Consider the following 72,089-nt stretch of genomic DNA (forward strand, 5'->3'; position numbering starts at 1 on the left):
TCTTTTATTGATGCCACGCTTACGGGGCATGTAGGTGTCGCACGCCTGGGCAATTCTCGTCATTAAGTCCTTCGTCTTCTCTACAGCATTTCCTGTGATAATGGTCGAGTCACTGTCTAAGGCTACTACCAAAGCTTCCGAGTCAAAGTCTTTCACTTTCCATCCAGTTGCATTAGTTTGTCTAGTAGCTCTTTGAGGGTTCCGGCCAGCCGATATTTCCCAAAGTATTGCACTGTGGTCGCTGGCGGTGTAGATGTTTAAGATTTCCCAAGAATAGTTTCCTTTCAATAAGCTGCTGCTGACGAATGTGAGGTCTATTATCGAACTAGCCTCTCCCTTGGTATATGTTGGTGTCTCACCGATGTTGAGAAGGACCACGTCCTGTGAGGCCATTGCTTCACGTAGTGCCTTGCCTCACGCATTAGTCTGCTTGCTGCCCCAGTCTACCGCCCAGGAATTGAAGTCCCCTGCTATAGCTACTGGGTAGTATTGCTTTGCGTCTTCGGTCAGTCGATCCAGGAAGTCAGTAAAGTCGGCAATGGAAAGGCTAGGTGGTGCATAGCAACTATAAAAACGGATGTCGTTAATAGACGCTGCTACAAAGCCGATGCTATCATTGTTCACTATGCTCTGGAAGGGGAGTTTGCCACAGGACCAGATGACAGCCTTGGTGGTGCTGTCAGTTTCCCAAGGTTGGTTATTCAGGTGTCTGTATGGCTCTGCTATTATTAATAAATCAAGCTCTAATTCACGTACGGTCTGCACGAGCAGGTCATGCGCGGCCTCACAGTGATTGAGGCTAAGCTGTAATATCCTCATGTTTGCTTGCTTGTCATTCTCTGGAGTGCCTCTTTGTATACCGGGCACCTGTATGTGCTGGCGTGATGGGCAGCGTTCTCTGCGCTCTTATTTTCCGCGTATAATACACACTTCGCTGGGTTTTTACAGTCCGCAATCTTGTGTCCTTCTTGGCCGCATCTGATGCATAGCTTGGATCGATCTGTCTTGCTTCTGCACTGGGATCCGTGGTGCCTGAAATGCCAGCATTTGTAACATTATGTAGGTTTCCTCGTGGCTCTAATTCGGCAGTTGACCCAGCCAATTCGGATTTTACCGCTTCCTTCTAATATCTTCTGAGCTGCTGCAGCCGGTAGTGTCACGACAGCGGTTTGGGTACCTCTGTAGGCATTGCGGATCTTGATTGTCTCTGGTGGTATTTCGCAGAGCTCCTTGGTTACCGTATGCAGGGCAGCCTGAATATCCTCCTTTGTTGTGGTGTCATCTAGGTCTCGGATCTCGATGTCTTCTTGTGGCCCTTTGCAGATCACTTTAGCCTCCTCCTTAAGAATGTTTGCGATGATCTGTTGCAGGCCTTGGCCTTTGTCCACGCTCTTCCGCGAAATCGTAATCAGCAAGTCCCCGCTTCTGGTCTTGTTGATCTTGTCCACCGTTGTGCGAACCTGCTCATCAGGGACGTCCTTCTTTATGCGACGCAGAATCTTGGCGTACTATGCTTTCTCGGCCGGGCGGATGATCAGTGCATCGGGTCTGATCCATTTGAGCGCTTTTTTGCGCTTAGGCTCCGGCCTAGACATCTTTGAAGGCTCTTTTGGGAGCTGTTCTTTGGCTAGCCTCCGTTTCTCTTTCCTTGTGTGGACATCTTTCCAATCAGTCGCGTCTATTTTTTCGGTGTTCTGCTTCATGACGTTTTTCGGAGGACTTGGTTTCAAGTCCTTTCTCTTCGTCAATCGCCTATCTATTCCATCTGGGGAGTTTCGGTCCTTCTTCTTGTTAGTTTTGTTCGAAGTATGACCTTCGTCTTTAGCATCAGATTCACCGTCACCATCGCCTTCGGTGTCCATTGATTCTTCGATCTCCACAGTAAGTTGACTGCTCTTCTCCGGCGTAAGACGAGGAGTGAGTCGTCGAGGTGACTGCCATTCTTTGTCCAGTTTTTTAAACCTTCGAAGAGCGTTAACTACCCCGGTTGCCTTGGCCTTTACCTCTTTATGGATATTGACCTTTGATTGTACAAACTCATGCAGTGTGCTGGTCAGCTTTTCGAGGCGTTCCAGTGCTTGCGTCCGCTTGATCTCAGCGCTTGCTGTAATCGCTGCTTCTTGAGCGTGAGGCCCACTAATACTCCTGTCCTTTTCTTGTTTTTTAGTTTCTTCCATGATTTTGAGTGATACTCCAAAGCAAAAGGTCGTCTCCGAACGCGATGCCTCCGGAAGTGGAGGGGTGATCACTCTGACAGCTACTTCCATTGCTATAAGAGCTTTCGGTCATTGAAGCGGGAAATCTCAACCGCTTCGACCCTGCACCTGCTTCCTTCATCGGCTTCCTCTTGCTCCCGTGGGTGCGGCACGTAGATGCCGGGAGTTACCACGTACACCGCGCTATAAGGATCATTTCGCACATCTCTTTTGAGCAGCGTCACCGTATCCGCTTGCGTACGTGACCCTAGGTCAGATGGTGTGACCAACCTTTCCTGTCGAAAGGGGAGTTTTCGTTTTTTACCGCGAGAGCTATTTTATTTCGCTCTTACCCTCTGCCCCGAAGAACAGCGAGCTTTCTCCGACCCACAAGGATACTCGGACGGTGGCTGTTACTCTTCAGCTCCGATGCCTGATTTTGTCCGCGAGGGCTATTTTATTTCGCCCCAATCCGCCGATCTTACGACCGGTTAGGACCCCCCCTATCCGCCACCTGGGGACACACCCGGTGGGAGTTTGGCTTCTTCCGACGGGTATGTGTGTGTGCGTGTATGTGTGTGTGTGTGTGTGTGTGTGTGTGTGTGTGTGTTTTTTATCTTAGGGGGGGGAATCCTTCTTACGGATTCCAGGCATAGCTGTTTGGCCTGGATATGTGGCGACTCGACGCAGCGTCATACTAAAACTCGACGCTAACGCCCCTACCCACTAAACCCTAAACCCCTTTTCTTCTTTCCTCTAATCCCTCATGGAAACCGCCGTCAGGCATTACTTCGTGAGGGGAGGATCTAGCTACTGCTATTCCTTCTGGTGGCTAAGGTGTTATTTTTCCTTCCTTCTAGTTTCTGTCATTTGCCCTTTTTCTTTCAATGGAACGCAGCTCTGTAAGCACTTCGGTGGTAAACGTGCTTGTGGCGTTCCAGGCAGCTTCGGATGACAGCATTTCTTCTACTATTGACTCTGGTGTGATTTTCTTGTTCAGGATCTTCTCTAACTCATCACGCTGTGGGTTAAAACGAGGACACTCAAAGAAAACGTGCTCCGCATTTTCAGCAACTCTTGGGCAAGACAGACACTCTGGGCAATCATCGTGCTTAAAGCGATAAAGGTACTCCCGGAAACAGCCGTGTCCTGACAACATCTGGGTCAGATAGTAGTTGGCCTCGCCGTGATTCCGGTTAAGCCAAACGTCAATCCTTGGTATGAGACGGTGTGTCCATCTCCCTGTTGTCGCGGCGTCCCACTGCGATTGCCATCGCGCGATGCTGTTCTGCCGTTCTTTAGCTCTGAGTTCCTCGGCACTTTGTGCGGTTGTCCTCTTTCGTTGGTAAAGGTTACGTCTTTCCTCAGCTAGGACTCTGAGCGGCAAAGTTCCGGAAATGACACACACTGCTTCCTCTGATATTGTTCGAAAGGCGCTGGCTACTCTTAGCGCGCTCAGTCGGTAAACTGGACATGCTTTCCTCCATGATTCTTGGATCTCAAGTGCGTCGGCCCAAATGGATATACCATATGTGAGGACCGATGTAACTACTGATGATAGCAATGACCTCCTTGTCTGCTTCGGGCCACCGATGTTGGGCATCAATCGTACTAGGTTGGCTACTACTGCTGATGCTTTGGTGGTCACATGTTCAACTTGTTGTTTAAAGTTAAGTCGGGCATCGAGCATCACTCCCAGATATCGAATGAATGGTTGGGATGTGATTTCTTGGTCTCCGACGTTTAGATTGATCGTTTCCACCACTTTTCTGCTAGTGATAAGTACAGCCTCGGTCTTCTGTTTAGCCAGTTGTAAATTTACTGTGTCCATCCACTGGTTAATTCGCTCAAAGGTGATAGCGAACATATGTTTTATCTCATCAAGATGCTTGGCGACTATTACTACGGCTACGTCGTCCGCGTACGCTACCAGTTTGACGTTTCTTGGTAGTTTCAGTCTCAGCAATCCGTTGTACATGACATTCCAGAGAAGTGGACCGAGAACAGAACCCTGCGGTACACCTCCAGTAACATCATACTCCTTTGGACCATTCTTCGTGTCATATCTCAGGACTCTATCTGTGAAGTAGCTAGCGACTATCCTTCGTAGGTATCCTGATACGTTCATCTCTTGAAGGGCTTGCATGATGCAATCCCAGTTGGCGGAGTTAAAGGCATTTTTTATGTCTAAAGTTGCCACAAGGCAATATTTCTTCGTTCCCCCCTTCCATTTGGTACCGGCGATTGCGTCTTTGGCTATACCGACAACCAGGTTGATCGCGTCCAGGGTTGATCGTCCTTTCCGAAATCCGTACTGATTGTCTGCCAAGAGTGGATCGACAACTGCTTCTATCCTTTGGTGGATTATACGTTCTAGTATCTTACCGGCTGTATCCAGCATGCAGAGTGGACGATAAGATGACGGTTCTTCCGGTGGTTTTTTCCCTTTAGGAAGTAGTACCAGCCGTTGTTGTTTCCACTTCCGAGGAAAAATCCCTTCCTTCAAGCAGATGTTGTAGACGTCGAGGAATAACGCTGGCGTGTGTGTGTGTGTGTGTGTGTGTGTGTGTGTGTGTGTGTGTGTGTGTGTGTGTGTGTGTACGGCTGTATGTAAACCTCTCATAACTTTTGAACGGCTCCATCGATTTCATTGTGGTTGGCACCATTCGAAAGAACTTGACTAAACTTTGATTTTGACCATAATTTAGACCGATTCGAACCATTGGATTTTGAAAAATCTCAAAGAAACTGCAAAAAATTTTTTCAAATGTGATTTTTTTGGAATAACTTTCAACCGGCTTGAATGAAGGATTCTAAAAACTAATCAGCTCTCAAAATAAAAAAAACCACGTCGATCGCCGCCGGCCCGGTCAAAATCAGTTGATTCGTCCGTGAGTTATCATTGACGAAAGAAAACCGAAAAAAGTATTTTTTCGGAATTACTCCAAAATTCCAAATTCGATCAAATTAAACTCCAAGATTATTCATGAAGCTTAAAAACTGCGTTGAATGCCGCCAACTACGTAAAAATTGGTTCATTCATTCAAAAGTTATTGCGGTTTGAATATTTGACAAATAGTGATTTATCAGACTCCTATCAGACTTTTGAGCTCTTTGAGCTCAAAAGCATAAAAAAGTTACTTTTTTGAGCTCTAAGAGCTTAAAATAACACATAAATTGTATTTTTGAGCTCGAAGAGCGGGAAGTTGCAAGATGTCCTTCAGGGTCAACTGTTTTCCTAATTAATTTCTTCAATTTCAAAGTATTACAAAAAAATTAGATTTTTAGATTATAAATTTTTCAATTACCACACAAGATTGAAATTGTATTTTATACTTTTCTTTTATGGTTATTGTGAGTAAAATCTTCACTAAATAATATAAATAAAAGAGAAAAAAAGAGAGCAAAATTTTTTACAATTCTTTCAATATATTTTGAAATTGATTAAAAATCACTTAAAAAGTTAGTTTGTTGAAAAATATTTAGTCGGTAAAATGTTTTGTTGTTTTTCGATCCGTTTTTTTTTATTTTTTTTTTTTCATTTGTCTTTTCATGAGAATCAACGTTGAAGATAAGTTATATTTAATTTAAAAAAAAAAAACTGTTTCTCACTAGATTCAGTGTCTACGATATGTGGTAATTCTATTGTTAGGAACACATTCTAATCTTTTTGTTCCTCAAAGCTCTTTTTCTTCGGTCGATATTTATAGAGGATAGAAGTAAATAAATGAAAAATATCCATAAAAAGAAAAAATCGGCAACAAGTTTCAGAGTCATTTGCAATACATCTGGTCGATCAAGTTAGTCAAGGAGTATGTTATTGGAGTTATGAAAAGAGACAGTACCAAACTCGATCAGTTGCCTAATAAATCTTCAAGCGATGCGGTAAATAAAATAGCTTCAACTAATTCCATTTCGATAGGTAGTGACAATGCGGTAACAACATCTCAGATTAGTGAACCGAAAATAAAAAACGCTGAGTTTGATGGAGTCACAAAAAGATTATCTATAGATTCTACAGTCCAAGAAGCAGAAAGTGAGAAAAAGAAATTAGCTCCGACAACTTTCAATACATCTATTGGCAATAGAAACTCTAAGAAGTATAATATCGAAAACTTCAAGATTGAAAAAATGGTAGAAGATGGAAACTGTGCATTTAGAGCTTGCGCTTATTTACTCTATAATGATCAGTATCAGCACAAGCCAATTAGAAAAAATGTTTTTGATTTTGTTGTAAATAATTGGAAAGATAATGTAGAGCTCTTAAATGCTACCCGTCAAACAGTTGGCCGAGCTAAATTTGAAAATTCTGGACAGTATATCACGTGTATGGGTCGCGATGGAGAGTTCGGTACCGCATTTGAAATTGGAATTATGGTAAGGTTGTATAACATTAATATAACAATATTACACCAAGTCGGTAATGAATACCAATTGGTTTCACTACTGACAAATCCAACGATAAGTACTGAAAAACCCGGTTATTTCTTATTTACGGGATCTTGGATTAACGGCCATATTAACGTATTGAAAGAAAAAAAAGAAAGTAGAGGTACTAGCCTAAATGTTGTAGATGACACAACCAATTCAAAAGGATTATTCGATCATGATAAAGTAAAGTCACTGATCCAGCCAATAAATTCGAACGACACTAGTCCTAGTGAGAAACTTAAAGCAAAAGTTTCTGATTCTATTAGAAAAAATTCAAACCCTAAAATGTTGGAAAAGCCTGCACAATATGACATTTTTAACTTTGAGGAAGATGATGATCATGAAGTAATCAAACCATTCAGGTGCAATGAAAAAACAGCAGAAGAAAACAAAATAGAGGAATTTGATTTATAAGAATCAGAAACTAATGAAATGGAAGTCTCTCAAAGTTCTGAGGACAGCGATAAAGGAAATTCTCCAAAACATGCATAAGATTTGTCGAGCAGTGATAATGATTCAAATACGGATTTATTTACGGAAGAATAACCTCAATTATCGGAAGATGATAGTGAGGTAGATTCCGAAACCAAAAAACAGTCTGGGTCGAATGAAAGAAAAAAGCCAAACCCCAAACGAAAAATTCGCCAAAAGTCAAAAGATGACATTAAGAGAGACTATGATATCAAAATTGGACAAAGTTTGGTAGATGCAAAAAACATTGAAAACGAAAAGATAGATCGAACTCTAACGAGAAAAGAAATTACAAGACTCATGTTTACGTGGAAATGTTGCTGCCCTCTTTTTTGCGCGGAACATTTCGAGAGAACAAAGGAAACCACTGGGTATTATATGGATATTGTAAAAACAAGGCTCATGATGCAAATTATAGATATGATATATTTCTCAAGCTGATAAATAACATTCGCTATTATGATATTCACTGTTCGTCTAATAAAGAAATATCTCTTCATTGCTCTCAAATTTCAGACGAAAATTTCCACAAGTAAGAGGAGATGAAAGAGCAGCAATAAAAGAAACTTTAAAAATATCTTCAGTTCGAGATGTTTATTCTAAAGACATCGAAACAACTAACGAAGATATGTTCTGGAGAGAAAATACTGGTGGAGTAAGAGACATGAATGTTTATTATAAAAATCGCTCAGAAGACAAACAACAACAAAAATCAGATAAGTATTGTACAGAATACCATGAATTAGTCGAATTATATGTAAATTTGAGTAAGCAAAGTGATTCTCCAATGCCAAGTATTGGGTTGCCATTGAAGATGAACATGTATAATAAAAATCAACTAGAAATAGTTTATGCATCTTCTCTGCCTGTAGTTCTGTACGTATGTGCAACGTTGGTTGATTGTATCGTGCCACAATTTTTAGAAATTGGTGATATAATGTATTATGCCTTATTGTATGAAGGAACAAAAACAAAAGTGACTATCGCGGAATTGGTCACCATGGATAATCGAGAAATGTCTTTGCGTCAATTCTGGATAGAATTTAAGACATTTGTATTCGAAGAGAAACGTAGATGGCCCTATTTTAATGTATTGATTGTAGATTGGCAGTGGAAGTTGATTCAGAGTATAGTGGAGGCTTGGAATGAACAACCTGTCATAAAATATGTAGAGGATGTTTATAAATTTATAACAAATTTAGATCCTTTACCAAATATGTCAACAATCATGTGCTGTAGTGATTCAGTTATGAGAAAGATATCAACGGACTTAGATCGATATTCTCTTAACGCAAAGGCACACGTTTTTCACTTGAAAAGTATAACCCTGTTAACTCTATGTCGAGAATTAGAAGAAATCGAAGCAATACTCAATGATTTGTTCAAAATAATGTTATACAAAAGTGAAGAAAAAATAGAACAAAGTGTAATAATAATAGAGAACCAAATAAAGGGAAAGCAATTAATGATTAAAGAAATTTTGGCGAGAGCTGGTGAATTATCAGTCGGTGGGAAAGAATTCCGAAACAACATGAGAATATTACACAAATACGAAGGTGCTTGTCCAGATGAAATCAAATCTCCTTTTCACAAAAAACTAAATCCAAATTGGATTGCAAGGAAAACATCTGTAAATAATAAAGAGGAGCAGACCGACGAAGTATCTAATGATTTGTATGCACCTGATGTTGGTGAATATTTGATGAAACATTTTGTCCACACGGAAAAAAATAATCTGTGGAATTGACAGATATGGGAATGTTAAATTGACATGGTCAGATTTTGTTAGATTCACAAAGAAAAACTGTCAAATTTACAGATATAATATGTGAAAATAACATAACCATACCATGTCAAATTTACAGTTAAAAACTGTCAAATTGACAGTAATAATATGTAAAAAGTTAATTAGGGGAGCTTGGGGCATGACAGCCCCCTTAAGACAGTTTCTGTGACTTTTAACCATCAAATTATAAAAGTAAAGGCCGACGTTTTTAATTTTTTTAATTTTTTTTAATAATTGAATTAGAACAAAAAAATATTTTTAAAAAATTTCACTAGCAGTTTTTAAAGTTTTTTACAAATGAAATTTTTTTTTTATTTTTTTGTAATCATTTTTTTAATAAAAAAAAATTCTAAAAATTTTTAGATGTCGGCTAACTTTATTTTCATCATCAAATTCGTTTATTTTCCGTCTATTTTGAATAAATCAGTCGAAATTCTGGAAAAAATAAAAAAAAAAATTTTTCTGCGGCACGACGCCCTCTCCCCAAAGAATCATATGAAAAAAATTTTTTTTTTTTTGAAGCCATTATCATCAAAATCTAGATATTCTCCTCCCAGAAAATGTGGTCGAGGGAAAACCGCGATTCCTACGTCTTGGGTATTGCCGAGAACTCAAAGAAAAAAAATCAAAATGAAGCAAAAAAAAGACTTCAGTTGAAAAAAAAAAAATTAAATTAAAACTGAAAAATTTGAAAAAAAAAATTTTTAAATATAAAAATGATGATTGCAATGGAATTTACTCAGAATTTACAGAGTCGTGAATTCAGAAATAATTTAATTGATATTTCATGCCTTTTATTATTTTTGACCACGATTAATTATGATAATTTACAAAAGGGATTTTTTTTTATGTTAGTTAAGAAAAAATTATCATCTATCAACGGTTTAAAATGAATTGATCTCGTGGCAATTTTAAAGTTTCAAAACTAATGATGCGAGCGCCACCTGTGAGTCATATCTATAAGGCTTACTTAACCCGAAAAACAAACGTTGTGTTGCGTCGCGTTGTTTCGGGCTTGTGAAGAATTTCATCAATTGTTGATATTTATTTGTTATAAAATGGAACTTAATTCTGTCTCTAATATTTTAATCAGCTGGAATTTAGAACTTGTTTCAGTATTTGCAGGTAAGATAAATTTTTGTTATTGCTTTTATTTTATTCTCCGAAACTAACAACTAATAATACTAACCTTAAAAAATGTCTTGAGATTTTTAATACTCCATAAATAATTAACTTTTTAAAATTTAGGTAAAAAATATCTCTTAAATGTTTAAATGTGAATCAGCTGATTTTTTGTCTGAAAATAACTTTGCATGTTTTCGATTTTTTCTGTATCCAGATGAAGCAATAGATGAAGATGTATTCAATGAGTTAGATAATGAACTCATTGAAAAACTTATTGTGAAAATTGGTTGGCATCACAAATTTGTGAAAAAATATAATGAATTTAAAAAAAAATTAGATTGATGGAAAGAAATGATAGCCCACATATTGATAGCGTTCAACCAGACGTTTTTCCCATTAAAATTCCGATTATACCTGAAAACGTCGAACCATCACCTCATAGTACGCCACATATTTTTCTTTGTGCATGACCTTGTTCTATTTACCTTTAAATAGAATTTCAACTGGCTTGTTTTATTGCATCTATTGGAGTATGAGTGTATTATTTTTATTATTTTATCTTTTTTCTATTCCTTATCAGCTTCCACTGCTTCTTGTAATTCCTTCACTAGTGTTTCCTCCACTAATAAATGTTCACTGTTGGTATTTTTGGAAAAATCTTTGCTGGGAAGATTAATTCTAACTATTTACAAACAAACCAAAACAGTTGATCGACACAAATTAATATCTCTAATTATGTGGAACGAGATTGAAAAGGATCTAATAAACTACAAGTATAATTTTTTATTCAAAAGTATTTTATGTTGACAATGACAATTATTTACTCAACAAATATATTTAATGAACACAAATAAAAATTTTTCGTCTTGATGAATATTTATCATTGTTTATTTCTATTTCAGAGTAACGGCAGTCCAATTCAACCAATTGGCTGAGGATATAGTGATAGTATTTCCATCGGAGAGCAAGGACTTGTATTATATACCTGCATTTAGTGATGAAAGTGGGACTTTTTGTGCTAAGGGGATGTTGTATAGTAAATATCTTAGTGTCCGAAGAGTATTAATTGAACATAAAATAATTAAAAAGTCGAATGTCACATCTACAGTGACTGGTATGAATATAATTATCATTATAGTTTAAGATTTTTTTTATTCATACTGAAATTTTTTCTTTTTTTCATTTTTTAGCTTCAAATTCAAATGCAGTAGCATCTGTTGAGTGGCTAAAAGAACATTATGAACCAAAAAGTGATGTTTTAACTAAGTGGAGTGAAACAGTACTTCAGAGAGAATCGTACAGAGCTGCAGACATTGATGATTATTTCGAGACTTTTAAATGTCTTAAAATTTCCTACGGACATGTGCTGGTATATTTTTTTTTACTAAATAAAATTATAACTTGATTAATATCATAACTCTATTCAAGATTCGTTAAACGATACATTTTTCTAATTGAAAATAGATTTTGAATTTTTGTTTCCACAATCGAAAGACAGTTTTCTGAATTCGTGGCCATCAATCGCTCCAAAAATTATATCAGTAGCGAATGAATCGACTGATAAAGACATCAAAAAGCTTTTAAATGATTATCAAGAAGCTATAAATGGTTTGTATGATTGAATATTACTTACAGAAAAACTGGTTACACTAATAGAGAATTTAATTTCAAGTTATTAATGTAAATTAAATTGAATTGAATTAAAAAATTTTTTCTTAATTGATATAAAATATAATGTAATTTATACATTTATGCGTTTATTTAAATTAATCAAATTCTCCGGAACAAATTTCTTAATTTTTAGTTTTTAATTTTTTCTCGTCAAGAAGTTAATTTTTTTTATTAGTGTACAGATATTATATAGTAAAATATTTAAATTAACAAATACCGTTATTTGTAGGTAATCACGAACTAAGAGAAATCATAGCGTTATTGCTATTACCTTTATTATTAGGTGTTTTACCGCGGAAAACAAAGAAGAATGAGAAACGTAAAGTCATACAGAAAACTGACGTTCAAAACTTTTTTCTATTACATATTAAAGTAAGAACAATAGTGAGATAGTATTTATAGTTATTTAATAATAAACAATTAATAAAATGATATTTTTTTAGACGATAGATGAACTGAAGCCTTATCAAGAACAATTATTAAAATTATGTGTGGAGTATAAGTGGACAATACAACCTTACGTAGTTATTTGTGGGGACTTAGAAGACATTGTGAACTCATATGTTCTGATTAATGAGTATAAATACTCATGCTCATCTGTTTTGGAAGCAGTCGATATCTGCTTTAAAAGTTTTTTTGCATTAGACGCATCTTATCCAGTTTTATGTCCTCACGTGTGGACATTCCTCGACAAATACGTTTATAAATTGCCCAAAAAATGTACTAATTATTCGTCTGTTTCAAGACTAATGATCGACTTAGACAATTTATCTGATGACGATTAGATTTAAGTGTTAAATTCGAACTCAAGTGTCAAATTAAGTTAAAATTTTAAAATTTAAGTGTTGAAATATTGATTAAAATTCACGTTTAGTGTAAAATTTATGCTAAGTGTTAAATTTGTTCTCTTAAAATATCTAAGTCTTAAAATAGTTTGATAAGTTTAAAATTTTTTAATGTTTAAATAGTTTATTTAGTGTCATAATATTATTTGTGTTAAAATGTCTCAAAACACAGGCACAACGAGTACTTATAATATTGAATTGAACAAAGAAATTCTTAAATTAACATTATCTCTATACAATATTCCTGGAATTCCTCGTAATGGAGTACAAACTATCTTAAACACTGTCAGTGGCTTTATTGACGAATCGTTCATTCCATTTTTAATGCAAGAAATTGAATCTACTCCGAATGTTGAACATCGATCTTTGCTCAAAGATGTACAAGCAACGTTGGAAAAAAATAAAAAACATTTTGAATTTGTATCAACTGAACATAGAAGATTTAAACTGTTTGAACAAACTGGATTTTTTTTTTTACCACAAGATTATCTTATTGGTAGCAGTTCTATTGAAAAAACTCAAGGAGGTTTAATAATTACAGAGGCGGATGATGTGTACGCTGTTTATGTTTCTCTTAAAAATACGTTAAAGTTGTTTTTTGAATTACCAGGATTGTTTAATGAAGTCAGAAATTATGTAGATCATTTAAAAAAAAATGAAAATGTACTATCCAATTTTATACAAGGAAATCTTTGGAAAACGATGATATCATCTAATGACACTAGGATAGTATTCCCATTATTTTTATTCTTTGATGACTTTGAATGTGGAAATGCATTAGGTAGTCATTCTGGTATAAATAAGCTAGGAGCTATTTATGCATTAGTACCGTGCCTTCCACCACATATGGTTTCCCAATTATCAAGTATACTGTTAGTTTCATTATTTTATAGTTCAGACAGAAAGATTTTTGGAAACGAAAGTATTTGTAAATTGTTAATTAAGGAGCTGAATGATTTGAAAGAAAACGGAATAAAAATTAATGTCGCTAATGTCGAATATTGTATATATTTTGAGTGTGGTTTGATCCTTGGTGATAATTTGGGATTAAATTCTATTTTTGGATTCGTAGAAAGTTTTTCTGCAAATTATTCGTGCCGTATATGTTCAGCTCATAAGATAGATTCAAGAAAAATGATTGTAGAAGATAAAAATTTACTGCGAACGATTAACAGTTACAATGTTGATTTGGCAAAAAATAATTATATGTTGAGTGGGATAAAGGAATCATGTGTATTTCACGAAATTGATGGATTTCATATTGCAACACACCAATCAGTAGACATTATGCACGATATTTTTGAAGGCTCTGCGAATTATTCTATAACAGCTATTCTCAATCATTTAATTTACAAAGATAATTTGTTTACGTTAAATGTTTTAAATAGTCGAATACAAACATTTAATTACGGCGCTCTAGAAAGATCGAATAAGCCTTTACCAATTTCTGCAACATACATGAAGACTAACCAAACTCTAAAAATGTCAGCAGCTGAAATGGCTTGTTTTTCACGATACCTTGGTCTCATGATTGGAGATTTAGTTCCACGGACTAACGAGGTTTGGAAATTGTACTTAATATTACGCGAAATAATTGACTTGATAACTGCACCACAGATATTACCTAGTTATGCAATATTACTGGAAAACAAAATTTCAGAACACCACTCATTATTTATGAAATTTTTTGGACATTTAAAACCGAAGCTCCATAATATGGTTCATTATCCTCGACTTTTATTACAAAATGGGCCTTTTATTCATCATTGGTCAATGAGATTTGAATCAAAAAATAGAGAAATGAGACAATGTGCTGTTTCGACAAGTTGTAAAAAGAATTTACTTAAGACGATATCTATTAAACATCAATTACAACTTTGTCATGCATCTTATTGCTTCGATTCACTTAAAAATAAAATCACCTGTGGACCCACCCAACTTTGTGCAGATTATGAAGTTGCTTATTTTGATAATGTTCCTCGCGAAAGAATAAAATCTTATAAATATGTACATGTGCATGGAAAAAAATTAACGTTTGGATCCATTATTTTAAGACACATTGACGATGATGGTCCGGTATTTGGGAAAATTGCGGGTTTATATAAAGTTAACAACACCTTATACATAGTTATGTATTCTATAAAAACAATCGCATTTGATAAACATTATCATGCATATTTAGTTCATGCAAATAATACTGCCGATACATATATAAGAGTAGACACTTTATCTAACATTGTATTAGGCTTGTTAGTTAAAAAATATGATCAATGGTTTATAGCAACTAGGCATACTTTATAACTAATGCAAAAATTTTGTAAAACAATTTTGTTATAAAAATATATTTGATAATTGAAATTAATCCAAGTTATTATTTACAGTATCCCTATTATTATAAATACTACTAGCAACCTTGCAGTCACTATGTCACTGCTGTGACTTTTGAACTATAAATAAATAAAATTTTGCTTAATTTAATTAATTATTTTTGTTAAATTGCACTGTACTTTTTTACTATTGATGATTTTAAAGATATAAGCTCATCCCGATGTTACACTCATCAAGAGCTTTCATTTGAGTACCCACATGCATTTTGATATATTTTTCATATATACATATATATAAATATATAAAATATATGAAAAATTGATGTGGGTATTCAAATGAAAGGGCTTGATGAGTGTAATATCGGGATGAGTTTATATATTTAAAAATGTCAATAGTTCACATGATACCAAGTCATTTCTTAATTATTGATATTTTCAAATATGTAAGCTCATCCCGATGTTACACTCATCAAGAGCTTTCATTTGAGTACCCACATGCATTTTGATATATTTTTCATATATACATATATATATAAATATATAAAATATATGAAAAATTGATGTGGGTATTCAAATGAAAGGGCTTGATGAGTGTAATATCGGGATGAGTTTATATATTTAAAAATGTCAATAGTTCACATGATACCAAGTCATTTCTTAATTATTGATATTTTCAAATATGTAAGCTCATCCCGATGTTACACTCATCATGAGCTTTCATTTGAGTACCCACATGCATTTTTGATATATTTTTAATATATACATATTATAACGGGTATTTTCGTACTCGTGCGTTAGCGAGAACGAAGCCCGAAATAAATAATCTGGCCTACCTGCTTTACCTGTTGTTGGGCGCCAGGAGCCTTGCTCCAATCACGTCGATGTCCGGCTACTCCGGTTCGGGACTCCTTTCGTCGGGTGGCGGGCCTCAAGGGTACGACTTAATTATAGAGGAACGAGGAAAGTATTCGGGCTATTCGCATTAATTCGCAATTAATTAACAAAAAATAAATTATCAATTTATTGACAATAAATTCAAATAGTTGTTCAAAATTAACAAAATACAAGAATTAAACGCGAAAAAAAATAATAATAATCGTCGACGATCTCGTCGATACGCCGTCGATACGCAGGTTTCGCCGAAAAGCAAACTTCAACGGTTTCAAAAAACAAAATACTCCGGCAAATTTCACTCAACAATCTCAAAAAAATAGTTTTGTCGTCGCTCACTCAGTTAATTTAGTCAGTTAACGACAGCAACAAAATAAAGCTCCCCGCAATTCACTCAATCGCAATTGATTAACTAAATAACCAAAAAAATTGAATCTTCGCTTAATTTAATTGAAATCCCTTAATTAAATAATACTAATAATAATAATAATAAAATAACGTCCTTGAAATTCAATTAATAACAATTAATTGAAATAGTTAAATATAAATCGTCGCTCAAGTCAGTTGTTATTAACTAACCCAAAAAAAAATTACTTGTTCATAAATTGTCGCTCAATTCAGTTACGTTCAGTAAATTAACACAAAAAGATTTATAAAATTCACTCGATTCAAATTTATAGCAGTCAAATAACTAATTCATCATAATTAATTTTAAATTTTACTTTCTAAAATTTCGCCGAATTTTTGGTACTAATAATAATAAACAAAAATTCATTCACCGCAGTTAAATAATAGTTAAATTAATTATTCAGCACGAATCCGAAGCTCGATCAATGGATAATCGACCTCGTCGATTATCCCGGGAGTAAACGTCGAAATTACAAAAAAAAATGATAATAACAGTATTAATTGTAACTTTCATACATCAGTACACAAAAAAAAATAACAACAATGGCGGTACCGAAATACCTCGTGGGATTACTCGGTTACTGGCTGAGTCAACACAACCTTGAAATTCCTCATCGACAAATTTAATGAAAAAAAAAACAAATATTACTTGATGAATATAAATCCCACGAGCTATTTATTTACGAAACCCGTGGCACTCACCCTGGTCGAAGACGTCGCTTAATCCCGTCCGTCGATTGGCCACACCAGGTCGTACTCGGCTTCCACGTCGAACTATATCGGACAATGAACCTCCTCGGCGAGGATACGTGGTGATTTTGTTCGTCACTTGCACACGTCAACCAGCGATCACCCAACAAAAAAAACGTCGTAATAGATCGCTTCTATTAAATAAATAATTGGCGACAGCCAATTATCGTCGTAATGCCGTAATAAATTTTTGGCAAACAAATTCGCAGCTAAACACCATAATCAATACATGCAGCACACCACGTCGTGGCTAATTAACTGAAATCATCAGATTTCAAACGCGAGAAATTTCACGATAGTCTTTCTAATAAATCTCAAAATCAGACAATATTAAAAAAAATAACCAACAAAAATCCTCCGAATCGAAATTACATCCGCACGTGGCAAGTGGAAAACGTGGAAGAAGGAAAAATTAGCACATGTCGCATTCCTCGTCTCTTCCCCCTTTCTGGGTCCGTCGTTAGCTTTGAACTCCAGAGATGGCGCCGCAAGTCCAATTTACCAATATCGACGTTTATTGAGTGATATATTGGCTGGAACAGTTGCTCGTTCCCGAGACAGACATCCGCCCGTCGTTGATAATCTTGCAGATGATCCACGTCGTTGATCCTCGTTGGTCTCTCTTCGCGGGTTTGTGGCCGGTAGTACCATTCTCAATAATACAATACTTAACTAACTTATTCGCTAAATTAAATTCCTATTCGCAATAAATTTTGTTTCGAGCGCAATCGAGCTTCGGTCAAATTTTTTTTCCCCCGCGAGGGCGACTTGGTCGCGGCGAATTCAATCAACGGACATTAAATAAATTTAAGAGCCCAATTTAAATTTTCTTTTAAAATTTAAATTCAAAATAAAATTATCATAAAAGAAAATAAATAATAAACAAACGTCTTAACAGGTGGCGCTAAAAGCGGCCTGTTACAATATATATAAATATATAAAATATATGAAAAATTGATGTGGGTATTCAAATAAAAGGTCTTGATGAGTGTGACATCGGGATGAGTTTATATCTTTAAAAATGTCAATAGTTCACATGATACTAAGTCATTTCTTAATTATGTATCTAGAGATAGAGCATTTTCGAATGCTACCTAAGTACTTATTATCATAAATTAACTATTGGTGAGAATGATATGAAACTGGCTACAGAATTTTGCTTATTTCCTTAATAATATAGATAAATTAATTTAATTTTTACAATATTTTTTTGTTTATTATTTACATTTGACCAAATGTAAAATTCGTACTCATAAATAACAAGTTCAATTATTGTTTTAACATAAATTTCACTTTTTTCTTTTAAGTGAATTCCACATTTTTTTAATGTCATTATTACATTGAAAAACTGTAAAATTAACAGTTTTAGATTGACAGTTTCCACAATGTGAAAATAACATTTTCAACTTTGTCAAATTGACATTTTCGGGTTGACAGCGGTAAAACTGTCAATTTGACAGTTTTTTCTGTAATTTTGACAGAGTCTTTTTTTCCGTGTATTCATCAATCTGATTCACCAATCAAAATTCTGAAAATTAATGCCTTGAGGATTGAATGTAATATTACAACTGGTGCATACATAAATAGCCAAAAAGTTCATACAATCCACGAGTTTTTTCCTAGTGTTGGACCAGAATATAAGATCATTGAGGTTCCATCACACGTCATTTACCTACCAATCGCCGTCAAGTCCATACATACTCTTCAACTAAAGACTGTTGATCAGGATGGTGAATTAGTTAATTTCAGAGGTGAAACGATTAAAATCAGACTGCATATTAAGTCTATAAGCAATGGAAATAGTATTTGATAAGAAGGTTGGTGGTAGCTATATAACCTCATCACCATGTCGGAAAGCAATCAGTCATCACTCAACATCTCAAGTGTTGACAGCTCAGAACGCACAGTTCCTCAAAAGCCTTGGATTAAAATTACGTGGAAAATCGGCAAAATAAAAAAGATCAATTTGTGCTGCGTTGTATCACCATGGCGGAAATCTTAGATATTCAAAAACCAATAATCTTCGATGAATCAGTTTCTCACTATGAAGTTCATTCTCATTTACCATATACATCATCATCATTAAATAATAGTGATGAAATCAGAATCAGTATTCAACATCAAGATCTGTGTATTTTACCAAGCAAAAGTTCATTACACATCTGTGGGAGATTTGTTAAAGAAGATAACGCAGCTGTAACAGAATCTATGGAATTAGTCAACATGGCTATTTGTCATATGTTTGAGGAGATACGCTATGAACTGAATGCTGTAGAGATTGATAGATGTAAAAATTTTGGTATTACAAGCCTTATGAAAAATTATGTATCGCAGAGTCCAGGACGGGGAAATATTATGGAGAACGCGGGTTGGCTAACACAAGCAGCTAATAAATTAACCGATGCTGATGGTTATTTTGATATATCTATACCGCTAAGTTTCATATTTGGATTCGCTGAAGATTACAATCGCATTATTATTAATGCTAAACATGAATTGATACTTATAAGATCATATGCTGATACAAATGCGTACATTCATAAGCCTGCAAATGCTCAAGCTGTTGCCGATAAAGTAAAAATTGTGCTCAATAAAGTGGAGTGGAACGTTCCATACATCACCATGTCTGATAAGCAGAAAATTCAAACATTAAACTTCATCTCTCATGATCCAGCGATCCCATTGAGTTTCCGAACCTGGCAATTATATGAGTACCCACTGCTACCAAAAACTAACAAGCATGTTTGGCCAATTAAGACTTCTACTCAGCTGGAAAAACCACGATACGTAATTTTAGGATTTCAAACCGCAAGAAAAAACGTTGCAACAAAAGATGCAAGCAAATTCGATCATTGTAATATTAGAGATGTGAAGCTATTTCTTAATTCTCAGAGTTATCCTTATGGAAATTTAAATCTCAACATAAGTAGAAATCAGTATGCATTAATATATGATATGTTTACTAATTTTCAAGTTTTGTTTTGTCGAAAACTATCCAATGCGGATAATTCCCGTAATTGTTTTAAATTATACGATAAAGTTGGGATTAGGAAATTGAATAAAAATACTTGGATTTTTTGGGGAACAATTTAGAAGAATTTATTTGTCCCCAAAGGAGGAAAACCCAGCTAGGCTGGGAAAAAACCTCCTTGATGAAATTATACAAGTAAATTGTGTATGTGTAAGTGTGAATGTGTAAAATTACGTTGCAATAACGCAATGGGGGTGAGCTCAACCGCCTTAGATAGAAAATTATCGATAATTTGAATTAGATAAGTCCCAAGGTGGGAGCTAGTAATATCTAATCACTTTGAACTATCTCAGAGTGAGATCTATTAATGTTCAATTGTCTCAAGGTGAGAGCAAATAATATTCAATTGATAACAGAATGTTAGTCAATTGAGTTTGATGTTTTTAGTGTAGAAATTAGTCAAATGATTTGAAGTTGGAATTTAATTATTTATAAGCTAAATTAAATAAGATCGTAATTAAATGTCAATAACTAATTTAATGTAATTAATTGTTAATATCACGCGTCAATTATGGATTGACTAAAGCCGCGTGGCTGATGCAATCCTTTGTTAACGATGGCGCGTAATGGCCGCGTGGCGTCACTAAATAAATTTACTTGATTCTATTTATGTTAATTCACTGAACTATTGAACTGATTTAAATGAATTGAGAATTTAAAGTATAATTGAAGCTAATATAATTATTTATATTTAATGAATAATTTTAATATTTAAATGAAAGTGAGATGTAAGTAAGAAATATCAGAATCGATTCGCACAGAGTAGTCGTACTAGTACAAAAGTCCAAGCACAACTCTTGCAGCCGGCCACGTGAGCCGACTTCTCTACCGCTAACCAAGGCGCGCATGGGCGACGGCCATAGCGTGATACGATTATTCCCGAGTTGTAACGATTAAGCCCGAAGGCGCAATTCTTCTTATAAGTATGTGACTAGGTCCTTTTCCTAGCGGTTAAACATACTCCCCCCGTTGCGAAGGTTGAGCAAGATATTATGAATAGTGTTTACAATCAGTGATATTACATGATTACAATATTTTGAATTTACAGATTTTAAGAATTGATTGGTAATGGACATAACAGAGTAATATTCCGTTTATATATGCCTTGAGCTGTTCGAATTGAAGCCACTCGTGTTATGTTATCCTCTCCTGGATGAGTCTCGATCACTACTCCCAGCTGCCACCGCATACAGGGTTGGTTTTTGTCCATCAATAAGACAATTTGATTGACCTTAATATCCCCTCGATTGGAGTCCCATTTTTGCCTGGTCTGCAACTCATGAAGGTATTCCAAATACCAGCGTTTCCAGAAATCTTGTCGCGCCTTGACAGTGAATTGCCATGAGCTTAGTCTATTATCTGGAACGTCAGAAAAATCATTTTCAGGTAGCATAGTGAGAGGACGACCTATTAAAATGTGTGCAGGAGTTAAAGCAATAGGATCATTAGGATCACTTGACAATGAACATAGAGGACGAGAATTTAATATAGATTCAATTTGTATAGCCAGAGAATTTAATTCTTCAAATGTTAAAAGTTGTTCTTTCACTACTCGTTTAAAATGGTGTTTAAATGACTTGACTGCCGCCTCCCAGATACCCCCGAAATGAGGAGATAAAGGTGGATTGAATTTCCAGACAATGTTTCTCTTTATGGCATAGTTGTTAACAATGTCCTGATGGGACTTAGAGTTGAATAGTTGGTAAAGTTCTATTAATTGATTATTTGCACCCACAAAATTGGTACCATTATCAGAATATACATGAGCTGTAACCCCTCTTCTACCAATAAAACGTCCGAAAGCTCCTAAGAAACCCTCGGTAGTTAAATCACTTACGATTTCTAAATGTACAGCCTTAGTAGCCATGCAAACAAAAACACATCCATAGACCTTGACTTTAGTTCTGTTTCGAAATTTACGTTCCTTGATAAAGAGAGGTCCAAAATAATCAATTCCTACGTGCAAAAATGGCGGAGATTCCGAGACTCTAGAACTAGGCAAATCGGCCATTTTACTTTGTAAGAGAATTGGTTGATATCGAATGCATTTAACGCAATGTCTAATGATTTTACGTACTTGATTTTTGCCATCTAGCAGCCAAAACTTATGTCTAAGATTTGAAAGTGTACTTTGTATACCCGAATGATACAAACTTTCATGAGTTTCTCTAATAATTAGATCCGTAACATAATGACGTGAAGGTAATAAAATAGGATGTTTTTTCGAAAAGGATATAGGAGCATGTTTCAAACGGCCTCCCACTCTCAATAATCCGTTTGAATCAATAAATGGATTAAGGCATCGTAATCGTAGATTTTTAGTCTCTCCGGTTTCTTTAATTTGTTTGATTTCATCATAATATTGTTCGTTTTGAATCAGAGTTAAGATTTTAATTTCAGTTAATAATTTTTCTTCTACGTTTAAAGGTTTGTGTTTGAATGGATTATCTTTTAACATTCGCAAACAATAGGAAAAAGAATTTATAAGTTTAGAATATGATGAAAACCGTTTAAATAAATTGTCAGTGAAAGCTAGTAAACAAGTAATTTTTCGAACACCAGGAAGTTCAGAAAGAACTGTTGGCTTTAAGTTAGGCCAATTGAGAGGATCCTGTGATAGCCACGTAGGACCTATCAACCACATTTTGTTATTTAGAAATTCAGAAGGAAGTTGACCTCTAGATAAGCAATCTGCCGGGTTATCCTTGGTTCTGACATGTCGCCATTCGACTTTACTACAAAGAGTTTGAATTTGTGTAACGCGATTCGCTTCAAAGACCTTGAGAGTGTTGGGAGATCGCTTGAGCCATTGAAGTACAATAGTTGAATCAGACCAAAATGTGACTTTAGATATGTCAAAGTTAAATGAAGGAATTGTATCCTTATATAATTTAGCAAGTAATAATGCTCCACATAATTCTAATTTTGGAATTGTAACATCTTTAATGGGAGCAACTCGAGATTTGGAACAAACTAATTTCACGATCACGTCTCCATGTTTATTCACTGATCTTATATAAATGCAAGCACCATAGCCTACTCTACTAGCATCACAAAATCCATGCAGTTGTATGTCAGTCGGATCAGGAATTAAAATATTTCGTTCAACCGAAAAGTCTTTGATTAGGGGTAATTGTTCAGCAAATTTACACCAGCGCAAATGCAATTCTTGTGGGACCGTTTCATCCCAATGGACCTTTAATTTCCAACATTCTTGAATGATGGTTTTTGCCGCTAATACAATAGGACCGAGAATTCCGATAGGATCGAAAATTTTTGCAATGTCAGATAAAATGGTTCGTTTAGTTATTTTTCGTGATGAATCGTTTGATTTGACTGTATAGATAAATTCGTCAGTTAGAGAATTCCATGCTATGCCCAAAGTTTTAGAGATAGGATCATCATTAATAGCACAATCTAAATCTAAGGTTCTTTGATCGAAATTATCCAGTGCGTGTCGGTGATTCGAAGCCCATTGTCTGAGTTCAAATCCACCCTTTCGCACTAGTTGAATGATTTCGTCACGCAATTTTAAAATTTCGGTCAAAGAATTGGATCCGGTTAATAAGTTGTCGACATAAAGATCTCGTTTTAATATTTTTGAAGCTACAGGAAAATTATGAGATTCGTCATCAGCAAGTTGATTTACCGTGCGTATAGCTAGAAATGGAGCTGCAGAAACCCCAAATGTAACTCGTTTAAGTTCAAAGGTACTAATTTTGTCATTATGATAATAAAGGATTCGTTGAAATTTATGATGATCCGGATGTATGCAAATTTGTCGATACATTTGAGCGATATCAGAAGTCATAGCATAGACAAAAGTGCGAAAACGTAAGAGAATGGTGAAAAGATTATCTTGTATAGTAGGCCCTGTTAGTAAGACTTCATTCAAGGAGATACCTTTATCGGTTTTAGCTGAAGCATCAAATACAACGCGTACCTTAGTGGTAGTGCTGGATGTTTTTATTATCGGATGATGGGGCATGTAATACCCTGGTCCACTATCATCCGGTACGTGTACCATGTGGCCAAGATTGATGTATTCATTCATGACTTTATTGTATTCGGATTTTAATGATGAGTCTGAATTTAATCTCTTCTGTAAAGACAGAAATCTATTTAGAGCCTTTTGTTTGGAATTCCCGAACTCGACATCGTCTGCGCGAAAGGGTAGTTTTACTATATATCGACCGTCTGTATCGCGAATAGTAGTGTTTTGATAATAAGTCTCACATGTAGAATCCTCAATAGATCGAGAATCACTAGAACTTATGTCTTCAATAGTCCAGAATTTTGTTAATTGACTCGACAGATCAGTTAGTTGACAAGTTACAGAAAGTATATTTTTGTCGTCAATGACTCCTCCCGCTACAACCCATCCTAGTTGCTGTTTTTGTAATATTAAATCACAATCATTTTGTGAGCAGTTAATCTGTCCGACAGATAGAAGAGAAAGTGTGGTACCTGAACCGATAAGGACATCTACGGGTCTTGGTATATGAAATTCCGGATCAGCAAGTATTATCTTTTTAGGTATGTCTATTTTATTACGTGGAAAGATTTCATTTGGACTCAGCTCTGCAATTTCGTTAACAGTTAAAAATGATAATGATCTTTGAAATTTATTATTTAAAGATTTACAACTTATTTGAACGACATGTTTTGAAAAGGTTTGCATTCCATTAACAGCCCCGATCGGAATAGAACAGTTTTGCATTGGCAATTTTAATTTGCTAGACAAATTTTCAGTAATGAAATTAGCTGTTGCACAGGTGTCAAGTAAAGCGCGAGCTTGTATGAATCCACCCGTTGAATCACGCAACTGGATGAGTGCGCTCATCATCAATTGGAAACGCGGTGTTCTGAGAATTGTCGTATAGTTGTGTACTACTAGTCAAGATGTAGATCCCTTATCAGTCGTAACAGTAATAGGTGACTCGGATTTTACGGCATTGTTCTTTGAAGTATTCGGATTAGAGGGTTGTTGAACTGTCTTTTGTTGAATGTGCAATTTGGTATGATGGAATTTCTTACAGGTTTGACATCTACTACTGGAAGGGCAAGTTCCTTTGTGTTCGCGAAGACAATTATTGCAAAGTTTAGCAGATTTTACAAATTTTATGCGTTCTCCTATAGTTAATGCATCAAACTTATAACATTTATAGAGCGGATGAGATAGTTTACAACATGGACAGGCAGTAGAAGTGGTTGTTACTAAAGCTCGGACTGGTGAGTCTGTTTTTTGTTTCTTGAAATTATTACTCGAATATTCATTACGTCGTCTTTTAAAAAGCCATCGGAGTCGCGCTGTTTATTAGGTTTACGTGTACTGAGTCGGAAAGCAGTTTTTATTATAAATTTGCTAAATGCGTCAAACGTTGGGAGAGTGTTATCGTCTTCGTACGTTTCGTCCCATTTGTCTCTAATTTCTGTTGGTAATTTAAGTTCTAATAATCTTACTATAAATGCGTCAGTTGGGTTTGCTTTTAATGATTTTAAATCATTTAAGTGTTGTCGAGCATCATCTATGAATTTAGTGAGATTTTCATTAGTCGGGGTTGATATTGAATTAAGATTTAAAAAAGCGTCATAATGTTTGAAAACTAAAGCGCGCTCTTTCTGATAAGTTTCTGTTAAAAGGTCCCAGGCCTGTGTATAGTTTTCTGCACTTGCATCCAAAAGCGCGAGCTTGTTTGCAGCAGAACCAGTTAAACATCCGCGAAGGTATAAAAACTTATTAAGATCATCTAAATCTTTACGTTCGTCGATCAGTGTCTTAAATGTATTTTTAAAAGAAAGCCAATTTTCAAAGTTGCCATCGAATTTTGGTAAATCCGTGGTAGGGAGCTTAGTAAGTCGTTGAGTCTCGAGTGTTCGATTAAGAGTCGAAGCGTTAATTGCAGTTTGAATAGTGGCATTGAGAACATCTTGATTGGGAATTTTTATTTTAGTTGCAAGATTGTAATAAATTTTGCGAATTCCGTCCGCGAGTTCTATTTCTGGGTCCTCAGGTTTGTTCACTTCTAATTCGTCGATACTGGCATCGTACTGATCGAACATTTTTTCGATTTTAGGAAAACGTAAAGAAGCAGTCTGAATGTCTGTGGTCTTTGCTGTTAATTCATCGTTCAATGCGGTAATTTTAGCAGTTAATAGAACACGTGTTTGTTCTAAAGTCATTTTTGTTTTAGTCATTTTGCGATAAATTTATATGATAATAATAGTAATAATAAATAACAATAATAAATATCAATTGATAATTAATTATCCTATTTCTGTAATAAATAGATCACTTACAGTAATCAATTGATTTGAGAAACAATTTAAATAATTAATTATAATTAAATATTAAATAATTTGAGAATTGATAATTAATTATTCTGTTGCACAACAATTAATCACCGGACAATGATCAATTAATTGTGAATTGTCGACTAATTAATTAAATTAAGTTATACGTAAATAATTAAAATAATAACGTAAATAAATATTTGAATGATAACCAATTGCACTAGTTGACCGATGAATTGATTGCCAAGTGACAATCGATCAGTCAGCCAAAGTCAAACAATTAATTAAATTACAAATAAATAAGTTGGATATATTATCAAATGATTAAATAATATATTAATTAATATTATAAATGATTTAGTGTTAAAGACTTATCTTATTTGTATTGAAGTCCAACGATGCTGGCAGCAGCTGGGTGGTATAGTGACTGGATCTTCGGAACGTCTTGCTCGTCTTCGCAAATCAGGGTTCGTGTACACTTCAAACCTCACAGGAGGCACCAAATGTTTTGTCGAAAACTATCCAATGCGGATAATTCCCGTAATTGTTTTAAATTATACGATAAAGTTGGGATTAGGAAATTAAATAAAAATACTTGGATTTTTTGGGGAACAATTTAGAAGAATTTATTTGTCCCCAAAGGAGGAAAACCCAGCTAGGCTGGGAAAAAACCTCCTTGATGAAATTATACAAGTAAATTGTGTATGTGTAAGTGTGAATGTGTAAAATTACGTTGCAATAACGCAATGGGGGTGAGCTCAACCGCCTTAGATAGAAAATTATCGATAATTTGAATTAGATAAGTCCCAAGGTGGGAGCTAGTAATATCTAATCACTTTGAACTATCTCAGAGTGAGATCTATTAATGTTCAATTGTCTCAAGGTGAGAGCAAATAATATTCAATTGATAACAGAATGTTAGTCAATTGAGTTTGATGTTTTTAGTGTAGAAATTAGTCAAATGATTTGAAGTTGGAATTTAATTATTTATAAGCTAAATTAAATAAGATCGTAATTAAATGTCAATAACTAATTTAATGTAATTAATTGTTAATATCACGCGTCAATTATGGATTGACTAAAGCCGCGTGGCTGATGCAATCCTTTGTTAACGATGGCGCGTAATGGCCGCGTGGCGTCACTAAATAAATTTACTTGATTCTATTTATGTTAATTCACTGAACTATTGAACTGATTTAAATGAATTGAGAATTTAAAGTATAATTGAAGCTAATATAATTATTTATATTTAATGAATAATTTAAATATTTAAATGAAAGTGAGATGTAAGTAAGAAATATCAGAATCGATTCGCACAGAGTAGTCGTACTAGTACAAAAGTCCAAGCACAACTGTTGCAGCCGGCCACGTGAGCCGGCTTCTCTACCGCTAACCAAGGCGCGCATGGGCGACGGCCATAGCGTGATACGATTATTCCCGAGTTGTAACGATTAAGCCCGAAGGCGCAATTCTTCTTATAAGTATGTGACTAGGTCCTTTTCCTAGCGGTTAAACAAGTTTCATACTATAATAAAGATCCAGAGCCTCTATTAACGAAAGCTAAATTTTTAACTGACGCACCACTCTACATTATAGATTGCTCAAAGCAAAATGAATCAATCAAGTCTGGACCTGTTGATATACGAATTGAGTTTGAATCGGAAAATCAGTTTCCTGATAGTACAGCTGCATACTGTCTAATATTACATGATCGTATTATTGAATATAATCCTATAAGTAGTAATGTAAGGAAAATAACATAAATTTGTATTGAAATGCAAATAAAATAAACAATTTAAAATTTAATAAACGTTCATTATTTAATTCATCCTATATTACATAAGTATTTATTATAATTATTATTATTTATCGCTAATTATAATGGATCAAATTATTTTTTTCGTCTACACTCATAACAATTTTTCTTGATTGGTTAGAGCCATATGCCGCAAACATCTTGATCAGGTTTTTCTTTTTCAATTCGATAATGCTCCATGCAGTATTTATACCCCTCAATCAATTTATTCTTCTGTAGATGACCTGGTAGCTTATCCTAAATATCTTTGATTTGCTTCGGAGCTACTTTGAGGAGAAATTTCTCATCTAAGCATGTGATATCGATAGTGTGCATTCTGGATAAGCTTTTGAGATTATAAAAAATTTCAATCGACTTTTCATATGAAGCTCCAGCACCTCAAAATTCTATGATCCATCGCTTAAATCGTTGAGCAGTTTCGTATGCGTAAGCGTAATTGAAATTCATTGAATGATGACACCGATTCTCACAGCGATAAATTTTATAAGACATAACAGCTTCAGGAGAATACAAACGCATATTTTCGATATTAATAATTGGAAGCGTGGTATCAGTCATTAGATCAAGCCAATTTACCTTCCATGCACCATGCACATAAATAGTACGTGCATTATCTGTTAAGCTTTTTATAACATTTTTTCGCATATCATATGGTGTAGCACCAGTATCCCATTGTATTCCATGTTTGTAACCCTTATAATCGGTGGTTTCTGAAACCCACCCTTCATTAGGGTTATCAAACGGTGGTTTAAAGATGTAATATCTGCACTCATACGCTCCTCTATTGATAATGTCACCAGAAATATTAATCGCACAAAGTTCTTTAACTATAAACTCTTCGCCACGTATCTCAAACCCTGTGATATCTAAGATGATCTCCATCTTGTCTATTCCTCCGCTAATCGTTTTTCAATAGCTCCAATTTTGAAATCTGTTTAATAATTTCCTGTTGAGTCATACGCTCTTTCAGTGCAGCTAATTTTATAATGTCCGTAATAACTTGAGCAAATTCACGAGCTTGATGAATGAAGATGCTTGCAGTTGAATAAATAGTGAACAATTCAAAAGAGTCTGAATGTTCTGAGTCGTTGTCAACATTAATTCTGTAGTCTGGATAGACTAAATCGTTAATAGCATCATAAACACAACTGCGAGACTTAAGAATATCCTTTTCATGATTTCTCAAATGTTTGAGTAATTCGATAAGCTCATCAAGGGTGTCTATGAGTTGGAGTGTGCTGGAACAAACAGTCAAGTCTCTGAGAACATCCAACAAGTCGTGGTTTTCAAGGAGAAATTCGATACCAAACACTTTAAAAAACTGATCAACAAACATAGTACCATCCGTTGAACGACTTCACTCGAAAAAAAATTTTTAGAACTGTAGATATGTGGTGAGTATTGTTGGGTCTTATAGCCCGAATCCCCACCAAAAATAGATGAAAATTGGGGGTATTTGTTACTAAAAATGAGTCACAAAGCTGATAAGCTGATCAACAATTTGATAAAATAACTAATTTTTCAAATAAATGATGACTAATTGTAAAAGAATGTTGATCAATAAATAGATTAAATAAATTTTTAGATAGAAAGTTACTGACTCATAAAGATAAGAAAATTTATTAGATAACAATTGTTCATAAGATAAGAAAATTTATTAGATAACAATTGTTCATAAGATAAGAATATTTATTAATAATATAACCCCCACCAATAACCCCGCCGAAATTCAAAAACAACCTCTCCCCACCCAACATAAGGCCCAAAAGCGCCCTCCAAATTCACGCTCAGAAATGTCAGTAACAAATAATCACCCATCGATATCCCAGATAGCGCTAGGTAAGTTACCGACAGAGGGTAAGCTCTGCCCACCACCACTAGATGGCGCTCGGGAGTTGGGCTCTATCTCCCCCTGTTTAACTACTGAGTAAAAATTGTAAATAAGGTTTTCAAATTAATTTTTTTTTATTTGAATTAAATTATATGGATTTTTATTTTACACTAATTCTTGAAACTGTGAGAAATAAAATGAAAGTTAAGTTAGCGGACTTATAAAAATAAAAAAAATTTTTTATTGAAAAAATTGTAACAAAAAAAATAAAAAATTCATTCGTAAAAACTTTAAAAACTATAAGTGCAATTTTTAAAAATAATTTTTAGTTCTAATGTAATAAATGAAAAAAAAAAATTAAAAAGTTAATAAGGTCGGCTAATTTTAGTATTATAGAAATTAATTACATGACATTAAAGTTAGTCGTCACTTGACAATTTTTATGATATTAAGTTAGCTGTCACTTGACCATTTTTCAATTTTATTTAACAAAAAATTAGTTCCGAAAAAATTTTTTTTAAATTACATTTTTAATTAATTCAATTTTCTAAACATCATTTTTTCTCAATTTTTTTCCAGTACTTTATTTATTAGAAAAATTATTAAATAATCTGCTAAATTAATTTTCATCAATTTTTTAATTTTATTCAACAAAAATTTTTCCGAAAATTTATTTTTAAAAATTTAATTTTTTAATTGCTACATGTCAATTTTTAAATAATTTTTCCGGGTCATAATTAATTTGTTAAAAAAATTTTTTAAATGATCACATATCTGCTAAATTAATTTTCATATTTTCATAATTATAAAAAAATTTTTCTAACCTCTTTGTTTTTAAAGGCAATGGATTTTTCATCCGACGTTTTAATTCAAATTGTCTACTACGACCGTAGTCGTCAATATCATTGAAATTTTCAATTTTTTTGGCATTTTAAAAATTTGAATACCACAGTAATTATAAAATTTTGAAATTCAAATAACAGCAACGGTTTTCATGAGTTCACATACACATTTTTGTTTACCTCCTATAAGAGTAGCACTAGCGCTCTTGTCTATGTATTAAATTCGGCACACTCACAGGCTTACTCAAAACTTCTTTACTCCAGCGCAAGAATGACAACTTAATTCAGTACGAACCGTACTCAGGTATAACTTTACTCCCGTCCTACGCCATGTTTATTCAATAATACCATTATTCAGAGACATCTGTACTCGAATTTTAATGGGTAACGAAGTTTGTCGATAAGAAAGTAATCATTAAAAAATAGACCAGGCTGTATTGATAAAAAAGAAACTTGAGGTCTTTACTCTCAATATTTTCAAATAATTCCCAATGACTAACGTAGTCGTAGTGCAAATTTTTCTTTTTAAATAAAAAAATTTTCTAAATTCTCATGATAGTTATAACTTCTAGATATTTATGATACTGAAAGTTACAGACATTTGACAATTATTAGGTTTTTTTTTAAGAAAAAGATTTTTCTAACAAAAATTTAAAAAAATAATTCACATGTAGAAATTTGAAAGATCTAAAAGTGAACTTTCATAAAATATTTTTTTTTGCACTAATTTATTTTTTACATAAAACCAAAAATTTGACGGGTGTCTGCTAATTTCAGTATCAAAGATATTTATATTTTTTTATACTTTATTAGATCAAATAGCTTATTGTTGAAGTTGAATAATTTTATTGAAGTAAATATGAGGTGTAATTGTATAGGATAATAATAACAATTAACTTTAATCAATAAAGAATTAAATGAAAAGTAATTAATATTTTATTTTTAGATTTTTAACATAAAAGATTATAAATTTTATAGTTATTATAGCTTTAGTTTGATTCACTAGGCATGCATAGCATGCATAACATTGAGCGCCTTTTATTGCAGGCTGATTTTGAAATAAGGCACTAAGAAACGCAACTTTTAGACGTTATTAAAAAAAAAATTTTATGACAAAAAATGTAATATATAGAAGCTATTGTACAATGACAATAATAGAAGTACTGGCCTCACGACAAAGAAAACACGGGATTGTGAAGGACGGTCGGTGAGCGTTATCGCGTTCCGCCGCCGCTTCGATTTTAAACTTGCATTCTAAGCAGAGGCAATGATGCCCGCACGGGCTGAATGCAGCCTTTGGCTGATTAATCCTGCAGGCAAGACAGGCCACCGAGAAATTTGCAGCTACTTGATCATTAAAGATTAAATGTTCTGTGGAAGAATTGATCCACGGAGCTTGATCCGGTTCATCGAATAACTGCATTTCTCCACCTGTTAGCAATTTAAATTTTAAATATTAGTATGATATTGGTATTAATTATCCGAACAAAAACAGTTTCGCTGTAAAAATCGCGCCAAGTCCATGTTCATTAAACTCTAATTCTTTTTAGAAAAAAATAATTCTTTACAAAAAGATATTAAATGAAATATAAAAATTATACTTTACAAAAAAATATGAACTACAAAAAGATATAAAATAAAAATAGCACCAAATAACCGATATAATTTGAAAAAAATTGAAAAAAAATTTTGTTGAAAATTCAAAAATTAAAAAAAAATTTTTCAATCGGCACTTTTTTTACAAAGAAACTGTTTTTGTTAGGATCAATTTTTCGAGTAAATCTATTATACCAAATTACTTTTTTTGTAAGATATGAATACATTGTCGAAATTTTAAAAACTTTTACATGTAGAATCGATTTTTTTTTTGTACTTACGGAAGTAATCTTCATCTTGTGCGAAGGATTCTGCTGCTCCGGGTCTTGCTTCAGGTTGTACTTCCGGTTCCTCTACGGTTTCAGCTACGAGTTCCGCTATAGGTTCTTCTGCTTCGGATGGAAGTCCTTGTCCTGTTTCCAACGGCGCACTTTCGTCAATAGGCTCCGGCACTGGCACGATTCGGTCTCTACCACCCAAAAGATCAAACCGACTTTCGTAGACAGACAAATTATGATAAAGATCTGAAAAAGTCAATTGGTAATTAATATAACTTACACTTAACATAATAATTATTGCACTCGATCTTACATCTTTGCCTATCTACAGCGACGTCCAACGTCGAACGAACCTCAGCTCGGGTAAACCCGATTATTTTCATGTAATCCAAAAGAGAGCATCTGTAAACGACGAAGGGAAAAGTTAAAAATTTTACAAATAATAATAATCCATTTACTATTAATCTACATAATTAAGCGATTAAGAAAAATTTAGTGACGGGCATATTATTATTATTTCAAAAGGGATTGTCATATACGAGAAAAAATTTTTTCATAAAATTTTATGAAATTTCATGAAAATTTTTTCAAGGGATTATTAGAAAGGTCTTGACCTGAATTTCAAATTTCAATTAAATTATTGACAACTGATCCTATGACATAGTGACGGCAGGTTGCTAGTAAACTATAATGAACTAATTATTTGATACAACTTACTGCCCACCAATCAGGCGATTAGACAAAACTATCGCTGTTTCGTTGAAGTAATTGCCATAATTTCCTCTTCTAGCTCGTGGACTCCAATTACAATTAAATTCAATCCCGATCAAAGTTGAAAGCTTTGCTGTAAGTAATATTACAATCATATAATTTCACGCTTGAAAAATTAAACTATAATTTCGTATTGCCGAAAGAATTAAATCATATACTTACTAATTAAATGAAATACCGTCGAATGCTCTTCTCCGAGATGATGAAGTAGCTTCCGGTGGTAGGTTTCGGTGAAACTTACAGCCTTCCACGGCATATCCCAAATCGAAACATGAGTCGCCACCGGTGCTAAATCTGTCGTGAGGAACTGCCGAAATATACTGAAATTCGGTACATTGTGAACATTGGCATCGAGCATATCGGACAAGATGCGTATTGCTTCATTCAAACTCTCTTTTGGTACAAATGGAAGTGCCCACGCCAAGTTTAGTAAGATGCTGGTTGGTTTATCGCGATTCGGCAGCTGGAGTGAGCGCCATTTATCCGTCAGAGCCTAGGAACAGAAAACGTAAATAATTATTTGTAGTATTTTCAGAACCGTGAGATAATATGTGTTAGTTAGATTCGTGCCTTATCGGTCCATCTAATCTTGTTGGACAAATACTATGAATGAAGAATTTGTTTTTCTCTCTTTAGTCAAGACTTTTAATGTCTCATCGTAATTAAGTCTATACTATCTTATTCATACTTGAAACTAGTTAGCTATTTAACACTCAACAACAGATACTAATCATTTCCACCCGGGAAAAAATGATCAGATCTGATCAGACATGAACAGGCATGAGTCTTCAGGTCTGATCAGGTATGAAAAATGACCGGGTCTGATCAGACCTGGCCAGGCATGTTCAGGTCTGATCAGATCTGTTCATGTCTGACTCGATCAGGTCCATAAAAATCGGTGCCGACGGGGATTCGAACCGTACACCTCGCGCTCTTCAGACTGACACTTTACCTCTTGACCAAATGATTCATCTTAACTTGAGAGTATCTTTCGAGCTACTTCAAGTAATTCAAATTTTATACATAATTTATCCTTATAGTTAACGGAGTTCTATACCTAATTTATTAATTATTAATAATTAATCATATATTACAGTGATTTATTCGGAACGGCTATGTATTTTTTTTCGCTCCATTAACATATGGTTCTACACTGAGAGAGAATTTTATTCAATAGTAATAAAACAAATTATTTGGACTTGAAAAAAAATTTAGTTAATATTAATAAAATTATATTTCATATAAATAAAATTATATTAGTATTTAATAAAATTTCATAAGTATTTAATAAAATTTTCTTAAATACTAATATGTGTTTATTAAAATAACCACGAACGACGCTTTCGTTTGCTGTCATTAATACGAATATTAAGTCATTAAAAGAAATAATCTCAAAAAAAAATTAATATTCATCAATTAATTATAATATATTCAAATATATTTTCACAGTAAAGTCTTTTAATAAATAGTATTAAGATTTTTTAACAAGACATCCTAACCTAACCTATTTGTTTACTTCATGACGAATCACATGTAGAGATTTTAAATAATAAAAATAAATAAATATTCGATTGAATTTATGAAATCATAGTCTTTATTTTTAACAAATGCGTCCCTACATTGTCTGGTTTTCTGCTTCTGTTTTCATTTTATTAAATAATGTCTAACTCTTATCGATTCATTTGTGAAATTTTTAAATTCAAGTGCATAAAATTAACATCCACTCGGATAACAACAGTTGTAGACTTTGTATTTCAAAATATAGTTCCGACAAAATTCAATTTTACTTAATTATTTATTCAATTAATTACTGATCAATATTTGTTAGTTAGTTGATTAATGAATTTTCTTTATATTACATGTAGATAAATATTCATTACATACTAAGAAACATTTATTAGTATTTAATAAAATTTTTATTAGTATTTAAGGAAATTTAATTAATATTTAATAAATTTTTATTTGGGATTAGCCAAATAAACGTTTTATTAAATAGTAATAAAATTTCATTACTATTAAATAAAATTGTCTCTCAGTGTTGGCTAGATATCAGACATGGACAGGTCTGATCAGGTCTGAGCGTATTTAAGGCTTCAGACATGAACAGACATGAGCAGGCATGAACAGGTCTGATCAGATCTGAACGTATTTAACGCTTCAGACATGAACAGACATGAGCAGGCATGAACAGGTCTGATCAGGTCTGAGCGTATTTAATGCTTCAGACATGAACAGGCATGAGCAGGCATGAACAGGTCTGAACGGATTTAACGCTTCAGACATGAACAGACATGAGCAGGCATGAACAGGTCTGATCAGGTCTGATCAGGTCTGAACGAATTTAACGCTTCAGACATGAACAGACATGAACAGGTCTGATCAGGTCTGAGCGTATTTAATGCTTCAGACATGAACAGGTCTGATCAGGTATAATTTCAGGCCTGATCATACATGAACAGGCCTGCTCAGGTCTAATTTCAGGCCTGATCAGATATGAACAGGTCTGCTCAGGTCTAATTTCAGGCCTGATCAGATATGAACAGGTCTGATCAGTCCTGATCATTTTTTCCCGGGCAGCTATCTAGTTTCAACTATGAATAAGATAGTTTAGATTTAATAACGATGAGATTATAAAAGTCTTGACTCAAGAGAGAAAATGAAATTATTCTTTCGTAGTACTTGACCAACAAGATTAGACGGACCGATAAGGCATGAATATAATTGACACGCAAATAATTATTGTATGAATTAATTATTAAAATCTTACTCGGGCTGAATTTACCCACGAGCCTCGGCGGTCTGCAAATGGCAGCCATAAGCGTGCCGATGATAGAATCGATTCATCCAGGTCACAAATGATATACTTTAGATTATTAGCGATGCCTAGGATCTTTTGTAGGATCCACTCCCATATCAAGCCGAACAGCTTTGATGTGTTTTCATTGCATATTGCATAGAAAGCAGGAACACCCTATAAACGAATAATCAGTTAAAAAATTCTTCACAGTAATGTATACGGTAAAATTTTTTGTAAGTGTAGCTACTCTTACCAAAATTTCTCTTCGCAATAAAATAGTTAGCAAAAAACTACTCTGCGGAATAAGTGGTACGCACTGAAAATTCATTTGAATGTGCCACTCGGCAGCTTCACCAAGTTGCCTCATACAGTCAGCGTTACTAAATAAGTAAGCCATTGAAGCATTGTCCTTCACGTGGCCTTGGTAAAAATTATCAGCCGCTTGTACCGTCAAAAAAATCCCTTCCAGTCCCTCGAAGGTTAAAGGTATCTGGGGCAGTAATTGACGATGAGTAACCCGTCGATTACCGGGTGGGACTCTGGGACGGGACCTTCCTCGAATATGAAGAGGAGCTTGCACTTGCACCAGATGATTATGTTCCCCAATTTGTAACATACGCCCATTTGACAAACACCACAATTTGACAGGGCATCGACGAATGTTGTTAAATTGCGAGCAACGGTAGCGTTGATTTCCATCCACATTGTGACGAATGTCTAATAAGAACTGGTGACCTTGATACGACAGTGGGTTTGTCATGTTGTTAATAACTGACTGAGGGTTTAAAATCTATAAAAGAAATTGTGTATAAAAGCAATTGTTGAAAGTAAAAGACCATCACAGAGATGAATATTTTTTAATTCAAGCAACAAGTAAATTTCATTACTAATTAACCACGGGACATTATTAAGAATTTGAATGTGTTAAAAAAAAAAACAAAATTAAATAAATAAAACAATACTAAAACAGAAACGAGCGAAGTCAGCAGTAAGATGACAGTGAAAGGACTGGTGTTTGTAAAGACGCGTATCTGCTCATAAAATAGACGTCGCTACTTTCTTACTACCACAATATCTGAACTTAAAATTTGTTACACATTTGGTATTTGAACCTGAAGCTACAGTAATTTTGCTCAATAACAATTATTTGACAGAAATCTGTTTATTTATTTTATTTTATTAGAAAGCTCTGCGTTGGAATGTGTAATTTTTCTAAAATCTACAGTGTCCGTGAACACTGCATTTATTTTCACTTTTATAGAGACAAATTTATTTCGTCAATACAACAGCCAACAATTGGAAATAATTGTATTGGAAGGAAAAAATTTATTTAAAAAATTGAAATATAAGAACGATCAATTATTACTAAAATATACAAAAACAAAAAAAATTACTTACTTCTCTTGAAGACTCAGTTGTACAATACAAGATTGGAATGAAGGCTGCATGAAGCCAAGGAAACGTCAATAGCAATATTTAAAAATCAAAATCCTGAAAACAAAATGAAAATCAGTTCTTTGTTATTGTATTATTATTTATATTATTTCAATAAATAAATAATTAACTGTCACTATTGTATAAGATTAGTTTGAGTCAAAAACGTAAAATATTAGTAACAATAATCAGATGATCCCATAAAAATCATAAATCTGCGTCATTACTAAAAGAGTGAATAAGAAATAATTCTAATATTAAATTAAATTTTTTTCATTAACGGTCTTGTAGAATTTATAACTAAAAAAGGTGAAAAATATTAAATAACAAAAAAAAATATTTGGAACGAATATTTTATAATTTAAGCAAAAAACAAATTTCATTGTCAATTAACCACGAGACATTATCAACAATTACAATGTTTAAAAAAAATGTAAACAAAACAAAAAAAAACAAAAGAGCGAAGATTCGATAGTACGATTTCAGTGAAAAAACTTTTATTTGTGGAGACGCGCGGCTGCTCGAAGTAAAGACTTCACTACTTCCACCGACCACAATATCCGAACTTATTAGTTACACATTTGCAAACGTGTATGAAAGTGTTTCAGGTATGTAAAATCGTCAAATACTTAGTTGAGAGATATTTTTTTATAACAACTTTTTATGATTTTTTTTAGTAACATTTATACCCATATTCTATACTAAACACTTGATAGCAGTATATAAAACACAGCGACACTATAAGCAACTTCTTTTTTAGTTGATGTTCTTTATTTTTTTATAAGAGATAAAATCAGGAGAGTTTAGTGAAATGGAATTGATAAATCACAATGCTGCATCGATCTATCGCTCGTATGCGTCACGTGTGGAGTAGATTTTGGCAGGACTTTGAATAAACGTTTTTCTTTTATCACATTTACAAATTGAGGATGCAGTAAATAACAATACTATAAAAAATAATACTTGCATTTATTAATTTTTATTTTTATTCAGGCAAGAATTCGTGGGATCGATCAACGAGGCACATTTGCTATCTGATAAAACTAACGGTAAATGAAATAGAATACAAAAAATTATAACTTAGGGCTAGTTTTTCAATCCGAGATAAATGTTATCCAGGATAAAATTATTATTATCAGTATTTCTTTATACATAAAATATATAGATATATTTTATCAGTAAATAACATTTTATCCCGGATTGAAAAACTGGCCCTTAGCCTCCAAAATATTGCAAATGTTAAAAAAGGTCGAATAGCAAAAAAAATTAATTTTACTTGTTATAAAAAAATCTTGAAAAATATGACCCATAGAGTAAACATTAACACGTAGTTCATTAATAAAACTGTCGTAAGGAGACGTGTGCGCTTGAATCAGAAACGAAGTTACTCACGACTACTATTCTTTACTGTTTAACACAGCACATATTTCGTAGTTGTATACAATGAATAAATCCTATGCTAAAATAATTTTATGTTTATAAAAATTTTCATACTGTTCGTCGGTTCATTTCATTTTATTTTATTGTATCTACATTTCCCGCGTGGTAAAACCCAAGATCTTAGTTCGAGTGTACTGAGTGCTATCGAATACCACATTCATTTTCATTCGTATTTAGAGAATAAAATTTACTTCTTGATCATAACAATCGAGAGTCGGAATTATTTTCATGAAATTTTAAATACTTATTTAACTTAATAATACAAATTACTTTGATGCATAGGATCAGATGTAAGTAAAAAAATTTTAATGTTAGTAAAAAATACGTCTTTGAAATTAGCAAAAATGAACACGCGGGCTTACCCGATCAAAGGGTGCCGCCACAAGTTTCTTTTAATTGTTATCATATAAAAATTTGGATATTTATTTTTCTGACAAAAGTAAAATTCCATTTACTAAAACTGATGCAATATTTTTTAATATATGAAATATCTAGTGAAAAAATAAAAAATAACTTACTTATTTCGATGAAAAGTTGTCTAGAAACTGCAACGAAGTTCTTTGGACTGCAATATTTATCTGCCAGGTTACTAAAAATAATTACTAAATTAAAAACATAATTTCACACAATATACATTTTCTTAATAAAATATGGACTAACAGGATACTTACAAACTTTAGTAGAAGTTTACGTACAACAAGTGAAGTCGTGGAATGTCTTGTGTGCGACTAGCTCATTCGGCTCTCCGTTCACCCGCTAAAACGAAATGCTTTGACGTGATTGGTGGATCTACACGTTTCCTTGTTATACCAAGAAAGCACAGCCTAGCTTTGACGAGAAAGGGTTAATACGCATGACGAAATTTGTCACGTATGTCAGTGACGTACAAGCAATCTCCATTTACAATTCACACTACTTACGTCTTTTTAAACAAATGATAGTGTATGTGGCCATGCGCATCAGTTTTAGGCGGGATATGAGAAATGCTATTCCCATAAGTACAGACCGCAACAGTAAGCAACAGATTATCGTTACTATCGGACTCGATAAATTACTCTTAGGGTATTTAAATAAAGTTTATGTGAAATTATTTCCTATTCGCAATCACCCAGTGTTATTTATTGTAACCAAGCAACTACGCCGTTATATAAGGTTATGGAAACTCGAGGACAGCGGCAAGGATCCAATCGAATCGTACACGATGGTTTCACATTTCATTTAGATTCCAGATATTCGACAAAAGTAAGGAAACGGTACCTTTGTTCCTCGCGAATCACCGTGAATCGCTGTCGCGTCAAATTATGGAAAAACGCGGATGGTAGACTTCAAGTAGATGGTATCCATAATCATCTCATACCAGAAATTCTGAACCGCGAGCCAGTGATCCGAGAATTACAGAACAACGCTTTATTAACGGACTTATTTCCAAACGAAATAATAAATAATGTTTCAAGAAAGTAAGAACACTTGTTGTATAATATTATTATTTCATATTTGTTTCCTTTTTCCGTTCATTTACTTACCAATGTATTGTTTCAACAGCTTGCCAAACGCAGGTAATATTCGATCCCACGCATCACGACAAGTAATTCATCGGCAACGACGTCGTCATCGTCCTCCACTTCCTCAAAATTTTGTTCATCTGGGTCCAATGCTAACAGCTTATCGTCGGATTTCAAATATTTATCAACAGGAAGTCATTGCTGATGATGGATCAATTGCTCAAATTTTTGGGAGCAATAACATGTTAAAAAGACTTGGAGAAAGCAATGAGTGGCACATAGACGGCACTTTTCAGGTAAATATGTGGTGTAAATTATTAACATTAAAATTTTTTTAATTATTCTCCTCGCTATAACATTCTATTCTAATTTAATACAGTGTGTGCCTCTACGCCCGCGTGCTTCGCAACTTCTCATTATCCATGTACGTCGAATGGATGTGGTAAATAAGTATTTTAAATAATATTATAATAAATTAATATTTATTTAATATAAAAATTGATCAAGAACTGTTTACACTAATAACATAAAATAAACAATTGCAGGGAATTCCTATCTTATATGTTTTATGCAGTCGTCGTACAACAAAAATGTACGAGTCAATATTTCGCTGGATTTTATTTGAAGTACCGGTAATTCAACAAAATCTTCAAACAGTCGTAACGGACTTCGAAGCCGCGATTTTAAAATCCATACAATCATGCATGCCGTGGGTCCATCGGAGAGGCTGTTGGTTCCATTTTGCTCGGGTAAGTTTTTAGTATTAACATGTTAAGTATATTATGTTTACTACAGCAAGATGCTGAGCAAAATATAATTTTTTTAGGCTGTTACGAGAAAATGGAACTCTCTAAGACTTCCTGATCGTAATGCACCTGAACATCGAATTCTCAATTTAACATGGGTGTTACCATTAGTCCCAGCGGCCAGGCTTGAGGAAGCTTTGGAAGAGATCGTTACATTATTAAGACCTTTAGAAGAAAATAATGATAATTTTTATTTATTTCGCCGATATCTACAAAGATTTTGGTTACCTCTTGCAGATATTATTTCGGTGTATAATACACCTTGGCGAACAAATAATATTTCCGAAGTTTATAACCTACACCTGTCATCGATACTTGGGCCTCATCCACCTTTATTTAAATTCTTACGTAAGTAAAAAAACTTAACAAAGTTTTTATTATTAAATAAATTATAGTTTTACAAAATAGTACTGAAATCAGCAGACTGACAATTTTTTAATTTTCATAACAAATTCATTAACATTCAAATATTTTTGAAAATTCGCAATTGTAATTTTTTTTTAATTTTCACATGTGGAATTTGCTCAATTTATTTTTGTAATAATAGAATTGTTATAAAAATCTAAAAAATTATTTGATCTATGTTAATTTCAGTATCTTTAAATGTAAGTAAAACTTGGGAGTCTAAAGTTAGAAGACTTTTTAACTATAAATATTTTTTTTTAGTTAACATTTAAAATAAAAATTTAAGACACTTTTTTTTCATAATCTAAGAGTCCATTTTTTGTTTTTTTCAATTCTAACTAAAGAAAATATTTATATTAAAAAAAATACTGAAATCAGCAGACAGGTGACCATTTTTTTGGATTTCATTTAACAAATAATTTAGTTCTAGAAAATTAAAAAAAAAAATTGTATTTCGAGTTTTTTACTATTTCTACAGGTGAAATTTTTTTATACATTTTCTGTTATAATTTATTTTTTAAAAAATTCCTGAAAATTATAAAATTTCTCTTGATTTCGTTATCATTACCTGTCTGCTAACTTTAGACTCTCGTAAAATTTACAGAAAATTAATAATAAAAAAATTAAAAATAATTTTATCTAATAAGTTCTAACAATAATCCTAAAATAGACATTCCTTTAGTTGATTTGATGGCTAGTAAATTTGAAATCTGAGGAAACTTGAGTATGAAACAAATAGTTATTGTAATGATACTAAGTGTATCAGAAATCACATGTAAATTTATTTTTGCGGCTTTGGTTTCTTTTTTCTTAAAATTATTAATCTTTCCTAGACCTGAAACAAATTTTGAAAACAAAATTTCTATTAATATTATTATTATTATTATTATATAAAATTCTTCTCAACTAAAATATTATGATACTAAAATCAGCAGACATCTAATGATTTTTTGATTTGATTTAACAAAAAAATTTGTACTTGAATAATATTTTTTAAAAATTGCATCTATATTTTTTTTAAATTTCTCTACATGTATTTTTTTTATAATTATTATGTTTAATAAAATACTAAAAATTGTTAAATGTTCGTCAATTTCAGTGTCATAAAATATGATGTGAATATTCATTTCTAAAAATAATATAATTTTATTTTTTAGTTAGTGTTTCATTTTAAAGACTAATTTTTTAATCAGTGTTTAAAATTTTTAGAATAAAATCATTTATTTTCAAAATAAAATTACTCACCTTATATTTTCTCAGAAGACTATATTTAAAACCGAGCCCAAATATATAGTGTTTTGACAATAACAGGGACTGGTGTCCTATACTTTCTCAGTAATCACTAATTATAATTAGTAATCAGAATCACTAAACCCAACAATTATGTAAATAAAATAAAAAGTGTGTAAGTCAATTATTATATCGTATTAAACAATTTCAGATCGTTTAATAGAAATCATCAAAGATGATGAAAAAAAATTAAATCGCTTACTGGGTGGAATGGACTTTGGGAGAAATAGGAGACACCGACAATACCACATGGACCTTTTTATTCAAGGCATTCAGGAAGCTTTAGAAACCAGGAGGTAAAATTTAATGGTTACTACATAAGGATATGTTTATTTACTATAAATTAAATTTATGACTTTTAACTCTTATGATTGGTTTATGATTTTATCCCATAAAAATTATCGACACGGTGAAAATACCCAAAACTATTTATAAACTTAAACAATATCCCTAATTAAAAAAATGGATTAAAATGTATTCAAAAGTATTGAAAAGTATTGAACTTATGCAAACTACATATCTATATATACATACAGTATAGATATACAGTTTGCATAGGTTCAATACTTTTCAATACTTTTTAATCCATTTTTTAAATCAGGGATTCACTTATAATTAATTTTTTGTAGATACTCGATGCTTGAATTTCTCGAAATGGCTGCAATTCGACGTGTAGAAGTCCGGTATCGTTTAGATGTAGCCGTAATGAGACAACAGTGTATGTTCTTTTATTTTTTAATTTTAGTAGAAATCATTATTAGTTATATATAAAATAAAATGTTTTGTAAGACATTAATTTTTTTTTCTTTATTTATTACAGACGTAGATGATGACTTAAAAATGGAAGAAGAAGTTTTGCTCGGACATATTCGTGATGTTGAACTACCTGCAGCTATACAAGCACCAATAGATGCAGCAAATCCGATTGATGATATCAATCATTACGGTAAAGATATAAAATAAATACTAATAGTTTTAATAGCATGATAATATATTTACACTAAGTATAATAATTTACATTTTTATTTTTATGTTAGCTGGTGAAATCATAATGGAAAATCAGCAGGAGGTTGCTCCTTGGATTCATGCTGCAACAGCGGGGATGATATTTCCAGATCAGCCTGCAATAGAAGGCGCTCAATGCTATGCGTGCCTAGTGAATCAAGCTAAGGCAGTTTTCTGTCCGTGTGGACACTTATGTTTATGTTTAGAATGTAAGTACAAATCAGAAATATCTGCCCCCAGAGAAGAGAATAGGCAAAAATTAATTTGTTTTGTATGTCTGGCACCAAGCGAAATGTTGATGATCATTCACTAAAATATAATAATAACTATAAAATTTATAATCTTTTATGTTAAAAATCTAAAAATAAAATATTAATTACTTTTCATTTAATTCTTTATTGATTAAAGTTAATTGTTATTATTATCCTATACAATTACACCTCATATTTACTTCAATAAAATTATTCAACTTCAACAATAAGCTATTTGATCTAATAAAGTATAAAAAAATATAAATATCTTTGATACTGAAATTAGCAGACACCCGTCAAATTTTTGGTTTTATGTAAAAAATAAATTAGTGCAAAAAAAAATATTTTATGAAAGTTCACTTTTAGATCTTTCAAATTTCTACATGTGAATTATTTTTTTAAATTTTTGTTAGAAAAATCTTTTTCTTAAAAAAAAACCTAATAATTGTCAAATGTCTGTAACTTTCAGTATCATAAATATCTAGAAGTTATAACTATCATGAGAATTTAGAAAATTTTTTTATTTAAAAAGAAAAATTTGCACTACGACTACGTTAGTCATTGGGAATTATTTGAAAATATTGAGAGTAAAGACCTCAAGTTTCTTTTTTATCAATACAGCCTGGTCTATTTTTTAATGATTACTTTCTTATCGACAAACTTCGTTACCCATTAAAATTCGAGTACAGATGTCTCTGAATAATGGTATTATTGAATAAACATGGCGTAGGACGGGAGTAAAGTTATACCTGAGTACGGTTCGTACTGAATTAAGTTGTCATTCTTGCGCTGGAGTAAAGAAGTTTTGAGTAAGCCTGTGAGTGTGCCGTTAAAACACATGAAGCAACTATTTGTTACCATGGTATGTATCACATATTTCGAATAAAACTACTTATCGACTAACAGTGTATTTCCAACACTAAATATCTCTGTTAGCAAAAATGAAACCGAGTTGACGTAAACCTGCGGCCGGAATAGGACGTAAAGTTTACAGAAACAGTAAGGCAACATTTGTACTTATAACTAGTTTGCGTCAAGTTAACGTCATCTTTTTGTAAACTTCGCGTCAACTTTGAGTGAACCATTTGGTTAATTCCGGCAGTGGATTTGCATCAACTTGATGAGTAAGTTAAAGTCAAGTTCTGTGAAACTATTGTAAGTGTACAAGTTAATGCGAATTATACGTAAACTTGACGTAGATCATTGAACATCAATTAGTTGATTATCAACTCGTGTTATCTGGGATGGTAATCATATGAAGCGTCTTAACATCTTTACCTACGCTTACTTAAATAGATTTCTGATTTGACATAATGTTTCGTTATCACAGACAATAGATTCAGTAGAAATTGACTAAAATGACAATTATTATCAGCGATTCATTTTAAAATATGAATCACTAAATTATTTTCAATAGAAACATTTAAAACAATTTTTTTTTTTTTTTTTTTTTTTTTTCAGAATTCGCAGTGAATTAAACTTCTTTGACTCCAACTGGGATCTAATCACAAGTTACAAGGAAAAATTCCCGTCTTTCACAAACTATAGGACGCTCAGGAACTCCAATATGTATATGCAGAATGTAGGAAAATTTCAAACTCTATTCTATTCACAGAGAAACTGCCATTACATGCCAGCTGAGAAAGGTTAATTTCGAATATTCAATAAATAATATAGAACAAAGTGAACTGTTCGAAATTTATAATGTTGTATGGCATGAACATTATTGCTTTTTGTGCCAACACTATTGTTCTTAGTTTGGGCTGGTCTAATAACGACCATGCACGATGCAAAATTTAATTATTGAATTTTATTTGTAGATTACTTGAATACTTTTCTTCGTAATTAAATGCATGAAAGACTATACTATTCTTTCTACAGTAACAATATCTCGGCGATAGCATAAATAATATTTCGATTGGTTGCTATATGAACATAATGGTCAAAATGAGTAGATGACAATTCGCTTCCGGCAGCATGATCAGGATTGCTATTAGGTACGGAGAGTATTATTCAATAGCGGTACAAAGCAATTCTAAACGCAAATGCAGAGTCCACTATATTCAGGATATGGCATTTGTACAGACAATACGTAATTATGGGGAGCGTTGATCGATACCTCGGCATCGTTGAAACGATCGTCAGTCTGACAATGACTGCTGTACTGATGAGGATTGCTTTTGTTCAACCTGCGATTTTGAGATTTATGTGTATGGATATACATGGGAATATATATCTAAAACAATCAATGATCGACATATTCTATACCCACAAGTTTGATTCTGGAGACTATGAAAATAATCATCAATTTCAAAAATAATTGCACGACTTTTTGTGCAGAGCATTAAAGAGTACTTAACCTTCCCGCAATACGAAGGTAAAAATTTCAATTTTTATGTGTATGATAGCCTCTCCAGTCAAAGGCTTTTCCCATATGTGCAACCGAAATTTAAAATTTCTGCCTTAGTTTTGCGAAAAGGTTAGTGCAGATGTCAAAATGTTCTAATTGCTGGCTCATAAGAGAAAAGTAGCACTTCCTTCTTGCAAGATAGGACACAAATTTGACCGTTCGGCACAGATACTATAAAAAATAGTACCCTTAGAGGAAATGACAATCGGCCCGAGCTTGGCCAAGGCTTGGTGCAATGCTCATTAACTCTGGGGCAAGCTTGAAATCCAAGCTTGGCCCAAGTCCGTCTAAGCATACAAATGATAACTTCCTGCCAAGACTGAATATCAGTACTGTGTCAAGACTGAGAATAAGTATTGCGCCAAGACTGAAAATAAGTATTATGCCAAGACTCAATTTTAGTATTGAGTCAATACCGATTTTCAAGTCTAACCCATGCCTGGTTACCAGGACTACAGTTACTATTCAAGTATGGCCCATGCCATTTGATAAAAAGGAATTTTTTAACTGTTATTTTTTTTTATTTTAATTTTTGTGCAGGGCTAACGCAAGTTTAGACCATTTGACTCTTTATTTAGACCTAACCTTTATTAATTATGGAAATAAAGTGAAAATTGCATTTGCCCTAACCGAGATTCGAACCCGAGCCGCGCGCTTGCTAGACCGATAACTAACCCCTACGCCATACGACCGATAAGTTGTTCTACATCTCATTTCTCTTATAAGCTAAATCTATATTGTGACAGAGTGTGGCGGTTTATTATTTTCATAATTTATGTTATTTAATATTGTGTTTTGATGAAAATTAACGATTTTTTAGAAATGTTTATTAATTTAAAAAAATACAAAAGTCAAGTCCTTATATTACTTTAGAATTTGTACATCGTTCTGCATACTTTTAATATTTTGTTATAAATTTTAATGTTTAAAATTATCAATACTAAAAATTCCACTGTAAATTATTATATTTTAAATTTTTTAAGACCATATCAATCTGGACGATATGTAATTATTTTTGTTAAATAATAAATTTTCAATTTAAGTATTTGAAAAAAAAAACAACAATAAAATGATAGAAAAACTGTCAAATTTACAGTTTTAACAATGTCAATAGTGGCTGGCTCTTATCTCAAGTCTGGCAAGCAAGACTTGTTACAAAGATATTGGTTAGATCTTGGATCAAGACTGATCAACTAAGACTAACACAGAAAAAACAATTAACTTGAATCAAGTAAATAATTTTGAAGAACCATTTCCTTGATTTAAGAGTAGAGGAGCAAGGGGCTTCCGAGACACTGGTAAAGTAGGAATCTGCATTACCGACCGAGTGGTTCGTGTCTATGCTAAATTACCGACCATATTTTCAGCCCTTTTTTATCAACTATTCTGAATTTTTATACCCACCATTTTGGCGCCCCCTTTTTGAATTTTTATACCCACCATTTTGGCGCCCCTTTTTGAATTTTTATACCCACAATTTTGGCGCCCCTTTTTGAATTTTTATTTCCACCATTTTGGCGCCACTTTTTGAATTTTTATTTCCACCATTTTGGCGCCACTTTTTGAATTTTTATTCCTACCATTTTGGCGCCACTTTTTGAATTTTTATTCCAACTATTTTGGCGCTTCTTTTTTTGATTTCCACCATTTTGGCGCCCCCTTTTTGAATTTTTTATTCCAACCATTTTGGCGCTTCTTTTTTTGATTTCCACCATTTTGGCGCCATCTTTTGAATTTTAATTTCCACCCTTTTTTGACCTGGTGGCCACCATTTTGACCATATCTACAACCCTTTTACCGCTATTTTCAGCTACATTTTAAAAAAACTAGTTTGATGACGACATTTTCTGACGCAATCCTTATTGCGCAATTTACCCCCCACTTTTTTATCGTGTATTATGGTGGGGAATCAATTATATAAAGTCAGCTCGTGACCATAAGACCGTTATTTTGTTCTTGAACTTGAGCAGTTGAATAAAGTCGAGAAGATGGAGATTTTCATTGATTTTGAAGGCTTCTCCACGCTTGATGGATATTTTATTGTAAAAAAGCTTGCTGTTATCTCGCTTAGTGATGAAGTGGATTTTTTGAGTTCTGCAGCGCTAGCAACTTTCGAACCGCCAGCAGAGTACACCAATGAATTTATAGTCTTGGAGACCAAAGACTTTTGGTCTAGAAGTCATGGTATTAGATGGGATGAAGGATCCTTCTTCTATTGCGAACTCGAAGAAGTGCTGCGAGAGACTCTCAAGCACAATACATATGTTTATGTTTTGAGTGAGGAAAAAAAATGTTGGCTTGAAAAAGCAATTAATTTTTCATTTGAAATAATTGATCTATCAAAGATGAGATTTATCAACCATCTTGAAGACTTTGATCCTATCCACCCATGTCTCCTGAAGAAAATTCACTCAAGGAACGGCAATTATGCTTGTGCATACGAAACAGTTCAGAGAATAAAACGTTGGTTTCTCAGCTGTTGGGGTTTGAGTCCATCACTGGAAAAATCATTACAACTTTTTTATTAGCTCCAGTCCTTAGTCAAGATGGATCCACAAGATATCGCTTGTTTAGATGAATCTTTCATACTTCAATTCACAAAGCATGAAATAAATGCCATATGGTCAAAGCTTCCTCATCACATGAAGATGGACTCAAGATTTATCGATTATACAAGATGTACAGAGCACTATAAGACTATGTATGATGATGTTCTTGACGGTCCTTATCCATTGAAGAAGGACTGCTATGAATGTAACAATAAATCTTATTTATAAGCTAATGTATCTTAAAATAATTATTTTAATAAGGTTTTATAAATAAACAATCAATAAATTATAAAGTGTTTTTTTACGATTTTTTTATTACATTAAGTTTATTAATTAATACAGGTTCAATAATTTTATTTAATTCTTGTATTCGCCGACGAAATCGTTCCCTATCTCTTGCTGCTTGTTCCCATGGACCTTTCCTTGCTTGTCTGGATACAAAGTCCCACACATACATGTAATGTATGGTAGGCTTAGGATCAAACTGTACCATTAAGTAAGTTTTCTTACAGTGCTGCTGATGGGATTGTATTCCACTATTCGGTCGTAAATTATTAAACAGTAAGCAGCAGTTTGATTTGGAAACTGTACTGACGATTCAAACTCCAGACGTATATCCACAGGTCCAGACTTGATTGACTCGTTCTGCTTGGAGCAGTCAATTATATACAGAGGAGCTGTCTTTAGAAAATCTTTCTTAGCCAATAGCGGTTCAGCTTCTTTTCCATAGTAAGCACTTTGAAAATTTGTGTACATGTCATACATCAAAGCGTACTGATTATTTGTGATATTAAGGTTCAAATTTCCATATGGATAACTCTGAGAGTTCAAAATGAGCTTAATGTCTCTTATACTGCAGTGGTCAAACTCGCTTGCATTTTGATTCGATTGATTCTTTCTTGCTGTTTGAAATCCAACGATGACAAAACGAGGTTTCTCGAGTTGATTTGTTGTTTTGATTGCCCAAATGTGATTGGTTGTAGCTGGTAGCAGTGGATACTCATACAGTTCCCAAGTCCGGAAACTGATTGGGATGGCTGGATCAGAAGTTATATAATTCAACACCTCAACTTTTTGCTTGTCAGACATTGTTATATACGGTACAATCCACTCAATTTTTTGAATCGTAATTGTAACATTTTCATTCTCAGCGGTAACAACATCAGCATTTTGATCAGTATTTGATCTGATCAGTATTAATTCATGCTTGGCATTCACAATAACTCAATGATAATCTTCAGCAAATCCGAGGATAAAACTCAGCGGTACTGAGACATCAAAGTAGCCATTAACATCAGTCAACTTGTTGTCATCCTCTTTAATAATCCAACCAGCACTTTCCAAAATATTTTGCTGTCCTGGACTCAGAGATGCGTATCCTTTCATAACACTGGTAATACCAACATTCTTACATCTGTCAATTTCTACACCATTCAGCTCACTCGGGGCAGAAGAGATACTGCTACCGGGCGCGTCTCCCCGAGCGGATGGGAGAACGCTCGCTGTCCTTGGATGACACTTAATCTCTTAGTTGATGAGGTACAGCGGGTAGGAGCCAAGCAAAATAACCAAACAAAATACGCTCCCGTGGACAAAACTCCCCTTTAATGGGTTGGTCGCACTAACTGACCTAACAAGACGATCGTTCTCTGCTGTGACCCACTGGGAGTGACCGGAACCTCGTGTCGTAGTTTCCGACGATGCAGGCCACGGCTGATGTGAGCTTGCTCTGCCGAGGTGTAAGTTGCAGCAGTGGATCAGGAGCCAGCCACTTCGGGCCTTGATCAGGAAGTACGCAGTGAGTGTTAGAGATCGGAATCTTCACCGCTCCGAGCGAGTCTAGTCCGTCCGTGTATTCCGGGGCTGGCTAAGTGTCGGCTAGGCCTCAGGGAACTGGGGTAGGAGTACTATCTCCGAGGGTACACCCGTTCCTAGTTATGACAACCCGCTCCACTCCGTACGATGCGCTGGTGAATTTAAAAGTATGAGTTATGCACAGGAAAACAACAATAGTGAAAACGGGCCTCATGCCCAACAAGCAGCGATTGAAGCAAGCGCTGAAATGAAGCGGTCGCAAGCGTTTGAACGCCTTGAAAAGCTGACCAGTGAGCTAAATGACTTCATCCAATCTAAGGTCAATATCCACAAGGAGATTAAGACCAAGACGACCAGCGTAGCCAATGCCCTCCAGAGATTCAAGAAACTTGATGAAGAATGGTGTTTAACAGTACGACGCACTTCTCGCACTACACCGGAGAGAAGCATTCAAGCAACTATCGTCAATGAAGAAGCAATGGACACTGGAGCCGAAGGTGACGGTGAATCAGTCGCGGAAGACAGAATCAGAACTAGCAGCAAGTCAACTAAGAGAAAAGATCGATCTTCTCCCGACCCAACGATCTGCCAAGTTGTGAAGAAAAAGGACCTGAAACCAAGCCCTCCGAAAAACACGGCAGTGCAGAACGCCGGAAAACCAGCAGTGCATGAATGGCAGAAGGTCCAATCCAAGAAGGAGAAGAAGGAGCAAGCGAGAGAGCGGTTACCAAAACAACCGGAGAACAAATCTCGGCCGGAGCCTAAGCGGGAAAAACCGCGAAAATTCACCAAACCAAATGCCTTAATTAATCGACCCGTTGAGAAGGCAAAATATGCCGAGATACTGCGTCGGATTAAAAAAGATGTCCCACCAGATCAGACCCGTGACGTCGTTGACAAGGTTCAAAAGACGAATGATGGGAATATGCTCATTACGCTTTCCAGAAAGACCGCAGACAAAGGACAAGCTTTGCTGAAGACCATCAAGAGCATCCTTAAAGAAGAAGCGCAAGTCATCTGTAAAGGCCCAGAGGAACAGCTTGAAATCCGGGACATTGACGACGAAACAACTAAAGACGATGTCCGGAAGGCCTTACAAGAGGCAGCTGGAAATGACTACGAAATACCTGAAGATGTCATTAAAATTCGTCCGGCCTACAGAGGTACTCAAACTGCTTCGGTACGATTGCCAGCAGCAATAGTGCAGAAGATACTTGGAAAGACAGGCAAAATAAGGATTGGCTGGGTAAATTGCCGTGTCAGAGCAATTAAGACACCATTACGATGCTATAAGTGCTGGCACTTTGGGCACACTACTGCTCAATGTAAAAGCGAAGTCGACCGATCTGGGCTTTGCATCAAATGTGGGCAAACAGGTCATCAAGCTGCTCAATGCCAAAATAAAGTGAAATGTGCGTTATGTGCGGAAAAACCTGGCTCTCAGGACACTGCTCACCGTTCTGGTTCTGGCCGATGTCCAGTCTTCCAAGAAGCACTCCAGAAGCTGACAAATAAACGAACATGAGGATACTGCAGCTTAACATCAATCACTGCGAAGCTGCGCATGACCTGCTTATGCAGACAGTACGAGAATTAAAGCTCGACGTTGTGCTTTTATCGGAGCCATATAAACATTTAGCTGGACAACCTTGGGAGACGGATATCACCACGAAAGCTGTGATCTGGGCTTGTGGTAAGCTCCCTTTCCAGAGTGTAGCTACCAATGGCAGCGCTGGCTTTGTAGCAGCATCAGTAGATGGCATCCGTTTTTACAGCTGCTACGCACCACCTAGCCTCTCAATTGCTGAGTTTACTGACTTCTTGGATCGACTGACCGAGGACGCGAAGCAACATCATCCAGTGGCGATAGCCGGGGACTTTAACGCCTGGGCAGTGGACTGGGGCAGTAAGCAGACTAATGCACGAGGAAGAGAGCTGCTAGAAGCTCTTTCTACACTAGATGTAGTCTTGCTCAACAGTGGTGACACGCCGACCTACACCAAAGGTGACGCAAGCTCGATTGTAGACGTCACTTTTGTCAGTACCAGCCTTGCTAAAGGTAACACTAACTGGAAGGTACTGGACATCTACACTGCCAGTGACCATCATGCGATACTCTGGGAAACGTCAAACGACCAGAACCTCCGGGGGCCTATCAAGCAATTTAACACCGTCGGTTGGAAGGTGAAATCTCTTGACCCAGAAGTATTGCTAATAGCCCTCGATAGTGATCCGATAGAGACTGGATGTGCAGAAGAACATACTAAGGCTCTGATGATGCGAGTAACACAAGCTTGTGATGCCAGTATGCCTCGCAAACGTGTTATGAATTCAAGACCTGCGGTACACTGGTGGAATGATCATATCAGCAACCTCCGTAAAGAGTGTCATCGAAAGAGAAGAATATCACAGCGTGGCTATCAACGACCTTACTCTGCAGTGCTGATCGCAGAGTACAAAAAAGCTCGTCGTGAACTTAATAAGGCCATAAAAGAGAGCAAAAGAAGATGCTGGAAAGAGCTCATATACGAGGTCGACAAAGACGTGTGGGGTCGGCCGTATAAGGTGGTCATGACGCACCTGAAGAAACAACAAATGCTGTCACCTACGTGTCCCCAACTCCTTCAGAAAATCGTCACTGCGCTGTTTCCACAGCAACACAGTCTCAATTATCAGTCAACGCAAGATGAACTGGACGACATTCCACCTGTCACTGAAGAAGAATTGTTGGAGGCCTGTAATCGGGTAGGAAATAATAAAGCGCCGGGATTGGACGGAATCCCTAATATAGCCTTGAAAACCATCATAAAGGCAGCACCAACATTATTTCTAGACGCTTACAACGCATGCCTCAAGGAGGGGACTTTTCCTCGTAAGTGGAAACAGCAACGGTTAGTACTTTTACCTAAAGGAAAGAAACCGCCAGAAGAACCGTCATCTTACCGACCACTCTGCATGCTAGATACGGCGGGTAAGATATTTGAGCGTATCATCCATCAGCGAATAGATGCAGTAGTCGACCCACTCTTGGCAGACAACCAGTATGGATTCCGGAAAGGACGATCAACCCTGGACGCGATCAACCTGGTTGTTAATACGGCCAAAGAGGCAATCGCAGGAACTAGATGGAAGGGTGGAACGAAGAAGTACTGCCTGGTGGCTGCCTTGGACATCAAAAATGCTTTCAATTCCGCTAATTGGGACTGCATCATGCAAGCTCTCGACGAGAAGAACGTGCCAACATATCTTCGCAGACTAGTGATTAGCTATTTTACAGATAGAGTGCTGAAATACGATACAAAAAATGGTCCAAAAGAGTATGATATAACCGGTGGTGTGCCACAGGGCTCTGTTCTTGGTCCACTTCTGTGGAATATCATGTATGACGGGCTCCTGAGACTGAAGCTTCCAAGATGTGTCAAACTGGTAGCGTATGCGGATGATGTTGCCGCAGTGATCGTCGCCAAACACCTCGACGAGATTCAACATCTGTTTGACATCACTTTTGAGAAGATCAACCAGTGGATGGATACAGTGAACCTACAACTGGCCAAGCAGAAGACCGAAGCAGTGCTTATTACCAGCCGAAAAGAAGTTGAAACAATTAAGATTAATGTCGGTGACCGAGAAATCACATCACAACCATTTATCCGTTATCTGGGAGTGATGCTGGATGCACGACTCAACTTCAAACAGCAGGTGGAACATGTCAGTGCCAAAGCGTCAGTAGTGAGGGCTAGTCTCGCACGGCTGATGCCTAACATCGGAGGCCCAATGCAGAGCAGGAGGCTACTATTGTCATCAGTAGTCACATCAGTGCTCACTTACGGAATATCCATTTGGGCTGATGCACTGGAAACCCAAGAATCATGGAGAAAAGCTGGACCAATATACCGACAGAGTGCCCTACGAGTAGCTAGTGCCTTCCGCACTCTATCAGAAGAAGCAGTGTGCGTCATTGCTGGAACCCTACCTCTTAGAGTTCTAGCAGAGGAAAGACGGGCCCTTTACCAACGAAAAAGGTCAACTGCACTGAGCCCGGAAGAACTTAGAATTGAAGAACGGCAAAAGAGCATAGGCCGATGGCAACTACAATGGGATGCTGCAGAGAAGGGTAGGTGGACGCACCGTCTCATACCTCGGGTCGACATTTGGCTTAACCGGAATCACGGTGAGGTCAATTACTATCTTACGCAGATGTTGTCGGGACATGGGTGTTTTCGAGAGTATCTACACCGCTTTAAGCACGATGACTCTTCGGAGTGCCCGTCCTGCCCAGGAGCTGCTGAAGACGCAGAGCACGTCTTCTTTGTATGTCCTCGTTTCGATCCACAGCGTGAAGAACTGGAGAGGATCCTGAACCAGAGAATGCAACCAGATTCACTAGTAGAAGCAATGTTGTCATCAGAAGCTGCCTGGAACGCTACCAACACGTTTGCAATAGAAGTCCTTAAAGACTTGCGTTCCACCGAAAGAAAAAGAGCAAATAGCAGAAGATAGAAGGAAGATAGTTAACACCTTAGCCACCAGAAGGAAGAGCAGTAGCTAGATCCTCCCTTCACGAAGTAATGCCTGACGGCGGTTTCCATGAGGGATTAGAGGAAAGAAGGAAAAGGGGTTTAGGGTTTAGTGGGTAGGGGCGTTAGTGTCGAATTAGTATGACGCTGCGTCGAGTCGCCACATATCCAGGCCAAACAGCTATGCCTAGAATCCGTAAAAAGGATTCCCCCCCCTACAAAAAAAAAAAAAAAAAACACCATTCAGCTCATAACGTATCTCTTCAAACATATGACAGACAACCATGTTGATCATCTTTGTAGTAGCACTCACAGCAGAACCATCAGCTTTTCTCATTCTTCCATAAAAATGTAATGTGCTCTTGCTTGGGAGCAAGCATAGATCTTGATGCTGAACAGCAATCCTGATTTCATCACTGTTGTTAAATGTTGATGATGCGTATGGTAGGTGTGAATGAGCTTCACAGTGCGTGATAGACTCATAAAAAATAATCGATTTTTTTATATCTAAGATTTCCGCCATGGTATTACGCAAGCTAGACAACAAAAATTTATTTTTATCTTGTGAATTTTCCACGTAATTTTAGTCCTAGACTTTTTAGGAACTCTGCGTTCTGGCGTGTTAACACTTTCCGAGCTCGATGATGACTGGTAATCATCTTTGGACATCTTTGGAATCTTTGGACATGTTGTAATCCTTTTATACCCACTACCAGTCTTTGTCTCATATACGATACCCATTACAGACTTTTTATATGCAGTCTTATCGTTATAGTTTCACCACGGAAATCTGCTATTTTCCCGTCTTGGTCAACAATGCGGAGTCTCACGTTGTGTATTGCTCGTACGGCGACTGGTAGGTAAATGATATTTGTTGGTACCTCTACTATTTTATATCCTGCTGGAACTCTCGGGAAAAATTCATGAATTGTGTGATTCTTCTCACCATTGATGTATGATCCAGTAGTTATATTGCACTCAACTCTCAGAGCGTTGATTTTTAATATTTTGACTGGTAAATCAGATTTATGTGCTGTGTTAGGTTCAAGCACACGTTTGGTAAATCCAAGTAATGAGCCAATGGAATCTTCAGGTTCAAAATTTATAAACTGATCACATTTTATTTCACTCTTCAACTCATTGTTGTTTGCTTTTAAAGAGAAACTCAGTTCAGGTAATGTCTTGTTTATATAAGTTTCAATATCTTTAATTTCATAACTCCCTGTTGGTATAGTTATTTCATCAAATCTCTTGACTGTGCTTCTCTTGGATCTTTTTGATGACACATAAAACTTATTAGCATCAACGTCGATATTTGGTATTGAATTGACTGTCAGGAGCTTAACAAGTCCAAGTACATAATTTTTTGTTGGTGATAACTCAATCGGTGGAAAATAATTTGCCTCCAATATGGAGGAATTTCCAGATAGTGTCAAAGTGAATGACTCTGCCATGACTGACGCTTGTAGTCCCGAGTCACTTCAATTTATAGTTGTCCAGTCAGGAATTTTAAACACAAATGTCCACATATGATTGTATCAAAGTCTTGATATCTTTTATGATTGTACTTTACGCTACCAACATCGAGATATTTCATCAAGTCTTGTGGAGGTTGTAGATTACCAAAACTGTCAAAATAAATTACTTGATCATGATTTTTCTTGTATGCAACCCAGTGAGTTCCAGGTCCAAGTTTATCATCCAAATTTATTATTGCTGATTCATTTGTTTTAGGTCCAGATTTTGGTGAATCATTTCTCATGAAAACTCCACGAAAATTTGGAATTTTAAGCAGCTTGGCGTACTTTAATAAATCAATGTTAGTCAGTGCTCGATGTAGTAGCTCTACTGGTTTTTTGAGTTCTTGCAGCCAGCTCCCTCTAGGTATGGTTTCAGATAAAGTCCCATACCAGTGCGGTAAGGTTTAAGGAATAATCCTCTACCTACAGCTATTTCCTTCATCTTCAAGTTGTGACGTTTCTTTTCAACAAGTTGATTTTTAGCTGCACTTGCATCGTTCACAGCTTTTGCAACACCTGCAGCTCCACCTGCCAGAGCACCAACCGCTGATAACCCTGCAAACAGGGGAATCAAGAATGGAAGTACTCCACCAATCTTTGATGGAACTGGTAGAATACGAGGCAAAAGAACGTTTTTCTTCCCACTAGCCTTCTTAACAGCCTTGCGAGCACCTTCAAGAGCTGTTTTAACTGGATCTCCACCAGGCTGCATGGACTTTTTAGCTTCATCAACAACCTGTCTCAAAGCAACATCCTTCTTTTTGGAAGTCTTGAGCTTAGTTGTCTTTCTTTTGACTGTCTTGCGTTTTATCATCTTACGCTTTGTTGTTTTTCGCTTCGTTGTTTTTCTCTTCGTTGTCTTTCTTTTAACAACTGTCTTACGCTTCGTTGTTTTTCTTTTAATTGTCTTACGCTTGGTAATAGGTTTTTCTTTTTCAAGACCCATACCGAAACGTCTTTTCAACTTCATGATTTTATTTACACTCCAAGCAGCAGCTTTTTCACCAATAGCAGCGTCTCTTGCTTGAAATCGTTGCCACGCTTTCTCAGCAAGGATTTTATCAGCCTCGTGACGGGCTTCCAAATTTTCACGATTTTTTGAGTAAGCTATATCATGTTCCTTACACGCAGAGTCCAAAGGATTTATACCTGGATCACCTCGAGCTAACCTCTTGGCTAACTTTGTACCTGGACCACAGTACTGATACCCTGGTATGTGAAGTTCAAGTGGAAGTTTATTGATTATATGGTTGACAATACCGTTACCACGTCTGCTCTCAGACATGACACATCAAAGACTAACTTGGTGATCTATATAAGCCTGTATTTTTACCTCCGAGCCTCAGAATTAATTGAGCAGTTATGGAGTTTAAGAAACCAAGAGCTCAGTTACCAGTTATCAACTTTGATCAAATTGTTCAAGGGACAGGAGTGAAAAAACTCAAACGACACGGTGCTCTACTTCCAAATAGTGTACGTGCTATATTTTGTGGACCATCCAACTGTGGAAAAACAAATGCTCTGCTGTCTCTTATTGTACATCCAAACGGTTTGAGATTTGAGAATATATATCTCTACTCAAAGTCTCTTAACCAACCAAAGTATCAGTTCCTGGAGACACTGCTTAAACAGATTGATGGTATTGGATTCTTTACATTCAGCGAACATGAAGCTGTAATTAAGCCTGAAGATGCTAAGCCTAACTCCCTGATGATATTTGACGATGTTGCTTGTGAAAAACAGGATCACATCAAGGCTTTTTTCTGAATGGGTCGACACAAGGATGTTGATAGCTTTTATCTCTGTCAAACTTATACACGAATACCTAAACATCTAATTAGAGATAACGCAAACTTTCTCGTTCTGTTCCGTCAAGATGAAATGAATTTGAAGCATATTTATGATGATCATGTAAATATAGACATGCCTTACAACTCATTTAGAGATTTATGCTCAGCATGCTGGAATAAATATGGATTTGTAGTAATAGATAAAGACAGTGAATTGAACAGTGGTAGGTATCGAAAAGGATTCGACTGCTTCATTAGTATAAATTAAGGTACTTTAAAGTGTGATAGTCATACATGCTGTAGATTTTAACCTATCAACATGAAGCCTGAAGAAATTTCAAAGCAGAAAGATATTCTGCATCAGATATCTCAAGCCAGCGATGCTATCCGACGGAAGCATAAGATATTGAAGTTAGGTAAAGATACAGCTGAAAAAGCCATGGAGGAAATGTTCAAGCCTATTGTAACACCACTTCAGAGTATAGTTGAATCTTCAAAGCTTAAAGAAGAAAATATTAAAAAAGAAGAAAAGCCGCAGGTTGAAAAAGAAGAGGTTCAAGAACAAGAGATTGAAAAATCTTTATACGCTGACCCAACCACGTACAACAGTTTAATGACGGATGATGAAAGTTCATCTAACAACACAGCATTTCCTATTGCCCCACCATCATTAACAAGTACTCCAAAGCCTAAAAATCCTCTTCTCACTAATTATTTACAACGTTTAAGTTCAAAAAACAAAAATAATGACATGAGATATGGTGTACGCAAAAAACATGGTGAAATGTATATGGGTGATTCAAATATTTCATTTGCAAATGATACAATAACTGTCAAAGAAAGAAATTATCCCATAACTTCTGGGTTGCTGGAATTATTGTTTACAAAATCACCGAAAGATACGCTTGTCACGCAAGATGATAAGACAAAATATTTGGAAATTATCCAGAGAACTAATACTCATAGGAAAAGTTATGATTCAAGTAAAAGTATTTACATAGATTCAACAGACAAGTATAAGAAATATATTACTGATTTTGTTGAAAAGCATGGTAGAGGACTACCAAAATTTATGATTACCACCAAGACACCCATGGACTACGTATACTGGGATGATCCAAATGAATTAGTTGATCGTTTGCGGCTGCTGATGGCGTCTCAAGCTGCTGGGAATCTAAGTCACACGAATAAAATCATGTCAATTATTGAAGAGCTTAGGGAGGCTGGAGTTATATATTAAAAGCTTCTAGAAAATTATTTCATTCAGACGTTGACAGTCAAAGTGTTTACAACTATGAGCATCTATATATTTGGACGTCCACTGGACAATGACAAGTCAGGTCAACGAGGACTAGCTGGTAGAGGTTTCAATGTAACTTCTGATGGAAAGTATAACATTGAGAATAAAAGACTGTGCAATCTTGGTAATCCTCCAAATGAACATGATGCTGCGACAGTGCAATTTGTACTGAGGCATATATCTGAACTGGATAAAAGCATAGACAGTGAACAGAAAGAGATTATTTCACATTTACACTCTGAAATAGTAATACTGAAAGCTTCTATAATAAATTTGCAGACGACTATTGAGGACGTTAAAGCAGTAGTCTCCACTCACCAGAATAATATCAAATATCTCATTGAGAAACTCAATGGTCGACAAAAAGGCAGTGATAGCTAAAGAGCTTCACAAACCAGCTCGCAGGAACTATAAACGTCGTCATGTTGACATCCGAGGTCTTGATGAGACTTGGCAAGCTGACTTGGTTGAGATGATTCCATATGCAACAGTTGATAAAGGATACAAGCATTTGCTTACAATCATAGATATATTTTCAAAATATGCCTGGGCAGTTCCAATTAAGTCAAAAAGTGGTGTTGATGTCACTAGTGCTATGAAGTCTGTACTCCAGCAAGGTCGTGTACCTAAAAATCTCCATGTTGATCAGGGTAAAGAGTTCTACAACAAAGAATTCAAAGATCTGATGAAGCAGCATAAGATAAATCTTTACTCAACATTCAGCAATCTGAAAGCATCTATTTGTGAACGTTTTAATAGAACACTCAAGAATAAAATGTGGAGAGAATTCACAGCTCATGGTAGCTATAAGTGGACTGATATATTGGAGGACTTGGTGAATACTTACAATAACACCAAACACAGTACCATCAAAATGAAACCTGCTGATGTTACCGCTGCTCAGGAGAAACAACTGCTTGAAAAAATCTATCAAAAAGTTAAACCAGAATCAAAGAAGAAAAATAAATTCAAAGTTGGTGACAAGGTTCGAATCAGCAAGTATAAAAATGTATTTGAGAAAAGATACACACCAAACTGGACGACTGAGATTTTTACCATCAAGACAGTACAAAACACAAGTCCAACAACATACAAGCTTGTCGACTACCAGGATCAACCAATACAAGGTGGATTTTATGAAGAGGAACTCAGCAAAGTCAAATATCCAGATGTATACTTAGTTGAAAAAATTGTTAAGAAAAGTGGAAATAAATACTATGTTAAATGGCTAGGTTTTGATACTCAACATAGTTGGATAAATAAAACAGATATATAATAAATATATATTTATTAACAAAAACTTAAAACTATTTATTTACAACCTTAAATCTAATTATTTACAATCTTAAGTCTAAGTATTTACATTTTTTTTCCTCTTAGCTGGTGGCTCTACATCGGCTTTCTTGTAGCCCCATGGAAGAGTGTCTGTAGAGTCTTCCAGCAGTTGACGTTTATCATCATCCCAGCTCGGTGCAAGCTTATTTTGCTTGATTTTTTTTACAACATGTCTATCACTTCTTATCAAGAATTGCTCTTTACAAATATTTACATGATCTAATAAGCAATTCTTGAAGTCATCAAACGTAATCATTCGCAACGTTGATCCCTTGACTCCCTTGACTCTCTTCTTCACCTCACTTTTTTCATGCAGCTTGAAAGCGTACAGCTTTGCTCTGAGGCCGATAAACTCTGACACAATTTTGCCATTGTTTTCGTCCTTTATGAGCCCAAGAACCTTCTTATTCTTTTGAAGCATGCCATACTCGTTGTTGATTGGGAAGTCAGAAGTATCAAACTTGTGTATATCACGTTTGATGACTTGAAAAATATCAGGTACTTTGAAGTGATAGATAAATCTGTCCGTGTCGGTATAGAGCAGCTTTGCAGCGTCATTGTCGAAATTCTCCTTGACATATTTGTAATGAAAATCATATACAAAGATCTTTGACAAGTCCAGGATACTGAAACCGACATAAATCGGTTTATTGAAGAGAACATTCAATTTATTCAGCTCAACTATTATTAGATTTTCCCCGAAAATCGTGAAGCTGTTAAAGTTTGATTTTGAAATCAAACTTTTTGCACCATATCGACCAAGCCACTTGTTCACTAGCTTGATATCCTTGTGTTTACGCACATTCTCCATGGTCTTACCAAACACTGCGTTGTTCATGAGCTTGAAAAAGTTCTTTTCAAACTCATTGGTAGCATTTTTACGACACTCGGTGTTCTTGTCGATGTAAGGTTTGAGCCATGGTGACTGCGCAAACTTTAATACTCGATGAACTTTAACAAGTTTCATCCCGAGATGCAAGCACTGTTCCAAGTTCTTATAATGAATTACATAATTCATTTTTGGATGCAGTGTTGTAGCTAGCTTACGAGTCTTGCTGCCTGGTGGAGTGAAGTGTTCTGGACACAATGGCATGTCTTTATGGTGTTCATGTAGATCTTCAGGATTCATCAGAGTTGAATATTGACAAAATATTCTCCTCTGTGATATTTTCCTCCCACTCGAAGGAGCCTTGAGGAAGAGACATGCTCATTGCAGCTCCGTAGAGGTTGTTTACGTCCAGATACATGATGTAGGACTCATCTTCTTCTGGATTGAAGTCTTCACCCATGTAACGGTTGTTGGCCTTGGCATATCGATTGGTGCATTGAGATACTCCACCACGGAGACCTTTCTCAAAAAACAGTATCTTTTCGGGATCTAGTAATAGCTCAAGTTGTACCCCTGTATGTTTGAGCATGGCGGAAAAAGCAAGTCCTGGAGCAGTATAATAATGTAGAGCGTCTAATTCATAAGTTTTGTAACAACTTGCACGGAAATTTTCAAAGATATCTGCCAATAATAAGACATCTGTTTTCAAATAGAGATCGGAGTATTCACCGAGAGTCTGTACATTGAATTTACTCCATACTGTTTCGGCAAACGAGTAGTCTTCATCACTGATGTGCTTGTCATTCAGTCGAGAGTAAAAAGCTTGTTTGTCAGGTAGTTCAGTCTCGTCTAATTTTTCTAAACAGTCTATGTATTCATAAGGAAAGATTCCCTTGCTTGTTACAAGTTTAAGTTGTTCCGGGTCAGAATAAAACTGTCGTGTGATTTTCATGTCATCGTCAGTCAAGTAAGATGAAAGTTTGTCAATACTCGATGCCATGAATCTAAATGAGTCGATGAATCTAAGATGAATGTTGGTATCGTCTACAGTTTTAGTAAATGCAATGTACTTTTCTTTATTAATCGGTAATATTTCTAGTGAACCATTGAAAACTGTCGCTACAGACTCTAAGATAAAGTGACAGTCATAGCCGAATAAATTATGAAAAACTATTGGAATAATGTGACTTTGTTGAAAATTTAAGTTACAGGAGTTATGAGCAGCTCCTCTAAATTTTCCGGTGAAGTGACAGTGGTCTCTCACTTTCTTATCATTGGCAGATTTAAATGGCTTATTACAGATATGACAATTCACTGCTTCATTAAATGACTTTTGTTCTTCATCAGTCAACTTTGGTAGAGGTTTTGGATTTCTTAAATAACCACTGACTTGGTGGCTTATAGATTCAAGTTCTTGTACAAACCACTTAATACAATCTTCTGAACGATTTAAATTGAACTTGGACAGTGAATTGTCATAACTACAATGTAAATAATAAGCTATACTGTGAGGTGTATGCTTTTGAATATCTTCTGTTTCCTCCTCCAGGACGCTTTCAAGATCTGCGTATACAACAAACGGTACTGGATCTTTGTATTTGTGATCTCTGAATGATAACATTTTGTTTTTTTCAGTAGGTAGTCATTCTGACTTTGTTATACTGAAAACAATCAGACTGATGTCTCTGGAATGATGCCTCTTGTTTGAAATGACAAAGACAACGATCACAGAAGAATACCTTCCGATGCCCCTTTTTAACAGTATTTCCTACTAATCTTGAAAGATTTCGTATCCACGCGAAATGAAATATAGGTCTGTGATTTTCAATACTATCATCTTTGTTTAATGTCAAGTTTGTTTCGATCATGAGCAAATGAATAGCATCTTTCTGACACTCAAGATTTGAACTCAAGTAGAGAGGGACAATGACACTAGGATCTTCTTCATTTTCTTTTGACTCTACACTGTACACATTGATCCTCAAATCATTCATTTTTTCAAATGATGGTATGTCTTTTAGTTCTATTGGAAATGTTATTCCTGTATGATCCAATACTGAGCTGGGATATGGATAAGATGATGGTAAATTTCTGTGTGCTTTAACTGGATATAGAGCCGCAACGATACACCAAAGAAAGCAGTAGTGATTCTTGTTTATTATATTGACTACACCTTTCGTCTTCCGAATGTCACCTGGGACTTGTACAAACGTTGAAATTCCCGCTTGGTGTGGTGTAAATCTTGAAATGTTAACAGACAGGTTGAGAGTTTCAGACAAACTCCAGCCTGACTAATTTTCCTGAAGCTCGTCAACTTTTCTCAACGTTTGATTCACTACGCTTTCTTGGTACCATTCATGTAATGATGTTTCAACCAAGATTGTAGAGCTCTTACTTTGAAATGACTTGGTCTCTACAAGAATAGCATCATTTTTATGGCACTCAAATCGACAAAGGAGCAGGGTTTTGACTTTTAGACTTCCATGCTGCTGCATAGCTTCTTGAACTTTCTCAATAACCAAGTCTTCAGCATCATTCAAGAAGGTCTTCAAGTCAGTGTGACGAAGATTGATGACGCATCCCGTCTTGATTCTATCCTCGAATGCGCACTCCATGTCCTGCCACTTGATGGCAGCAGCTGCAACTCGATTGCCAAGGTCACCACCAACTACTCTATGGCTCAATCCTAAGAATTTTTCTCCATAGGTGTTTAGGAGAGCAATGTTTGATTGTAGACATTGCCGGAGGTGAACGTTTGATGTTGGATCGAGTAGAATGGTGCTGTAGTATTGAGCATTGTCCTCACAGATATCAAACCACCTCAAACTTGTAGCTTGAGGAACTTGATTAAGCTGGTTGAGTTCTTCAAAAGCTGTGATGACTGATGAAACCAAGTTGGTGATGGCTGTCTTCAAATCCATTTTGACTTGAAAAGCACTGATTTGTTGGCTTGAGTCTTCTTAAGTAAAAACTTGTTCCTTGAAAGTTTTCTTACAAAGGTTTCTTAAGTGGAAACTTGTTCCTTGAAAGTTTTTCTTACAAAGTTTTCTTAAGTAGAAACTTGTTCCTTGAAAGTTTTCTTACAAAGTTTTCTTAAGTAGAAACTTGTTCCTTGAAAGTTTTCTTACTAAGTCTTGTTGAGTAGAAACTTGTCCTTGATGGTATCACTGAAGATTTAAGAATGAAAATGCTCACAGAATTACCTGTTTATATATTCTCACAAATTGCATCATCATCTTTTCTGATACCCTTCCAGGCCCGCTGAGATGTCGCTACCACCACCACCTTGCAACAACCAATCAAATTTTAGTACTATCTATGCGGCGCGCGCGGTTCTCTCTGACGTCATAACCCCTTTCCCACCACGAATTGTTTCTCCCACTACTCAGTAACAACCAATCGCGACTTTCCACGGCTAATATTATATATAAAGACCGTGATTTCCAGCGGTTCACTTCTCACCTTTTCTTCAACTTGGAAGCATCATGGAAATTATAATCGACATTCAAGGATTTCAAGGTGAAACTTTCATAACCAAGGAACTGGCTTGGATTACCATTGACCACGAGATTGAAGAAATATCAAGTACAGTCTTCAAGCCACCTTACTCGTGGAGCTCTCAATCATTACACTACCAGCGACTTAACAAAGCCATTATAGCTGCTTGTCATAAAATTTCCTGGAGTCAAGGACAAGTTGCTTATGACAAACTCAACCAAGTCATAGACAAAGCAACCACTGACAAACAGTTCATATATGTCAAGGGCTTAGAGAAAAAACGCTGGCTACAAAATATTATGAAGTCAAAGACAATTATTGACTTGGAGAATCTGGACTGTCCACCATTGAAAAAACGTCAGGATTATTACTGTAATTTCTGCAGCAACCATGAACAGCATGCCGACTTGTACTGGTGTGCTTTAGAGAATGTTAAAAAATTAAAAGAATGGTTTGTTAAAAATTACTGTGGGAATCCATCGCTTGAAAAATCCCTAAAATTATTTTGCAAGTTGAGTATTGAAGATATGAGACCTCAAGATATTGCCATGCTACCTAAATATTTTATTATTGGATGTGCTGCTGACAAAATTAACAGTATCTGGTCAAAATTACCAACAGCTCTTCAAGAGGACAAGGACATCATGAAATACAGACGCTGTAATAAACATTATACAACAACAGCTATTGAATATGATGAATTTTTTAATGATATTCCATTAGTAATTAAGTGTAAATTTTGTAGAAAACAATAAAACATAATTATTTTAAATTATCAGCTTTTAAATATTTTTTAAAATAAATTAATAATAGTTTAAATTTAAATACTTTTTAAAATAAATTAATAATAATAATAGTTTAAATTTCAATAATTTTTTTAAAAATAAATTTATAATAATAATAGTTTAAATTTAAATAATTTTTTTTTAAATAAATTAATAATAATAATAATAATAGTTTAAACTTAAATAATTTTTTTAAAATAAATTAATAATAGTAGTTTAAATTTAAATATTTTTTAAAATATAAATTAGTAATACTTTAAATTAAAATATTCTTTCAAATAAATTAATAATAATATTTTAAATTTAGAGCTGGTGTTAATAGTACAATTCTATTTACCAACATAGTCCAGTTACCATCATAGACAAATTCTAAGGTTTGTTAGAGGGCGTCTTGAATCGACTTATTTATTGACAAGTGATTTTTGTCGCGGGAGATTTTGAATTATATTTATTAAATATAGTTAATTTATTAGAAAAAATTAATAATTAAAATTTGAAAAATTTTTACAAATAAAATATAATTACAAGAGTATTTAAAAAAAAAAATACAAGTAATTTTTAAATTATAATTTTTTCCCGGTTTTTTCAACATTAAATTAATAGTAAAATTATTTAAAAGCAATGTCATCTCATTTTGATGGTTGATATTTGATATTTAATAAATTCTTAATAATTATTGATAATTATTTCAAAAATTTATTGCCAACTGTTATATTTTTTTTAACCAACACAACCAAGCATGGACTGGCGACAGCACGCCGGTTTGTTTACAAGAGCCACCATATTGCTGTCTCTGTCACTACCATGAAACTTTGTATTCTCCGTCTCCACCCGAAGCTTGGGTGTCGCGGGTGTCGCGTTTACCGTTTTCGGAAATGTTATAGTTTTTTGAGAAGAAGAACAATGGCAACCATAGAACAGGTCTGGACACACTGTTAAAGGGTCATTGTTATCAGACATTTTGGAAAACAGCAAGCGTGACATGTGAGTACTTAGTTGATTATAATAATGATTAAATAATTAAATAAATCAAGTTAATTAATCGATTAAATGATGTGATAAATTAAAATTAATTAAATCAAGATAAATTAATAAATAAATTAAAATTGAAAAAATAATAATGAATTAAATAAAAGTGATGTGATGAGTTTGTTAAGACAAAAAATTAAAATTAAAATTAGCTAAATAAATAATAAATGAATTGATGACATCAATTATAATAGATATAAATAAATAAATTTAAATAAATAAAATTGAAAAAAATAAATTAACTAAAGAGATAAATTAAATAAAAGTGTTAGTGATGTGGTTAGTTTATTAAGACAAAAAAAATTAAAATTAAAATTAACTAATAAATACATAAAATTGAAAAAAAAAATAAATTAAATAAAAAAAGATAAATTAAATAAAAGTATTAGTGATGTGATAAGTTGACTACGACAAAAAAAATAAAAAATTAGCTAAATAAATAAAAAGTTGATGACATCAATTAATTAATTATAATAGATATAAATGAATAAATAAATAAATACATAAAATTGGAAAAAAATAAATTAAATAAAGTATTAGTGATGTGATAAGTTGACTAAGACAAAAAAAATAAAAAAAGTTTATGACATCAAGTAATTAATTAATTAATTATAATAGACATAAATAAATAAAAATTGAGAAATAAATTAAAGAAAAATTGAATTGAATTGAGATAAATTGAGATGCTGAAAAAAATTATAATAAATTTGCATGCTGAAAAATTGTAAAATAAGTTGATAAATTTTTCAAAGAAAAATAATCAATCAAATTTAAATAAATAAATAATTTTTTATGATATTCAAATATTTTTTTTATAGTTTCAGGAAAATGAATCAACCTCAGAGGGTATTGATTGATCGATATATTGATTTTGCTATAATCATACCAATGCGTTGGTATGATTACTTCAACTGGGATTCAGAGGAACTAATTAATCATATACGATGTGAGTTAATAACTGTTGTGATTGCGGAGGGAATCTTTCAACATCCAATCATTTCCGTCGGTCGCTTGAGTGCTGAATTAACCTTAGATGTAGCAACTCAAGCATGGTGGTTTACAGTACCAGGAGATGATGTTCAAAATCAAACGTATTTGACTATTGATAATGGTGCTCGAAGAATTTTTTTTTGCATGGAGGATTCCATTGTTGATTGGCAGAATCGCATTGATTATAATTTAGCACAGGTTGAGAGGGAGCAGCGACGTCTGAGACAACAACGACGAAGGTTGCGACAACAACGACAACAACAACAACAACAACAACAACAACAACAACAACAACAACAGCAACAACAACAGCAACAACAACAACAGCAACAACAACAGCAACAACAACAACAACAACAACAACAACAACAACAACAACAACAACAACAACAACAACAACAACAGGAACAGCGAGTAGAACGACATTTAGAATTATTGTCTACCCCTCGCTTACGCAATCAAGCACTGCAAGCTGCACGGCGACCACGATTCATGACAGCAGCAGCAGCAGCGATGGTTAGTCCACAACCCGGTCCGAGTGTGGATCATAACTTGAGTCCACAACCTGGCTCAAGTGTGGATCATAACTTGGGTCCACAACCTGGCCCAAGTGTGGATCAAGACTTAAGTCCGTTGGTTGAACCAATTGTGACTTGGAATGTACCATCATCTCCAGAACTACCCCGACAACGACGATTAAGGAGAAGGGGAACACCAATACCCAGGAACAACAATTTGGATGCAACACTGTCACCATCATCATCACCACCACCACCACTACCTCAAACACAGTCGAAATGGGTGCCACCGCTGTTGCCTGAGCTAGAGCTGGTAATACCACCAAAGCGGAGGTGTGAATTTTGCTGTTCAAACCCTAACTCTCGTCGTCGCTTGTTTGGAGATCAATCTCCAACAACATCAACGGCGACAACGGTGTTCTTAGAACATTGAAAGAATATCATCACCATCAATATCTGAACTAGATAGTTCAGATAATGATAATGATGATGATCATTAATTAAAAATTGTCATGTTATTATTATTTTCCAAATTAATCTTCATACATATTAACATTACTTTGATTATTATTATTATTATTATTATTATTATTATTATTATTATTATTTAAATTTATCTTCATATGATTTTGATTATTATTATTATTATTTAAATTAATCTTCATACATATTATAACTTTAATTTGTATGATTTTGATTATTATTATTATTTAATCTTCATACATATTAACATTACTTTGATTATTATTAGTATCATAAGTTTAATTCATATGATTTTGATTATTGTTATAATTATTTAAATTAATCTTCATACATATTATCATGACTTTGATTATTATAACTTTAATTTATATGATTTTGATTATTATTATTATTTAAATTAATCTTCATACATATTATCATTACTTTGATTATCATAACTTTAATTCATGTGATTTTGATTATTATTATTATAGTTATTATTATTATTTAAATTGATCTTGATACACATTACTTGAATAAACAAATAAAGTTTTTATTCTATATATTGCATTTTTTTTCTATCTATCACTAATAAAAATTTAATATTGATGATGAACACCGTCAACGCTCATGAAAAAAAGTCACGTTCCACCTGAGTCTGTGCGTGTAAGCGAGAGCATGCAACAAGCGATAGAGAGGTGCAATCAAACAGATGATAGAAAGACTCAAGCTTGTGACACATATATCTCTCTCTCTCTCTCTCTTCTCGTGTGGCATTAGAGCTAACAGTTAGAATATTGTTCTATAACTAATTGCTCATGATTATATTTAAATAAATTATTTAAACTAAATTTTCAAAAACTGTAAATTATATTTGAAAATTATATTTGATGTTTTAACTAGTTAAAAAAAAAAAAAAATATTTATGTTAGAATATATCAGATTATTATTATTATTATTATTATTATTATTATTATTGTTGATCACATTAATTCTAAATAAATTAATAATAATTATAAACGATAAAATAATGAAATAATTGAATTAATTATAAATAATAATTATTATATCAAATTATTGTATCAATTTTGATTAACAATGTATCAATAAGTCCTTTTTGTTAAAATAATTTTTGAATATTCAACAATTTTTTAAATATAAAATAATGATAATTCTGTGATAATAATTTAATTCAATTCACAAGAGTATGCAATTTTTCATGAATATTTCTTTTATCAATATTTTCTTTCATGTCGTTGTCACATAAGACTATCGTTCATAAACCGACTTTACAAACAGCTAATTTTTTTATTTTTTTTTTTCCAAATAATATTTATTTATTTATTTGAAAAAAAAAAAAAATGTTAATGATATTACTAATATCTATTTTTTTTTTTTTTTTTTTTTTTTTTTTTAATTCAAGAATTAATGAAAACAGATTGATAAAGTTGAGTAAAGATGAATAAGTAAAGGCTCAAAATCATAGTTTTCATGTTAAAATTGTTTATTATTATTGTAAATTTAAGATTTTATTACAAACTCAAACAGATTATTTTCCTTTTGATGATAGTGTAAATAAAGAAGATTACTCTCTGCAACTTCTGATAATTTTGTAAAGATGTCAGCATGGGCGTTGAAGTATTTAACAGTCTTAGCGGGAAGAAAAATTTGAAATTCCGATTCAATTATAGCGATGTATTTCAATCCAAACTTAGTTGGTATCGTTTTCAGCTGGCTAATCCTGTAGATTTCACCCTCTTACAAATCATAGATCTTCTTCGTGGGTAGATATCCTGATGACAAGTTGACTTTGTTAAGTTCTTGTAGATCCATTTTTATAAGCCAAAAGTAGTTCCTGGTAAATATTTATAGATCCTTCCACAGCTCGGTTTGAAGTGTTCAAGTTCAAAAAAAAAAACTGAATGATGATCTCGCGGTCGCGAGCTGACTTTATATCACTGATTCCCCACCACAATACACGATAAAAAGTAGGGGTAAATTGCGCAGTAAGGATTGCGTCATCAAACTAGTTTTTTAAAATGTAGCTGAAAAATAGCGGTAAAAGGGTTGTAGATATGGTCAAAATGGTGGCCACCAGGTCAAAAAAGGGTGGAAATTAAAATTCAAAAGATGGCGCCAAAATGGTGGAAATCAAAAAAAGAAGCGCCAAAATGGTTGGAATAAAAAATTCAAAAAGGGGGCGCCAAAATGGTGGAAATCAAAAAAAGAAGCGCCAAAATGGTTGGAATAAAAATTCAAAAAGTGGCGCCAAAATGGTGGGAATAAAAATTCAAAAAGTGGCGCCAAAATGGTGGAAATAAAAATTCAAAAAGGGGCGCCAAAATGGTGGGTATAAAAATTCAAAAAGGGGCGCCAAAATGGTGGGTATAAAAATTCAAAAAGGGGGCGCTAAAATGGTGGGTATAAAAATTCAAAATAGTTGATAAAAAAGG

At 34.4% G+C, this 72,089-nt stretch overlaps 10 protein-coding genes across 10 annotated transcripts; 4 read left to right on the plus strand and 6 right to left on the minus strand.

Annotated features, from left to right (window-relative positions):
* The first annotated feature begins 12,680 nt into the window (after positions 1-12,680).
* Positions 12,681-14,825, plus strand: LOC123266092. Its single transcript, XM_044730126.1, has one exon. It carries the CDS (start codon positions 12,681-12,683, stop codon positions 14,823-14,825), a length of 2,145 nt encoding a protein of 714 aa, XP_044586061.1.
* Positions 14,826-18,886: 4,061 nt separating this feature from the next.
* LOC123266093 lies at positions 18,887-20,986 on the plus strand. The gene is made up of 2 exons (XM_044730127.1): positions 18,887-19,836; positions 20,980-20,986. The coding sequence occupies exons 1-2, from the start codon at positions 18,887-18,889 to the stop codon at positions 20,984-20,986; spliced, it is 957 nt and encodes a 318-aa protein (XP_044586062.1).
* On the minus strand, positions 20,983-24,774 carry LOC123266094. Its single transcript, XM_044730128.1, has one exon. It carries the CDS (start codon positions 24,772-24,774, stop codon positions 20,983-20,985), a length of 3,792 nt encoding a protein of 1,263 aa, XP_044586063.1.
* Positions 24,775-24,828: 54 nt separating this feature from the next.
* Positions 24,829-26,129, minus strand: LOC123266095. Its single transcript, XM_044730129.1, has 2 exons — positions 25,197-26,129; positions 24,829-25,083 (listed from the first exon to the last, which is right to left on the minus strand). The coding sequence occupies exons 1-2, from the start codon at positions 26,127-26,129 to the stop codon at positions 24,829-24,831; spliced, it is 1,188 nt and encodes a 395-aa protein (XP_044586064.1).
* Positions 26,130-31,706: 5,577 nt separating this feature from the next.
* Positions 31,707-37,074, minus strand: LOC123265075. The gene is made up of 7 exons (XM_044728662.1): positions 36,410-37,074; positions 36,127-36,330; positions 33,522-33,852; positions 33,306-33,432; positions 32,902-32,990; positions 32,592-32,834; positions 31,707-32,145 (listed from the first exon to the last, which is right to left on the minus strand). The coding sequence occupies exons 1-7, from the start codon at positions 36,914-36,916 to the stop codon at positions 31,850-31,852; spliced, it is 1,797 nt and encodes a 598-aa protein (XP_044584597.1). The 5' UTR covers positions 36,917-37,074; the 3' UTR covers positions 31,707-31,849.
* A 3,111-nt stretch (positions 37,075-40,185) lies between these two features.
* LOC123266096 lies at positions 40,186-44,766 on the plus strand. The gene is made up of 10 exons (XM_044730130.1): positions 40,186-40,487; positions 40,573-40,828; positions 40,912-40,974; positions 41,078-41,281; positions 41,359-41,686; positions 43,185-43,329; positions 43,663-43,751; positions 43,854-43,979; positions 44,071-44,247; positions 44,759-44,766. The coding sequence occupies exons 1-10, from the start codon at positions 40,186-40,188 to the stop codon at positions 44,764-44,766; spliced, it is 1,698 nt and encodes a 565-aa protein (XP_044586065.1).
* A 4,974-nt stretch (positions 44,767-49,740) lies between these two features.
* LOC123266098 lies at positions 49,741-50,337 on the minus strand. Its single transcript, XM_044730131.1, has one exon. The coding sequence runs from the start codon at positions 50,335-50,337 to the stop codon at positions 49,741-49,743; it is 597 nt and encodes a 198-aa protein (XP_044586066.1).
* Positions 50,338-50,472: 135 nt separating this feature from the next.
* On the minus strand, positions 50,473-56,207 carry LOC123266099. Its single transcript, XM_044730132.1, has 2 exons — positions 55,850-56,207; positions 50,473-50,710 (listed from the first exon to the last, which is right to left on the minus strand). Exons 1-2 carry the CDS (start codon positions 56,101-56,103, stop codon positions 50,473-50,475), a joined length of 492 nt encoding a protein of 163 aa, XP_044586067.1. The 5' UTR covers positions 56,104-56,207.
* Positions 56,208-59,209: 3,002 nt separating this feature from the next.
* LOC123266100 lies at positions 59,210-60,130 on the plus strand. Its single transcript, XM_044730133.1, has one exon. The coding sequence runs from the start codon at positions 59,210-59,212 to the stop codon at positions 60,128-60,130; it is 921 nt and encodes a 306-aa protein (XP_044586068.1).
* A 1,411-nt stretch (positions 60,131-61,541) lies between these two features.
* On the minus strand, positions 61,542-62,618 carry LOC123266102. The gene has a single exon (XM_044730134.1). It carries the CDS (start codon positions 62,616-62,618, stop codon positions 61,542-61,544), a length of 1,077 nt encoding a protein of 358 aa, XP_044586069.1.
* Between the last annotated feature and the right edge of the window lie 9,471 nt (positions 62,619-72,089).

This window comes from Cotesia glomerata, linkage group LG5 (assembly GCF_020080835.1).
Source record: "Cotesia glomerata isolate CgM1 linkage group LG5, MPM_Cglom_v2.3, whole genome shotgun sequence".
Classification (NCBI taxonomy): Eukaryota; Metazoa; Arthropoda; class Insecta; order Hymenoptera; family Braconidae; genus Cotesia; species Cotesia glomerata.

Coding starts and splice junctions, on each gene's coding strand:
- LOC123266092 (XM_044730126.1), top strand. CDS start 12,681: ATGTCTCAAAACACAGGCACAACGAGTACTTATAATATTGAATTGAAC.
- LOC123266096 (XM_044730130.1), top strand. CDS start 40,186: ATGGAAACTCGAGGACAGCGGCAAGGATCCAATCGAATCGTACACGAT. Junction 40,829..40,911: donor ACATAGACGGCACTTTTCAG/GTAAATATGTGG, acceptor AATTTAATACAG/TGTGTGCCTCTACGCCCGCG. Junction 40,975..41,077: donor ATGTACGTCGAATGGATGTG/GTAAATAAGTAT, acceptor AAACAATTGCAG/GGAATTCCTATCTTATATGT.
- LOC123266094 (XM_044730128.1), bottom strand. CDS start 24,774: ATGAGCGCACTCATCCAGTTGCGTGATTCAACGGGTGGATTCATACAA.
- LOC123266093 (XM_044730127.1), top strand. CDS start 18,887: ATGGCGGAAATCTTAGATATTCAAAAACCAATAATCTTCGATGAATCA.
- LOC123266100 (XM_044730133.1), top strand. CDS start 59,210: ATGAAGCCTGAAGAAATTTCAAAGCAGAAAGATATTCTGCATCAGATA.
- LOC123266098 (XM_044730131.1), bottom strand. CDS start 50,337: ATGTCTGACAAGCAAAAAGTTGAGGTGTTGAATTATATAACTTCTGAT.
- LOC123265075 (XM_044728662.1), bottom strand. CDS start 36,916: ATGACAAACCCACTGTCGTATCAAGGTCACCAGTTCTTATTAGACATT. Junction 32,991..33,305: donor AATCGCCTGATTGGTGGGCA/GTAAGTTGTATC, acceptor CGTCGTTTACAG/ATGCTCTCTTTTGGATTACA. Junction 32,835..32,901: donor CGCTGTAGATAGGCAAAGAT/GTAAGATCGAGT, acceptor TGACTTTTTCAG/ATCTTTATCATAATTTGTCT.
- LOC123266095 (XM_044730129.1), bottom strand. CDS start 26,129: ATGACTAAAACAAAAATGACTTTAGAACAAACACGTGTTCTATTAACT. Junction 25,084..25,196: donor ACGACGTAATGAATATTCGA/GTAATAATTTCA, acceptor AAATGTTATAAG/TTTGATGCATTAACTATAGG.
- LOC123266099 (XM_044730132.1), bottom strand. CDS start 56,103: ATGGCGGAAATCTTAGATATAAAAAAATCGATTATTTTTTATGAGTCT. Junction 50,711..55,849: donor AACATGGTTGTCTGTCATAT/GTTTGAAGAGAT, acceptor CGCGCCCGGTAG/CAGTATCTCTTCTGCCCCGA.
- LOC123266102 (XM_044730134.1), bottom strand. CDS start 62,618: ATGCCATTGTGTCCAGAACACTTCACTCCACCAGGCAGCAAGACTCGT.